At 35.8% G+C, this 61,637-nt stretch overlaps 5 protein-coding genes across 6 annotated transcripts in view; all 5 read right to left on the reverse strand.

Moving 5' to 3' along the window:
- The window catches only part of LOC136798616 (heat shock factor protein-like), a 6,894-nt gene extending 2,582 nt beyond the window's left edge, over window positions 1-4,312 (reverse strand). Inside the window, exons 1-8 of the mRNA XM_067055248.1 lie at window positions 4,130-4,312; window positions 3,338-3,446; window positions 3,068-3,192; window positions 1,688-1,803; window positions 1,383-1,458; window positions 1,008-1,069; window positions 497-632; window positions 195-255 (exon numbers count right to left, since the gene is read on the reverse strand). Coding sequence (XP_066911349.1) covers window positions 195-255; window positions 497-632; window positions 1,008-1,069; window positions 1,383-1,458; window positions 1,688-1,803; window positions 3,068-3,192; window positions 3,338-3,446; window positions 4,130-4,252 — 808 coding nt within the window. The 5' untranslated portion in view covers window positions 4,253-4,312. The remainder of the gene's footprint in view (window positions 1-194; window positions 256-496; window positions 633-1,007; window positions 1,070-1,382; window positions 1,459-1,687; window positions 1,804-3,067; window positions 3,193-3,337; window positions 3,447-4,129) is intronic.
- Window positions 4,313-24,399: 20,087 nt separating this feature from the next.
- On the reverse strand, window positions 24,400-26,523 carry LOC136798617 (enhancer of mRNA-decapping protein 3-like). Its single transcript, XM_067055249.1, has 2 exons — window positions 26,223-26,523; window positions 24,400-25,535 (listed from the first exon to the last, which is right to left on the reverse strand). Exons 1-2 carry the CDS (start codon window positions 26,478-26,480, stop codon window positions 24,483-24,485), a joined length of 1,311 nt encoding a protein of 436 aa, XP_066911350.1. The 5' UTR covers window positions 26,481-26,523; the 3' UTR covers window positions 24,400-24,482.
- Window positions 26,524-27,237: 714 nt separating this feature from the next.
- Window positions 27,238-31,621, reverse strand: LOC136798649 (zinc finger protein 14-like). The gene is made up of 3 exons (XM_067055295.1): window positions 30,869-31,621; window positions 28,817-30,354; window positions 27,238-28,248 (listed from the first exon to the last, which is right to left on the reverse strand). The coding sequence occupies exons 1-3, from the start codon at window positions 31,536-31,538 to the stop codon at window positions 27,322-27,324; spliced, it is 3,135 nt and encodes a 1,044-aa protein (XP_066911396.1). The 5' UTR covers window positions 31,539-31,621; the 3' UTR covers window positions 27,238-27,321.
- Window positions 31,622-44,033: 12,412 nt separating this feature from the next.
- LOC136798618 (uncharacterized) lies at window positions 44,034-45,542 on the reverse strand. Its single transcript, XM_067055250.1, has one exon. The coding sequence runs from the start codon at window positions 45,477-45,479 to the stop codon at window positions 44,370-44,372; it is 1,110 nt and encodes a 369-aa protein (XP_066911351.1). The 5' UTR covers window positions 45,480-45,542; the 3' UTR covers window positions 44,034-44,369.
- Window positions 45,543-51,211: 5,669 nt separating this feature from the next.
- On the reverse strand, window positions 51,212-60,424 carry LOC136798619 (endoplasmic reticulum resident protein 29-like). Of its 2 annotated transcripts, XM_067055252.1 has the most exons (7): window positions 60,211-60,424; window positions 58,232-58,370; window positions 54,427-54,597; window positions 53,557-53,917; window positions 52,902-53,080; window positions 52,299-52,423; window positions 51,212-51,445 (listed from the first exon to the last, which is right to left on the reverse strand). In XM_067055252.1, the coding sequence occupies exons 1-4, from the start codon at window positions 60,322-60,324 to the stop codon at window positions 53,568-53,570; spliced, it is 774 nt and encodes a 257-aa protein (XP_066911353.1). In that variant the 5' UTR covers window positions 60,325-60,424; the 3' UTR covers window positions 51,212-51,445; window positions 52,299-52,423; window positions 52,902-53,080; window positions 53,557-53,567. The 2 variants fall into 2 exon arrangements, with proteins under 2 accessions (XP_066911353.1, XP_066911352.1); XM_067055251.1 differs by having other exon boundaries at window positions 52,902-53,917.
- Between the last annotated feature and the right edge of the window lie 1,213 nt (window positions 60,425-61,637).

Raw genomic sequence — 61,637 nt, forward strand, 5'->3', positions numbered from 1 at the left:
GCATAAATTACCAAGTAGAGTAATTGGCAAAATGCAAACACGAAGTCGGCTTTAATTGAAATTTTGAAATTTAATTTCAATATTCAATTTCAAATGGGTCGGACCCGTAAGACGATTTGATATAATTGAAAGACTCAAGGATCAACTTAACCCAGCAAAAATCAGTCGAATTTTATCGAGGAATTGAAACTCACTGTCAAAATGTGAAGCATTGGTTGGAGTGGGAACTTCAGTGATCGGATACGGTGAACCAGGCTAAGGAAAATTTACAAAAAGTGAAGATCACTTTTACGGTAACAATACCACTTATCTATGCACCCCAGTACTACAGAGATACATTATAATTTACATCGGTGATGAGGTGCGGCTAAACATGTATGTCTACTTTAAGGATGCCATTTTCGGTTTTCGTCTAACAACAGTAAATGCAGTAAGCTAAAAGTGCCTCGGTACTTTTTTGTAATTTTTTTAAACCATCATTAGCGGGCATTCTTACCGACTCAACGGAATACATTCGATCTGGCGATAAACTTGGATATATATTTTGATTTGTACTAGATGAATAGGGTAGGAGATCTTGAGTCATTTTGGCGTGTTTGTTATCCAGTGCTGCCGGAAAGTCCAGTGCTCGCCTAAATTGGAGAATTATCTTCGACTATAGAACACATAAACAAGCACAGGGTAATTAGAAGAATACGGAGGTAAACTACATTTCGATGAATATCATTTAATGAAAATTCGCAAAGTTTACGGAAAAAAGAGTATATTTCGAACATTGATTTAAACTCCATAGACAGGAAAATCGAGCTCAAAACAAGGATCGAGTTTAAATTTTTAAATGAGGCCTTTTGATATCCTGCAAGAGGAAATGTAGAAAATTTACTCGATAACAGAGAACGGAAATAACTAAAATTATCCGGTTTTTAATCGGAATAATTTGTTAATAATTTTTTAATCGGTCGTAAAACAGCTGAAATAACGGTATCAGAATGAGCAATAATTGATACCTTTTATTTCCCCCTCTATCTTTCTTGTTGGACATTACAATCTTCACGAAGACTTGGATAAGCTGAAAGAAATTGAATTGCTTTGTAGACCTCAATGTAATAAGAAAGCTCGTTTCCAATTTCCATTAAAAAAGGTCAAACTCAAGATAAATACTTCAAATTATTGTGCGTGAATTGAGCTTCTTCTTTATTTTAACTCACTTCATCGTAGATGCACATGCATAATTTGGTCCTGAGTATTCAAGTATTTAATAAGCAAATGAACAAGCAATACTACCTCTTCAATCTCAACCCCTAAGATAAGTGGAGCTGAAAATATACGAAGAAATAGTTGTTGTTTCTATCTGCGAAGCAATTGAAATGAATCTCCGTTACCTTATTGATAACGGTTTGTTGATCTCGATGTTGATCTCTCAAATCCCCTACTTCAGCCCATAACATTTCATTTTCACTAAATGAAAAGTAAATCTTATTATACAATAGTCTTGTAAAATTTTCCTCTTAAAAAATTAGACTAACCCCTTTTACTTGGGGTTCATAAAAGTCCGTGAGGGGACTAATCCTGTCTAAACCTTTAAGATTTAGAATGTAGAGTGTTCAAAACTTCGGGATGAATTTGATATTCAGCTAAAAAAACAAAGTTACCAAATAGCTTGTAAATAGCATAAATGAATGCTTACCTCTTCATATTTTCTAGCTTGCTTGCAACCGTTTCGTGTTGCAGTTTCAATCGTTCAACTTCAGTCAAAAGAGATGAGATTTGGTTGGATTTTGCATCACTTTCTTTATTGGAAGCCTACAACAAATAACACAGTAAAAAAGACGATTCTAAATTGATTAGGCGAGACCAATTTAATTTGTTGTTCTACGGGCAGATCGTTAGCAAAATATGGGTCGGTCGGTCGGTAAAATCTGAATAAATTTTTCATTTATCAGGGTTGGTAAAGTACCGAAAACATTTTCTAAAAATATCTGGATCATCAAAAATTCACATTCTTTATCTTCGATGAAGATCAAATAAAATCCTAGTGTACAGGAATGCTCAATTTTTCAATTTCTTGAATTAATTTTCAGCTTTCTTCAAATTTGATTCTTACAAATAACTTGTGTGGAAAATATATTGTATGTAGTGGAAATTCAATATGATTATTTTTTTGATTTTAGCAAAAATAGGGTCGGTCGGGCCCGTAGAACAAAAAATTAAATTGGTCTCGCCTTACAGAAAAATGATATCATGGCTCCGCCCCCCCCCCCACTTATTTGGGGGGGGTGTAAATCTTAAATTGGCCTAAAAGTGGGTGGGAGCTGTCTCATTTTTTAAACTCAGGGGGGACCTAAAAAAGTGGGGGGGCTGAAGGGCTACACTAAAGTTCTGGGGGCTAATTAGAAAACTGTAAAATACCCCCTCACTATTGTTTTGGTTAATAAGTTAAGGATTTTTCTATTGAACTTATCTCTTACATTCTATCAAAATGTAGGCTAAAATGTCAGATTTCTACCCTTAAAATTCCAAAATTTTCTCGTTGCCCAACCATGGTGGGCAACATTTATTTAAATTTTCAATTTGGACCCCCGACTTTTAATCCCAACCCGGGGCCCATGGTAGTTCAGGTTCTTGAAATTTATTATCATCGTGGCTTGTATAATCAGCATTTTGCCAAGATATGTAACCAAATATTTATGCATTTTTATGATGTACATGAATTCGTTCTTCTCTTCCTCAGTTGGTTGACGTGCCATGTTGATACGTAAAAAAACTAGTAATAATACTACCAGAACTGACAGAAGCTTTTTTTGCTGGGACCTGAACCTTGAAAGTAATTTTTGCAGGGACCTGAACCTTTATATTTCAACTGGGACCTGAACCTTACTGAAAAGTGGGGGGACCTAAATCGTAGGGGGGACCTAAATTTGTTGGGGGGACCTAGAACCCCATTCGGAGCCATGGATATAGAGCTTAGCCGAATAACAAGAAGCCGAAATGAACTCGAGACATCAAATACCTGTCTTGTTACTGCTAGTTTATTCCAAAATAAAAAGAATTATCATTTTTTGCATACCTTTCTTTTGATTTCTGCCAGCAGTTCCGGTTTGTTTAGTTGGAAAGATTGATGGAAGAACTCCCATTCATCCTTATCGTGTTTCAGACTACCACTTTGCGCATCTACGATCTTTCGAAAGCCATCTGAAAGTAAGAAGAATTGGAGAATATCTTTTATAAGATAAGGGGCTTCAAAAGTGATCAAATTAGAACTCAAATTATTCAGAAAAGTATTTTTACAGGCAAACAGAATCACAAACACGAAAATGGAAAGGATGGGCCTACTTACACATGTTCACTTGACGTACAAAGCTGGAGAAGTTGCTATGCTTATAATATTTGGGCAAAATATCTTTTGCAAATGCAGTTTGATCGTGAACCTTGAATGTCTGACCATTCTATAATAAAAAGGGATGCAATATTTACTTTTAAGCATTTTTTATGGTAGAAAAGTATAGAGTATAATTCGCTACCTTAATTCAAAAGGGGCCTAAGTCCATTTTGGTCATTTTGAGAAAATTGCAATTAAAGTTTTTCCTTGATTTTTTTGATTCACATGACTCTCGTGCAATACTCGAGATTTTACTCGATCCGAGATTTTACCGAGATTTTTCCTCGCCTACAGGCTCGGAAAAATATTACAGAAAAATCTTGGAACTTATAAAATATTTCTAGTATTGCACTCATGCGATAACTAGTACGAACCCATTTTTGATGGTAAAGCTTTGAAGTAAATGTTTTCTAAAAGCCATAGCTATAAGGGGGGGGTACCCTGACTTAGGCCCCTTTTAAATTAAGGTAGCGAATTGAAAACAATTTAATCAATAGTTTATCAATGAATGATTAAAACTAAATTTCTGAGGTAAGATAGCGATAGGAAAAAATGCTTGAAAAATCCCTAAAGACCCTTTCTCCTTCACGCCAAAAATTATGGGTGAAATCTCAATATTTCCAATTGAATTAAAACTTAAATCTCTGGAGGTAAACTGAGGGAGAAGTGCTTGGAGAATCCTTGAAGCTAAGGCTGATTATGAATTTCATAAGTATAGTTAATAAAAGCAGTACAATAAGTTAAATATACCTGACTCCAAGAGATGATTGAGTCTAGTGATTCATCTCCAACAATACGCCACAACTTCACTAAGAAGGCAGGAACATTGCCAGCAATTGATGGTGTTTCGGTTTCAATGCCATGATTCATCATCTTTATTTCCTTAATTTTTTCTAAACGTCACTTTTTTTTATTCTGTGGATAATAAACAATAGTCCTACAACCCGAAATAATACTATGATACATGGTCTAGTTTTTAATGTTTATGTTGCTGGTTAACCTCTTCGTGCATGTAGATTTTTCCCTGCAACAACGATTCAGTCTGGTTGGCTAGATTTGATCGGTAGAACTTTTATACAAATTTTGATAATTTTTTAAGAACACACATAAATTACTATTGTGGAAAGTGATGACTCAGCAGAGAAAAAGGTTAACAAAATGCCTGTTGGCTGAGAGCTAAAATGTGGCTTATTCTTTTATCCTGTTTTAAAAAAGAGTTTTTTATGCACAAAATGTCCCAGAAATGAAAATCAAGGGATTAATGATAATTCAGGACGAAAGCTTGCAAACCCTCAAACGGATGTACAAGTTTTAATATGTCGTATCAATCATTTTCTAAAGTGAAGAGTAGGCAGAGAGATATAATACTATAGCTTCAGAATAGTTCCAAAGATCATCTGTACCTGACCGTATTCAATCATCATCATTATCCCTTTATTTTATTTTCTGAAAAGAAATGGAAGAACCAATGCAATGTTCATCTGTTCTTGGGAACTTAATTTTTTTTCAATTTATATCCATTTAGGAAAAACATCATCTTAGTATTTTTTGAAGCATCTTTACGATCACACATTTTTTTATTAAAACATCCAAAATTTTTGAAGCTTTTGTAAGTCTAAAATGTTGTTAAAGGGGACGTCAGCCCAAATTTTTACCACACATTTTTGTTACATTTAGAAAATTTAGAACAAGACGATCAAAACGCGCTATATATTATTGAAAGTTTTTTTCTCAATGCATAGTAATAGACGTTTGAAAATTTCCCTTCTTTTTAAATCTGTGACGTAACAAACGTGCTTCTGGGGTGCTTCTCTACTTTTTAAACAACATTTGTTAAACAAGATTTTCGGTAAAAAGAGAGAGCTTTCATAATTATTAAAAACGTTGGAATCGAAAAAGACCAAATGCAAGATGAGTGATGGATCAAGCAATACTTTATCAACCAACTTATTGACATAGAATGATGGAGTCGGTTGAAGGAATCGGTGGATGTTAAACAATCTGAGAGAAAATGGTTATCAATATTACGATTTGATTTAGCTCCAAAATCTTTCATATCATCGATTCCTCATAGCATGTAATCAACGTGCATATTGCTCGAGATATTTCCATTTTTTGATCAGGAATTTTAAAGAAACCTTAATTCCCACGTCTCAGATGCAATTAAAGTATGAGGCCCTAGGAGGAATAAAAACACAAAAAAGGCAGACTAAGTAGGCGAGATGAGAAGTTTGAAAGTGGTCGAAATACACTGATCTAGGTACCAAAGGATATGAGCAACAGAGGAAATTAAATGGAGACATATTGTAAGTGTGCAGTAACGGAAACAGTATATTTCGAAACGTAAACAAGAATGCCAAAGATGTATAATATAACTTGGAATGACATTGGGGATGCATCAAGATATATAACTGAGAGCCTAGCCCGTTTTGACGACGGGTGTCCTGCGTAACCCGTTTTGTTTACGGGGGTCTTTCCTAGCCTATTTTGATGACAGGTGTCGCCTGGCCCCATTTTGATGACGGAGGCTGATAATAAACAGGGAGGTTGCCCTGGCGAACCTTAACACTGTTGGGACTACAGTGTGCCTAACCTAATCCAGATCTAACCTTAGGGGATGAATCTAAGTAACTGACTACTGACTTGCCAAGGTTACGGAGTAACCATACACCCCAACGTCACCCAAATCCAAAGTTTCTTTATTTAAAGAAGGTCAGGAGGGAATGAAGGGAGTAGAATAAGATTAAAAAGAGGATAAAGAAATTAATCTGAGGAAATTAAAGACACATAATGACATTAGATCAGCGGGGGTCAGTACTAAAATCTCAGACATCATGACATTTAGTGACGTGGTGGTACTGCAAAAAAGCTCAAAAATAATTTTAGTACCATGTGTACTAAAATACCAAAAAGGGTGGTCCCTTAAAGAAATTTTTGAAAAATCTTAGTATTTTGTTCTAAAATCAGCCAAAATGGAGCATATTTGTGTCATCACAAGCAACTTTAAATACGAATGGAATGGAACGTTCCAGCAAAACGAACGATATGGAACGTTCTTGAACGTTCCTGAACGTTCCTGGTCATTCCCTTTTATTTACTAGTTTAAGGATGTCTAAAACGTTCGGAAGCGTTCCTGAACGTTCCATAATGTTCTCGAACGTTCTTATTGAGTCAATTTTAATTAACCTTTGTACTCTAAAGATCGTTCGCGAGCGTTCCGGAACGTTCTACAACGTTCTCAAGCGTTTTGGAACGTCTCTGAACGTTCTGGAACATTCAGAAACGTCCCTAAACGTTTTAGAACGATCAAGGACGTTCTGGAACGTTCGTGAACGTTCCTGAACGTCTCAAGAACGCTCCGTTTTATTTGTACTTCGAATCGCTTGTGATGACACATTTTGGAAAATTTTTTATTTTTTTTTCAGGAATTTTCGAAAAAATCTTCAGAAATTTTCCAATTTTTTAAATATTTTTTAAAAATATTTTTATGTACAGTTCAGCACAGTTTAGTAATAAAATTATATTATTTTGCAGATTGATGCACTAAATTCGACTAGGTTTGTAACAATGACCCCAATTTGGTAAATTTAAAGCCGTAAAAGGGCAAAAAATGGGTGGTATCTATGTTAAATTGCTCAAAATAATTTTAGTACATGTGTACTAAAATAACATTTTCGAAAAATAGGTGGAGGTATGTCAAAAATTGATGTCTTACATTTTAGTACTGACCCCCCCCCCTGATTAGATAGGTTACAAATAGTAATGTATAATAGAGGTAAAAGTTTATAACATAAATAAATCACCAATTATCTGGGTCCTAGGTGGGCGAAGCAAAACTTACCTTGGCCAAGGTAGAATTAAACTTAGAAATGTCTTTGGTCAGAGATTTTGAGATACCTAAGATAGCAATCACTAGACCGTCTACCCATGATGTGTATCATTGAGTCAGACACGCGTGCAGAGAGGGCAGCAGAGGCTCCAATGCAAAAACTTAGGGTATTTAAACAATGTTCGAGAGGAAGGGGCTTGAGCAGGGTATGGACTTTTCTTCGAGATAGAAATTTGCCATCCAGGAATTTCAATAAGTTATTGCGCAAAGGAAATATTTTTCTCTTCTATGAAGAAGTGTGTCTTAGAAAATGTAGTCTGTAAACTTTATAAAAAAAAAGAAAGAGTAGGAAAAGTTTTAAACAAAATATAATAAAAGACAAAAAAAAAAAAGCGGAAAATTTGACGGCAAAAAATAGAAAGAAAAGAGAAAAGATTCAAAAAGCATCAGCATTAAGAAAATCAGCTAGGAAACTAAATAAAATCATGAAGAAAATTGAAGAACTAAATTGGAGTTTAAAGAGAGCTTTAAACGATCTGAATTTAAGCTGTTGATTCAAGATCTGTACAATGTGATTCAAGTCTCTTGCAGAGATGTGACATGAAACAGAAATAAGACATCCTAATGAAGATTTGTTTGGTAGTGAATGTACGCTGCAAACTAAACTTGGAGATTACGAACGATTCAAAAACATATTATCTGTTAGCCATTAAATTAGAATATTTTCATAAAAATGACTTCAAATCGTTCCTAGGATTATTCAAAAGTATCCATGCTAGAGAAATCTATTCAAATTCCTGCAAATTCATTACTGTCCAGCCACTGACTTAACAAGTTGAAACAACAAATTATGGTTGAGCTACTCAGCAGCCACAAGCATTTAATACAAATTCTACAAGCATTTCATCATTTATTGCTCTTGAAGAGTAGAAAGAATCTGTCTCGAAAGGACAGCATTAAAATTTCAAAGTACTCCATACCATTACAGTTAGGTTGTGATTCCATATAAGATACTGGATGACTAAGTCATTTTGGGAAGCCCTTTTTACTCAGTCAACTCCTGTAGCTAAAATAATTTGACTTATCAAGTATTTCCAAAAACCCGTTTAGCATTTTAGTCACAAAACCTTTGGCTACAAATTGGAACAGTGAACCAGCCACTCAAACTTGTCTTCTATCCCTTATTGTAAAATTTCAACCCATAGTCCCAAAAGGATAGACACTTCCAATAGTAGTCAACGAATATCAATCAATCGAATTTGACACGACACTGAAAATAACTTTAAAACATTATCAAAGAGAGTTTTTTTACATTTTATAAATTTATCCTGAATGTCTGGCATCGCTGTTTCTACCCTTGCTTAAAACAGTCAAATGTCATGGCTCCGAATGGGGTTCTAGGTCCCCCCAACAAATTTAGGTCCCCCCTAAGTTTTAAGTCCCCCCACTTTTCAGTAAGCTTCAGGTCCCAGTTGAAATCTGTGTACCACCCCCTCTCGCACGCAGATAAAAATAAAACGGTAGAATATTTAAAAACAAAACATTAAAACCAAACAAAAAAATCTTTTTAAAATTTCTTAATTAGTGTAGTTAGCCCCCAGAACTTTAGTGCAGCCCTTCAGGTCCCCCCACTTTTTTAGGCCCTCCCTGAATTTAAAAAATGAGACAGCTCCCACCCACTTTTAGGCCGATTTTAGATTTACACCCCCCCCCCCAAATAAGTGGGGGGAGGGGCTGAGCCATGAATGTTGTTACCTTAAGTGTAAAATATTAGTTAAACGTTAAAGAATAAAATTCTGGCCATTGAAAATTTAAATCAAAAAACGACCAGTCCCCAAAACAATGGAAGAAATGTCGACCTGCAGGACAACACAGAATTTGAATTTGTTGAAATCTCGCCATACTTGGTAAAGGGTGATTTTGAAAAATTGCAAAAAGTTTATGACAACATCTCAAAATCAAAACACATGCAAAATGACACATCAATCCGAGTCAAAAGTCCACTATAACAAGCATTTAATTAGAAGCTGTTTAAAGGAAAAGAAGAAAAGCAAAAACCGGATCACTACCCTTATTCTTCATCAAGTAACAACAACAATTTGCCATTTCAACTTTGAGAAAGCAGATGCAAAATATTCAATCTTACCAACCTTGTATACCACGTGTCAAAATCAAAACATTCATTAAAATCTGACATCTTCTCTCAAAGAACTTGTCCATCATATCAAATCCCAAAAATTGACAATCATTTCATAGCTCATTGACCGGTTAATTGATAACAATAATGAATTTCAAATGGACGAATTTGATCTATACATCTATACATTTAGAACCCTTCGAAAAAAAGAAACAAAAATGCATCGATTCTAAAACAAAAGTGCTTAACCACAAACTAAAATTTAACTTGACCTAACCATAACAAGAAAGAGATACAGAAGTAATAAAAAATACGATTCTGGGAGAAAATCCTTTGTAGCATAGGATCCTTTATCGAAGCTCTTATCCCCAACTCTGAAGCAGCACAACGACAATCACAACTACAGAAACAATGACAGAATTTATCCTGATTCGAGAAAGACACAACTCCTCAAAGGAACAACAATAGCCGGAAGCAAACATTCAAGTCAAAGGTTGAATTTAAAATGATACATATTCAAGTGAATACTGATAAACTTGCCTCACAATAACTTTACCAGCCTTTATTAAGACTTTCTAAATCCAGATGAAAAGAGAAAACAATACAAAGATTCATACCAAAAATTAACGGAGGGGTGGCAATTGGTTAACCGTGGCAATGGGAGTTGATGGACGTTTTCATTCATAGCGAGGCTACCATTATTGTTGTTGATTGCTCCTGTTTGGCGTTTGAGGCGGTAGCGGGTGAAAAGGTTGTCGTTCGTTCGGTCGGTATTTTTGATTGTCGAAGCCAGCTGTTGATTAAAGAGATTAATGTTACAAGGATATTGGTTCCATCGCCTACTAAAGAAACTGGCACTGTTGATGGAGTTGCAGAAGTTTGGGTAAGCCGTTGGATTCAACGCTGGTTGTTGTATGTTGACGCGTATAGCGGTAAAATGGTGGTCGTTGTTCGTCATTGTTCGTTATTCAGATGATGGGGGCTTAACGGTAGAATATATGTAGGCGAAGGAAAGAATAACAGGCAGCCGAAATATACTATTTCATAGCCGCCTCGGTGCGGTGGCGGGATGTACTTCATTCGACTTGGAATTAACCTGAGCTAAGGTTTAGCTCCAATTTATTTTCTACATTTCGTCGTATGAATGATTGGCTGTTTTAAAAACCTCTGAATGTTTCCAGCTGGCATGTAAATGAATAAGATCAGATAACTTCAAAGAAAGTAATATTCATGATCTGATTCTAGGATGGAAAATACTTCCAGTTGGCAAGTAAGAACAGATATCCTAACAGGAAAGTCGATCTGCTTTTTTTCCTTCAGAAAATTTTATCTGTTCATTTGTTTTATCCAGTTTATCTATACTTGGCTGAAATATGATATGTTCTATAATTCGACTTGTTCTGAGTATCGAATTAGTGCCTTGGAAATTGGAGGATCTCTGTTCTAAAAATCGCTAGCAAAAAAGAGCAGATATTTGTGAGTTTTTCAGAGAAATTTGTTATTAAAAGAAAGAGGAGGCGAAATAGAAACACAATATCTACGTCACAAATTCACTCTCCTTCGTTTATTTCCTCCATCGTAGAGTCAAAACAATAAAAATTTGAATAACTCTTTTTATTCGTTCTTTTTGCAATCACTTTTTTTCATCGTAGGTATTGTTATTATTTTCACCATTTTGTAATATAATTTTTACAGATAACTTATGTAAGTTTTTTTGACGTAATAAAGAAATTTTTCCCTAATTTCTCAAAAAAGACAAAAAGTTAATTTTAATAACAATTATTTCTCAAATGTACATCTTAATACCCTTCGTTTGATGTTGTCATAAAAGAACAGATACTTTCAATGAAACTCACGTTTTCATGCTCTGTTCTAGGATTGAAAATATTTTCAGCTGGCAAATAAGAACAGATGTCTTACAAAAAAGATTTTACTCTTTTTAGTCGCGCGGCTGAGGTCGAAAAACGTTTCATTTCGTGATACATATTTTAGATTCCAAAAAAAACAACGGAAACTCGCGAATTAGTATGTGTAGATTACAAAATCAAAAAGTTTCCACGATATTATCGTGCAAGTAACGAGTAATTGGCGATTTTTTGCGTTTCCAGGCAAAATTGCAAGGCCTAAAAATTCATGATTTTTGGGGGGTCTTCAAATTAAAAAAAGACCTATATCACATGATGGAGCTCTTCAAACTGAGCAAAAAAGTGTATTACACCAAAGTCCCAACTTCTCTAGATCAAAATTTATTGGCCTATTTGTGGTAAAAAACTGATGGAAAACAGGGAATTTCCCCACAATCTACATTAATTTATGCAAAATTAAACACCTTTTTGACCACAAATAGGCCCATAACTTTTGATCTAGAGAAGTTGGGACTTTGGTGTAATACACTTTTTTGCTCAGTTTGAAGAGCTCTATCATGTGATATAGGTCTTTTTTTAATTTGAAGACCCCCCAAAAATCGTGAATTTCTAGGCCTTGCAATTTTGCCTGGAAACGCAAAAAATCGCCATTTACTCGTTACTTGCACGATAATATCGTGGAAACTTTTTGATTTTGGAATCTACATATACTAATTCGAGAGTTTCCATCGAAAAAAGTGGAATCTAAGAGGTGTATCACGAAAATCATTTTCTAGCCACTTTTTTCGACCTCAGCCGCGCGACTATTTCCATCTTTTCTTTCTTTCCTCAGAAAATTACTAGCATGGAACTCTGGCGACGAAAACGGATTCGGTGAATCCAATTTTCAGATTTTTATAATAGCAATGGCTTCAGCAATGGATAGACCTAGCACATTGGGGTGAAAATATTATGTAATGACTCTACAAAAATAGTGACATAATAACTTGATATATGTTTCTTAAAAAGAGGGTCCACACAACATGCCTAAAAGTACATGCAATCATTAGGTTGATAATTCTGCGAATATCAAATGGCCTAATGACTGTGTTTGTACCTTTTAGTTTAGCGCAGAGACATTTCTATAAGCAAAATCAATGACAAGAAATATGTTAACCCCTCGAAAAAAGAAATGAATCAAAATCAATCTGCTATCAGGTTATTCTGTCTCTAAGTTTATGTAATGATTTTTGAGTCATTTTAAGTAATGCTTTCATGCGTCTAGCAAAAGGTCTACATTTATTGCTACATTTATTGGAAATAGATTAACTCAGATAATCCATACCATACACAATTGATTATCAAGATTTTAAGTGAGGCTCGATTGCCTATTGATTGATTGATTAATTATGTTGATCAGTTGATATTGATTATTGATCCATCGATATTGATTATTGATCAATTGCTCATCAAATAGCTGTAAGATGATCAATTGATCACAATTGATAGCCGATTGGCGAAAAGAACCAAGTGTATTTGATGATCAATTGATATTTAAGCGTTTAGAATAAGCCTGATTACTTGATACCTTCAATCTAAACCAAAAGTTGGACCCTAAATTGAACCAAACACTAACAAATTGACCAACCATCTCCTTTTGTCAACCAATATCAAAATCAATACAATATCAAAATCAATACAAGTCTGTCTTAATCCATCCTCTTTAAAACTACAACCTTCATCCGCTTGAGTCACAAATATTGAATATATCAATTGAAGATATCAATCAAGGAATTCATCAAGGAAATCTGTACACTGTCACCAACTTGAACCATATTGATTATTGGAATCAATTAATATCAAATTAATCAATTGGACAAAGTTATCCATTATTACGACTTTTGAGAATTCTAACTGTCAGAAAAAATCACTTTTTTTGGAAAAAATCTGGAAAAATGCAACTTTTGTATTCTTCCCTTTTTTGACAAAAGTTCTAGAAATAAAAATAAAGGGATAATGATAATTGAATACTATCCACTGATGATTATCAAACCAATCAAAACCCAAAAAAATTTGGTCGCACGATTGAAATTAAATTGTCAAACACAATAGAATCTCAACGGAACGCCAAAATTCTTGGTAATATTCAATTGGTTCAATTCTCGTTTGGCTGTATTGGATTGTCATTTGACTGCGTTCAATTGCTCTGTGCTCTAAAAGAGGTTAAAAGAGTTCCCATCATAAGACAAGAAAGAAAGATTGTTTGACGCCCTTTAATCAGTCTAAGCTTAAACTCCTACTTCAGGAATAGAAACCAGGCTACTGTAGTCTTACCTCTTTTCCCTTTACAACAATATAATGCTGACAAGTTGACACAGCACATTGACAAAAAATCCTTGTGAGAAAAGTTTATATCAAAATCTGCAAAAAAAACGAAAGTGGTCTCTTCTACTGTTTGCTTCCTGGCGCTAGCTCCTTTGCAGCTGTTTATCTAATTTCTGTAATTATGGGCGAGCACTCCAGTGCTAAGATGTTTGCTTCAAATCGAAAATGAAACCACTCAAAACGAAAGTAAAATCTTTATATACGAGTTTTTAAGTCTATACTGCCTTTTTAGTCCCGGTAAAGGTCCGAAGTTCAAAAGTTGGGCGGTACCCCCCCCTGTTAGCTTTCAACTAGGGTATAGTTTCTTTTCTAATTCCAATGTTAGTGATAAATGTCTTGTCTAAAATACCGAGATCTCGAGATATACCCCCAGGAGTGAACGCTTGAGACGAATGTTTGGGAAATCAAAAAGACAACTTTTGTAAGGATGTTGAGTTTTGTTTATATGGCACTTTGTGACGGACTGCTGATTCTCATTCAAAAGCAATCAAATATAAATCGAATGAAATTCTGTTAGAGGAAGACGAACATCTCTGAATAAATAATATCTACGATACACCAGGCGTAGTTAATCAATATAATCGATAATCTTGAGTAATCCATAAATAATCGATAAGTAGTCGATGGATTATTTATATCGATTAACCGATAGAATCCAGTGCTGCAAATAACGGTCGGTGACCGGTAATTACCGGCCATTTTGTAAGTTTCTACCGGTCATTCTGAGGCTCAGTTTTTCATTTTGTCCGGTTAAAATTTGAAGATTAGAGGCTTAGATAAATACTTAATAGCGCTTCTAATTAAAAGAGGAACAGTTTTCAAACTAAAATAGGTGTTTAACCAATCTAAGTCATCACATACTACAAAATTTTCCAAGATGATTCCACCAGACCCCCTGCTCGTTACACTCAAAAAATTACCGGCCAACTGAAATTTCCTTATTTGCAGCACTGGAATCGATAGGTAATCAGACCTTCAAAAAATCTTGAGTATCGATCAGCGATCAATTATTTCCAAGCTATTGATTACTTATCGATCAAATATCGACTACATACAACCTATCGATTACTTATCAATCATGTATTGATTGTTAACAATCATCGATTACTTATCGTTCATGCATTGATTACTTATCAATCATGTATTGATTGTTAACAATCATCGATTACTTATCGTTCAGGCATTGATTACTTATCAATCATTTACTTATCTTCGATCACGTATCGTTACCGATTATATATCGATCGTGACCGACTATTGACCACATTACCGGCCCTTTTCACGCCAGCCCTTATTCCACCAACGAGCCCAAAAATAACGCTAATAATAGGTCTGGCGTAAAAAGGGCCAAGACTCAGGCTTCGGCATGAGAAAAAAGAAGGTGTGTGATCATCGCACGCCTACATAGTAATTTTTAGTAATTTAGGCGTGCGAATCATGGCACGCCTCATTTTTTTAGACGTGCGATCGCGTGCGATCGTTTTTTTTCTTTTATTTTATAAACATCATTAACAATGATGAGGCACAAACTTTTGAACAATTCCTAAGAATGATCTTTCTTTTATCTACATAAAAACTAGACAACAGGAAAGAAGAAAGTGTATATTCAATCTTCATATTTGAAAAACAAAAACAGAAACCAAAAGAGCACTGAATAATCAAGAAGGAGAATACTTTACTTTAGGAAAACAAATGAGAAGAAGAATCATGCAGCAAAAGTAACTTTTAAGAAGAGCTAGTTTATTGTCATAAACCAACGACCTCATAAACATAGCATGGGAGAGGGAAGGAAAAAGATTTGAGAGAGGAAAAATCATACAGCAAAAGTGATTTTTTTAAAAAGGTTTTAGAGAGACGAAAAATCGTGCAGCAAAAGTTATTTTTGAGAAAGGCTTGTTAATTGAAGACCAAAGTATAGTATGAGAGAAAGAGGAGAGAGAAGATGTGTATCCATTACATTAGAGTAACTTTTTTATAAGAAATTTTGTATACATATAGCAGTTTGAAAGAGTAAAGGAAAGTTTATCTTTCATCTATTTGGTTCTTATGATTAAAGTAGAAAATGATATTTGATATTCTTTCAACAAGCAGAAAAAATATTCTAAAATAAATTTTTGCATGTGGGATTGATCGCATGCCTCGCTAGGTTTTCATGATTTATGGCGTGTGATAAATTGCACGCCTAAAAGGCTTTTAGGCGTGTGCGGAGGCGTGCGCGTGCGATCGCACGCCTAATATGCCGAAGCCTGCTAAGATAAGGTATTTAATGAAGTAAAGAAAATTTCTGGAATTCGCCAAATCTCATACCGATCGTATTACTTTGAATAAACGCCCGCTTTCGAATTAATAATGCTCCTCCAAAAAAGCAAACCATTCACTAACGCCCCTTCTCTGAATAAAGCGGTAACTTTGTTTGTTTTTTTTAACTTTTTTTTGTTCAGCCTTTCAGAGGGTTTGAGAATGCTTCAGCCGAAATTTACCCTATGCTTATAAAAAAAATGAGTTTAGTAGCTTTTCTAGGCCCTATGCTACCAGGGGATTGGATTCAATTCAAAAGTACATCCCAATCGAGATCAGCAAAAAATGTTTTAATTTCGCGAAAATGGCTAAAAATTCGAGAAATCGAGAAATTTTATCTCGCGAAGGCGAAAGTTAATCCAATTAAAGTACCACTCCCTAAAATCTGATAAATAATCGATCACGAATCGATAGTTCAGTCTGTGAAATCCTCTCAATTGCACGCTTATGTTCCGAAGGCGTAAGCGCGCAATTGCATGGTTATAATTTACGCCTGCTCCCGCCCCGGTTGAAATTGCTTAGGGATTTCAAGGGGTTCAGAATTCTCTAATTCGGGCAAAGGCATGGTTTAACGGGCAATCCATTTTTACGGAATCTTCTTCTACGATAAATTTTGAGTAAAACTGCCCTAGGCTTTTAAAATTCAACAGAGCTTTCGGAAGGAATTGCGTATCAGAATAATAAAGGGTGCAAGTGGGTGCAATTGCACGCTTACCGCTTACCGCCCGTTTCAGAACAATTTCGATAAGCGTGTAAAAAATTCTGCAATTTTGATAACCGTGCAATTGCGCGCTTACGGCCCCGGAACATAAGCGTGCAATTGAGAGGATTTCCAAGACTGTAGTTGATCGATTAACTATTTGATCGATGATTAATCAATTTTTGATTGATATGTAATCGATCAAAAGCAGTTAGGGAAACCATCCAGGATCCTGCCATTCTATAAACCAGCAAAAACTAAATGACCCTTGTAAACTTAAGTTTCTTACCATTTCCCATCGAAAACAACCAAAAACATTGCTACTTCCCAAAGCCGGAGACCAAAACAAATCATCTTCCAAGATTATGGCGCCCTTTTGGATCTATTGTTAAGATCATCTAAAATGGTGGAAAGACTTGCGGAAAGACAGAGGCGCCCGCTGCTTCAATGGGTGGTAACGTCAAAACGCCCAATATGATCTTCCAACAGAAGGCGAGTTAGTTGCCGCGCGAGTTACGTCACGCACTCCACCTCAGCGCACAAAGAACGGTGTTTCAGTGAATATCATATCAATAATTATAAGAATATCTTATGTGCTTAACTTCAGTAAACCTCGAGTGCTTCAATGAAGATGAGGAAGGTAAGAAGATAAAAAATGCGCTGGATAATTTTCATTATAATAGTTTGGTCAATCATTGCTGAAAGTTTGAAAAAGTTTTTCAGACGCGAAAAAAAATTTCAGCCAATTAAAAGCACAGTGTGCTTATACTTACTTTGTTTGCTACATCGTCTAGGCTAAAAAAAGTGAGAAAAGACACGAACGCCTTATTTTAATGAGTGTTGTTATGATTTTTTTGATTGCGGCCGCGTACAGGAACTCGCCAAATGTTCCTAACTGAAAAGCTGTGAGCGATAGCCGATCAATTTTTAATCTATACTTAATTTAATCGAAGTATAATCGATCTATAATCGATAAACAATCGATGACAAAATTGATCGATAAATAATCGAGCTTTGAAAAAATCTTGAGTATCGATTACCTATCGATTCTATCATTCAATCGATATCTAATCCATCGATTACTTATCGATTATTTATCGATTACTCAAGATTATCGATTATATATCGATTAACTACGCCTGGGATACAGCATGGATTACCATAAATTGTTTAATGCTGACAAGGCTACCTTATAGACCTTTTCGCCTTTGCGTCCGCCATGTTGAATTGTATGCAAAAATACAGGAACGAAAATGCCGTGGTTGGATTTAGTTGGAATGTATGCAAAACATATGCAAGTTTACACAAAGATTAAAAAGACAACAAAGCATCTTATAAATAAATATTATAATCATTAGAACAATAAAAGATGGAATTTCTTAATCCAAAAGGAAATATTTACAGAACAACAAAAGCCTTTTAGGAATTTGTTCTTAAAGACATTGCATATTCTGTTTTCATACCATTAAGAAATTCCACGAAGACGGAGTACACACATCAAACTTTCAAAACACGCAAACTGAAAGCAGTAATTATGACGTCACACTTTATCAATGTTTTGATTTGATCATTTGGCGGCTCTATTCCCAGGAGAATAATTTGCCGTCAGCCGAATAAGGATTGTTTTTTACCTTCGCGGGTGATTTTTCAGTTTGAGATTCTGTCTAATGTTATGGTCTTTTGAAGTGCTTGTTCTAAGAGATGAGTGAATATAATTGTTTTTAGTTTTCAAGAGAAGCAAATTTAATCTTTCTTCTACAAGATTACACTTTAATATAATGCCAATTATGCATGTAAGTTTTTATTTAATACTTTCTTTTTGCATATGTTTTGCATACTTTCTAAGGGAATTTCACCACGGCAATTCGGCAACCATAATTTTTGCATACAATTCAATATGGCGGACGCAAAGGCGAAAAGGTCTATTTCAGCCATAACAACTAAGGTCAAATCACCAGTGTGCAAACAACCCTGATGCACGAACGAGTTGGGAGACTATTATGGTGGCTACCGTGAAGTCGGGTAACTTGCATCAGTGGAGGCAAACAACATGCATAAGCCCTTATCAAATGAATGACCTGTCTGGTCATTAAAATACAAACTTAAATAAAAACAAAAATGATAGAGTAGAGCTGCGAGCGGAGCTGCATATTTCATTTGTTTTGAAATTTTGCTGCTTTGATTGGTCAGTCATTTGATGGCTATGCATGTTTGCCTCCACTGATGCAAGTTACCCGACTTCACGGTACTTTTTTGAGGAATGGCATCTTTTTTAATAGTGCAATCATTATAAAACTAGAACCAAATATTAAATTGTAAAGAGTCTAGAGATATGGATCCCAATCCCTAAATTTAGAAGCGATTCTCAAAGAAACACATCATATGGAAAACAATACTACATACCAGCGCTGGTACCAGCAACGAAACACTGAACACCACCAGAAAAACACCACACTGGCAAAAAAACGATGTGACTTGCAATATTTCAATTTTGTAGGGTTGGCGCTTCGTAATGAAGCGCTGAAATATTTCAAAAAAATAAAAAAATGACGCAACTCGTACAAGGCCGCGCGGGAGCGCTCTAGCCGAGCGAACCCATTAAATGGTTATCCTCCTTGCATCCGATCCGATACCCTGAGTATCAGAGGTTCAGTTTTCAAAGAACATATCAACCTCTGACGACCAAGTATAAATTTTATCGCGCATGTCTTAATCTAATCACTGTAGAAAGAATCAAAGATGAAGAACAAATACCGAATTTCGCCTGACTGCATCGCAACGAGAGGTCTGCCCTCGCTTTAGTGAATTGCAAGAACAAACGGCGTTTTTTCAGGTAGTTGAAACCCGGGCTTTAGGAGTTAGCGAATCAAAGGGGAGCCTGGGTTGAGAACGATGCATTAGCGTCGGATGTTGAGAGGGGAGTTGCATTTTAAGCCTTTTTTAACAATACAGAGATTTGTTTATAGACTAAGCCCCTCTCTTTTACATATCAAAGTACTCTTATATTCTTAATTTGTTTCTTCCCGTTCTTCCAGGCTTTTTATTCTTTTATTGGAATTTTGTTGTATATGTTTTGGATTCCTCTATAGATAAGAGGAAAAAAAAGAAAGACACAGTAACACAACCAAAGAAAGGAAATCCAAGTTCGCGTTCAAAAGAAATTGGCCAAAGAGAATGCAAATTGAAGTTTATAGTATAACAGATACACAGATACTCAAATTTCCGGGGAAAATACATTGAAAGTAATAAGAAATGGCGTCAAAATGGTCTTGAGGTCTATAGGCATGTAAAAAACTTTGTTGTACCGACTACATAACTTCCTCAGTTCATCTCTTCACTGGAGTAAAGGTATCCCAGAGGAAATGAGAAAGAAGTATACTTTGGCGGTGCTACACGTACTCAAGTCTTATTCCACGTGGCTTTAAAAGAAAGAAAAATAGAATCGCTGACCTCCACACAAGAAGTAGTTTATGTTTTTCTCAAATGACAAGGAAGGCGGATGTATGGTGTGTGTGATGTGAGCAAGAAGTCAGTGTTTGTTTTTGGGATTACATACAAGTATGACCTCTTTGCTTCAGACCACTGTGAAATAATATTGTATGAATTGTTATAAATTGTAAAAGATCACAACCTTTACCAAGGCCTATTACCTATTACCTATTTACCATCGGCATATTGATGAGTTTTAGCCCTGGTCTCGTCTCTTGAAAAATTCACGCCTCTTATCATTACCATCAAGAAGAAAACAACATCGCTTATCATGTCGTAATTTATTGATTATTTATTGGTTAAATAAGCCTTTACAGCTCAGGAAGCCTTTTTTTATAGAAATTCTCGATTTTTGCATAATGACCTTATCAATAAAATATCTTGTCGACTTTTACCGTATGAATGATTAGAAACTGTGTGCAGAATTTCATTCCAAAGGACCAATTAGATCATAACGAATTAAGGGGTGAAACAGGAAAGGGTTCGATGGATTGTGTAAATTTTGACGGCGGGACTTAATTTGGTAGATGCGAAGTTTTATATAGCAAAACGGATGGTACTTTCACCTAAATATACTGACATCACGGAAATCTTCTAGGTCAAAAGACTACGAAAGTTGAAATATCTGGTGGCTCTTCTATTTGTTGGACATAGCCTAAAACCACCGAATTTAGCAAATTTATTCCCCGCCAAAACATGTTACAACTTATCAAAATAGTGCTACAAATGAATTTACAAGTTATCATGTTCATCCAGTAATGGTTGATATATTCTTGGTTGACACCACAAACTTCAGGTCGAAACTTTCGACGTGTTGCAAGGATGATTGTGATCACTAGCAAAAATAACGAGATTGTAGGTGATGTGATCACACTGGTATCGTAAGCCCATGCCACCAAGAAAAACATTACAATAACCATAATACGTTGAGTTGTGCTTCTGAAGCCATCCGAAAAGCTAGCACCATCTGCAGGAACCATTTTAAAAAGAAAGTTTCTGGCTAAAACAGATATAGTTAATCCCGTACAAGTGTTGATAAGGATACATAGAGCTAGATGTCCTTCTTGTCAGTAGCGGCCTGGCTTAAATTTCTTGGTGGTGCAAACTATGAAATTGGCGCCCCTGGTATTTTTGTCCTTATTTGCGCCCTCCATCATTAAGTGAAAATATTAAACTATCTTAACTTTTTCTCCTTATCAGTACACAAAATTCCAAACATTAAACATGACTACTTTCTCTTGGACTGGAGACAATTGGATTATCTTTGTAACGCGAGATGTTCTAACTTTACTCTCTTACAGATCAATAGCTGTAAGAGGCCCCAAAAATTGAGAAGTTGGGAGGAAGGTTTCTTTATATTTTTGGCGCGGCAGGCAAAAAATTTTGATGTAAGAAAGGTCAAACAGCCTAAAAGATCTTCTAAAACTGAGAAAGTTAGTCAGTATAAGACCACAAAAACCACAGCGAAAATTAACAAGTTTTGATCATTTTGGCAATCTCTCATTTTGGGGGTAAGAGATTTAACCCTTGGTGGATACACAACACTTCTCTTACTTCTGATTCAAAATTGATAGAAGTTTTGAAAAAATTCAAGAGAAAGGATGTAAAAGGGTAAAATAGAGCGCCGCAGGCGAAAAAAATTAACATTGTACTCATAAAAGGCGCTATAAACGTGCCGAAGGGTGCCAAATTGCCCAATTAAACAAAATTTTGGCGCCCCCTTGAAAAGCTCTTTTGGCGCCCCTCTCAGATCTTTCTGGGTGGTGCACTGCACACCCTGCACCCCCTGCCAGGCCGCCACTGCTTCTTGTTAATAAATACAGTGCCGTAGCAACTGGGGGGGGGGGGTAATTTTTTCAAAAATGGTTATTTTGCAAAATGCTAAGTTTTTCTTTTTTAATTTGTCATAATTGTCTTTATTTATGTGCATGTTTTGAGTGTATTTTTAAGCCATCTAGAGCTCAAATTTTCCAAATCCCCCCCCCTCGGGCCAAACCATGGTTGGCCCTCGCGGTGTCAATAAACTTCAGCCCCCCCCCCCCCAATATGAAAATGCTTCCTAAGTGCATTGGTGAACGATGAACTAAGAATCAACAACATCAAATCAAGGTCCTTTAAAATATTTTTCATATCAAAAATACTCTTTGGTCCCTTGAAGAGTCGTGAAGAATTCACCTGGAACATAAAGGAAAATGAAAAGACGTCAATAATTTCTGCTCTTCAAATCCACTCAAGCAGCCCGAGCCTCAATCGAGATAAACTTATTCCTTTGCCTCTTGGCTCTTGTAAATTGAGTTAGAAAGTATGAGCTTGAAATCGAAGCTTCTTCTTCCCATTTGGTAGATTCGCTAGAGATGGATATTGGATACCTTATCGGCCCTTTTTACGCCGGCTCTATTACGCACAGCCTGATTTTGGGCTTACGTCAATTAGGGCCTTAAACGCCAAAATTTGTTAGAATGGCTATTTATGCTTCAATTTACATTAAAATATCTTTTTTCAGTAGTAAACTGTTGATAATTCAATTGAAAATCACTGATTTTTGCGAAGTTTTAGATATGGAGTAAAACAATGCATGATTTTTTATCTTCGAATCATACCCAAAATCCTTTAACTAGAGAAAAATGGTCAAAAATTAACGCCACTTTTAAGTAAAATTTGCAAAATTTTGGCCCTTTTAACGCCGGCCCTTATTACGCCAAGAGCCTAAAAATAACGCCGATAAGGGCCGGCGTAAAAAGGGCCGATAAGGTATTCAAAGCGGATATTCAAAATGGATATTCAAAAACGTCAATATAAAGTTTTTGACAAGAGATTGACTTCAAATAAAAAACGGTTGACAGTTGTCATCATAAGGATAAAAGTTATTCTGAAAAAAAACTCCAAAAAAGGCGCGGTTAACATGTGACAGAGGACATGTCTCAAGATGGATATTCAACTTATTTTTAAGAGTGTCCTTCATAGCACTCAAATCTTCAAATAATGGATTGGATATAATCGTTATATCTGCGGCATCAGGGGGAGAATCTGACAATATTGAACTTTTCAATTGTAAAAATTCTTAAAAAATACGATAGATATACAATATCAAATAAAAATGTCAAACTTTTTTATAATTTTCTTTGAAAACTCTAAAACAACAAAAAAGGAAACCTTAAAATATTACATGTTTTTTTTATTAGAACTCAGTTTATAAGAACATATAGGCTGAAAATTCAAGCAGTTTTAACCGAACTTAGGGATGGATTTAAAATATTGGGCTCTTCCAGAAAATGTCCGTGCATAGGGGGTGGATGATATATTGTCCGGGGAGTAGCGAAAAATCATCCAGATTTGCCTTGTCCGGGGGTTATATTTGCTCGGTCCAGGGGTAATTTGGGTTGTGCGGGGGGTCAACTGATGCTTGTCCGGGGGTAAAACCCGCTGTCCGGGCGTAAATCAAAATTGTTATATCCTCAACCTCATATTCCTCCAAATGGGATTCAAATTTTTTCTGGAAAAGCCCATTGTTATTTAAATATTATCCAAATTTTTTCAATTTTAAGTGCTCTTTATTTCGCATGATATTGTCGATTAAGAGTAGTCTGTAGTACATTTTAAGCTGAAAGTTGCTAAAAAAATAAGCACATCCAGGCATTTTAGGTATTCTGATAAAAAAAAACGTGTGATATTACTGTATTGCCATCGAAATTTTAAAACTTTATAAAGGTTAAGTACGTGAATTATTTTACTGAACTCGGGTGAAAGTAGATCTATTTGTCAACACAGACGTTCAACAAGATTTAAATTGTATTGATATTGCTTTTACGGAACAACCGTTTTAATTTCAAGCACCCGAAAAGCATTAACATATCACATAGCATAAGCATGCAGTGAAATTTGAGCGTGAATGAATTCACTGATAGCATAAGAATACTGGAGCTAGACTAGACTCCCTACAAAACAACATTGTATTCTCCCCTTATTTCTTATATGATTAAGTCACCAGCCAAATGACCAGGGCGGCTTTACGATGCTTTTCAACTCGAGTAAAGCCTATGTCGAAGACAAAACAATTTATACACCTCCAATGGGGAGAGAGCGTTGGTCAATATGGTAAAACTGAGTTTATAAAACTGGAAAATGTTGGAAATAAATAGAACTTTATAAAATATCGATTAAAATTTCTAGGTATCATGTCGTAGATGACCAAAGAAAACAAAAAAGTAGAACACGAAACTCAAAGAAGAAACATTCTCAGAGAACTCAAAACCTTCAAAAAAATCACTTTAAATTAACTTAAGAAAACACGAGATATTCAAGGTATTGTTTAACTCGATAGCGTTTTAAAATGTCGTAATTAACATAACGAAGCAAATAAAATATCAAAAAATCATGAATGATGGACACAAAGAAATAATCAAAGAACACTATACACCAAGTTAAGATTCATAAAGAGGAATGCAAAATTTATCTTTGAAAGGTGAAACATATTGAATACCAGCATCTCTGAAAACACCGCGAGGTATGCCCAAATCTGCCAGATACAAACGGCCCGGAGTTGGTGATTTTATTAACGGTAAACCTAACGAGATGGCCCATTTGATATTTGGAAGATCTACTTTAGAGTTTGGTATGCAAGGATCGATAGACATTACCGGTGCTTTGTTTTGGTTCGCCCATGACACGGCGTAGGGAAGCCACGGTGTAGGTTGATGGTTCTCGTGTCCCACCATTGCATCGATGATCATATCGACTGGTTGCGAGGGAAGTTCCCTGGTCGATTTGATGATCTTTCCGCCAGCTGATTGGAAAAGATTGATTTGAGGTTGCAACTCTGGTGAGGAGTTAGGGAAATAGAGGACCACTTTGCAACGATGATTTGCTAAGTGACGTGCAGTACAAATGGCTTGTAGACCCTGCGTGTGGCATCCAGCTAACACGACAATTTCGGGTCTCTGGTGACTGTTCTTGGGATTCAAACGCAAAGCACCACCGACCAGTTGAATAGCCATTTGTGACACACAGATACCGGAGGTTTCAACTAACTGGTGAATGGAAAGTCCTGCTTTTTCAGCAGCTGCGTACAGTTTCATTTTCAGCGATAACGTAATAGCAGGGATGATGAAACCATCTTCCGTTGCAAATTCTTTACCAGCGTGTTCTAACGGAACTTGAATCTGGCGTAACGAAACCGGTTCACTTTCTAAAATGTTGTCTTGACTTCTCATTTTCGGATCATAGAGAGGCGCGGGGTTCGGAATACTGTCCGTTTCTTGCAACATTTTTTCGTACACTGCTTGCTTATCGAAACGCGCATTGTTCTGTTGGAAATCGAAGTCGGGGAACATGGAAATCTCCGAAGCATCTTGACTGGTGAACGTGCCACTCTTTTTGCGTTGCTGTTGTGCTGGTTTTGTGTTGTTGTAAGAGTTGTACGTGTTGTCAGGGTCGCGGTTCGGTGGACTGGTACGTTTCTTGTTCTTTTCTGATTTCTAAACGTTAAGAAATTGGATAAATTAAATTCCTTTGTAACATGCTTTGGCAGTTGAAGTTTTGCACACAGTATGAGATTGCTTATAACTATTACTGGTCAAAATATCAAGTCGAAAACTCAGGAAATTCCTGAATTTTAAAAGGGGTAATACTCATAACACATACAGTACACACATTTTTTATTACTTTTTCTATCATCTTTCAGCGTAAGGCATTATGATGGAAATTCAGAAAAGGTCAGAAAAAGCACAGAATGCCTAAATTTTATTCTGTTTTTTTTTTTAAGACTTTTATATCTTTAACTGTTTTTAAATGAAAATCAAAGGTTTTACCGAGACCAAACTGAAATAAATGACAACTTGGTTGCTAGAGAGCGAGAGCGAGTTGAACATTAAAATATTTACAAATACAATCCAGACAGACTGCAATTAACAAGCCGAATCGAAACAGGACAAAAATGATATGAAAGCTCGTCAAGGTTTTCAAGGCTTTAAACGTCCCGTGGATAACCCTTTCAGGGTTTCAACTCCTTCAGATATTTAGTTGCACCGTAAAACTTTAGGTATTTTTAAGACAACGTATACATATACTCCCAAGTAAGGCACCCCTCAGTTAACCCCATTAATTTGCTGAATTTCAGCCTATGCCCTTCAGAAAGCTGGGCATAAGAAAGAAAGAAAGCTTACCTGTTGATCTTGAATATGCTGGTTTAGATCAGGTATTTTCAACTTTTGTCGGATGATCTTCAAATTATTGACGTGGTTCCCTGTCAAAGTGATCTGTGGAAACTTCATGTCCCGCCCATCCGCCGTCATTTGATGAGCGTGTGTAAGGGTGATCAATTGGCGTTCAGGATCAATGGATTTGACTTCACCTTCATAAGTGGAATCGTTGTCACATTGTAGAGAAACGTAGTAACCAATAAAGCCTTCTGCCGCTTCCATCGTGAGATTTTTAAACAATCTTTAATATTTTGATACTTTTACTGGAAATAGATAAATAAGACGACAGGTAATAATTACTGAAAATTTCTGTTATGATTTCACATACACTCCGGGGAACTTTATCTCTGAGCTTTCAAACGATCTTGAACGTTTGGAAGAAAGTCTCCACACTTAAAGGTTTGACAAGTGAAGTGTCAGAAGACAACTTGTCGAATCATGCTATGTATAGAACGGATTTCATGACTATAGTTAACCTGCAAAGAAGGTATAATCAGCCTAGGTACAATTTATGAAATATACACTTATAATTCATGATATTCATGACGTAATGTTTTCTACGGAAAGACCCCGGCTTTTGCCAGTAGTGGCAAATTTTATACAACCTTTGTCCAGTTAAAATTTGCCACTACTGGCTAAAAACGGGATATTTCCGTAGAAAACATTACGTCATGAATATCATGAATAAATAAAAATATAGAAATAAAAAAAACAGATAAAGAAGTAAAAATTCTTATTAAAATCTGATCGGCAGTGTGGCAGTGTGTAAATGGGGTTAATGTACTTCCAAAAAACATAAAGTCCTATTAATCATCACTAAATAACGAAGTTATAGAAATTATAGACACCCAAGTTAGTAATGAATTTAACCCAAATCATAATTGTGGACTACATACGGTCAAACTATGCTGAGAAGAAACTTCAACAGGCCCTCGAGTTGGTAAATGTTTCACTTTTAATATCGCAATAACAAAGAAATCCTAAGGAACAACTCATCTGCAATGAAACGAATTTTCGAGACTTTGAGACGAATTTCAAAAATAAACTAAATCTCTCCAATATTTCAACTGTTGGCCAAATCCAGCATCATTGTTGATTCATAGTCTTGATCGAATGTGATATGTGTTAACAAGTGTTTCCGAACATGTGGTGCTTGAGAAAAAGTCTTTCCACAAATTTGACAAGCGAAGGGTTTTTCACCTGTATGCACACGCAAGTGTCGTTGCAAACCACTCATATATTGAAACTCTTTCTGACAAACTGTACATTTGTGTGTTTTTGGTTTTTCACTTTTTATATTAGGATCTTCGTGTTTTGGATTCATCCCTGAAGAAAAGTATTGAGTTATAGTTGGTTTGTCTGTAGAAATAATTCTTCTTTCTCTAGGTGTCTCATCGTTGGGATTACAACTGCTTTTCTGCAGCGTTTCGATTGAAAAACATGTACCTGTGTCGACTGGATTAGATTCAAAATTGTTCTTGACCATCAAGATACAATCATCAGGTTGAACTAACTCTTTTTTACCACCACAGTTATGCTCTCCCAGATGATTGGCTTGTTCAAATCTTTTGTCACATCTGGGACCCTCAAATGAAGGTGTGTGGCTCCGCATATGCCGCTGAAGGGCACTTGAAAACTTAAATCTTTTTGGACAAATATTGCATGGATAAGGTTTGTCCATCTTGTCATGAGTGTTAATATGTTTGTGAAGTTCACTTGGGTAATAAAATGTCTTGTGGCACAGTTGACATTTAAAATGTTTTTCAGTAGGATTTCCAAAATGTGATTTTTCGTGTTTCTGAAGATGACTTGCTTGAGAATATTCTTTATTGCAGATCAGACATGAGAAGGGTTTTTCGCCAGTATGGCAACGGAGATGTCTTGTCAAACCACTGGGATATTCGAAAGCTTTATCACATGAAGAACATTTGTATCGTTTGATTGGTTGCTTGATAGCTGCCAACAACATAACTGATGTATCCAGAATTTTTCACTGTTTATTTATCATTCATGGTCAAGCAATTATGTGTTTGTCCCTAAAAAATAGAGAATAATAAGCATTAATAGAAGTAAATGATTTGCGAGCGACTTGAAGTTTTAGGAGAAGAAGCAAATCGTTTCATTAGGATATTAGACCTCAACACGCTTTCTCTTTTATAAGAATAGTGTACTTTGGTTGAGGGTGAGCATTATTTTTTTTCTATTGTTCTAAACAATAGGCCTATTGTCTTAAACCCGAAATCTCACCCTAATATTCTTATAGAAGTTATTCTTATAAAAGAAAAAGCGTGTATCTCACTTATTTTTCCTTATTGTCATCACAAATTAAAAGAAGAAAAATCACATATATAGGTTGTATATATTTAATTTAAAAAATGAAATGTTCAAATAAAATCAAAAATATATTTAAAAAGTTAATTATACTTAAAGGTTAAAAAAAAGAACTTTAAAACACAAATTACAATATTCTATATTCAATAAAAGTGATTAATATGAGGAAATTTTTAAAACTACTGTCACTACCACATCATATCATCATCAAAAATGAAAATAAATCAAACACTTTGGCTAGATGGTTTGGGTTCATGCTTGTCTTTCGGTCTATGCCTCTGGTGATGGCGTTGAAAATTACTGGAGTTTGTGAAGCTCTTGCCACAGACATCACAATGGAACGGTTTTTCACCAGTATGAATACGAATGTGACGCTTCAAATCGTTGGTAGCCACAAACCCACGCTCACAATGTGTGCACTTATAAGGTTTCTCGCCAGTATGAAAACGCTGATGTCTTTGCAAATTACTTGGATGTCCAAATGTTTTAGTGCAATGGTCACATTTGTATGGTTTTTCACCGGTATGAGTTCTAGTGTGCGTTCTCATATGGTATATATTGTTGAATCTCTTTTCACAATATTCACACGAGTATGGCTTCTCTCCAGTGTGTATTCTGGTATGAATAAGAAGATTGCTGCCATTACTGAATCCTTTACCACAGGTATCACATTTGTGTTGTCGATCTTTACAACTATGCCTTTTGTAATTTGCTGATGTAGAAAAAGTTCCGAGGCACTTTTTGCATTCGAAACTTTTAATACCAGTATGTTGACGTACATGTTTTTGGAGTTCAGCTGATTCAGCAAAAGTAACACCACAATAATCACAGAGGTAGGGCTTCTCACCTGCATGAGTTAAAGAATGTCGCTCCATATTGACCATATCAGCAAATTTCTTATTACAAAACTTACAGTCGTATATTTTATCTGTATGGTTTAGACCATGTTTCTGTAATGCACCTAAATTTGTAAACTCTTCATCACAAACATCACAATGATGCGACTTTTCTTCAGTATTCAATTGAGGAGGGAAATCAATTTTCTGGCCCTCGTCTGTTGCTACATCATTGTAAGGACAAACATGGTCCTCAAATTCATCCCCATTAGCAAAATCCTCATCACACAGCTTGCATTTGTAACAATTTGCTCCAATATGGCTTCGACTATGTCTGATCAGAACACCAGGATCTTTGACGAATTCTCTACAATTTCCACATTGAAGTGTTTCCTGAGTAGTATCACTGATGTGTGTGCGAATATGTTTTTCAAAGTTTTCCGCTTTTGTGAACTTTTTATCACAAACTTCACACAAAAAGAGTTTCTGCAAAGATTTGTGTGTAAGGATATGCTTTTCATAGGTTTGTAAACGTAGGAATTTTTTCTCACAGACTGTGCAAACAAAACTTTGATCATCTAAATGGATTTCAAGATGACGCTCCAAGACTTCAGGAATGGAGTAGCACCTACCACAAATGCCACAACGAAATGGCTTTTTACCAGTTGTTGAATGTTCTGACATATGCATTTTTAGCTCAGTACATTCATCAAAATCTTTAGAGCAAAGGTTACACATGTACGGTTTCTTGGGTGCGGTCTTATGAGTTTCAGAATGTTGAATTAAGAGTTGGTGCTCTGGAAAATATATCAAACATTGTACACACTGGAATAAAATTCCTTCCGTCATGTTGTCCATGATAGATGTTTCTGGTGTTTGATTTATCAATTCCATCTCATGACCTGTGTTTTCCGGGTGTGATCGTGCACCTAGTATATAAAAAATCATTGTCATCAATAAATATATAATATCTTTCTGTCCCAGAAAGTGCTGGAATTTTTTTTTCATGCAAGGAATAAGTGAAGAACATGAATTTGAAAAATAGAAGACTGAGAAGATTATATTAATAATTTCAATAAATTTCATTTGATTTTGCCATTAGGCTTTTTCATAAATTACGTCACGGACATCACTTGCCTCGTATTCAAACAATTACCATGGTGATTTTGTCTCTTGAGACATTAAATGATTTTTTTATGATTAGAAAGTAGAACTAATAAAATCCAATGGAAGTTTATCTCCATGGTAATAATTTCGAAACGAGGCAAATGTTGTTCGTGACGTAATTTATGAAAAGGTCTATTATGGAAACATTTTAAGCAAAATAACCGAATACTTGATCTATATTAAGTTGAGACTCGTTCTGTTTATTTTATAACAGGTCATTAGACTTTATCTTAATATCTAGTACAGACCTACCCAACCTAAAATTAATACAATTACCAAGGCTTCTCTTTTCTTCATTATTTTTCACGATGATAATATTTTCTCTTTGTGGTGGTGTCTTGTCTTCCTCCTGTAACACCATTTTTGGAGGCTCATTGATGATCTTATCTTCTGAAACAACCTCTGCATTAGCACGACCAAATACTGTTGATTTACCTTTTGAGCTTTTGATTGTTATTGATTTTGCTGTGTTTAATGGCTCCTTGTTGGATTCCGTAAGGAAAGGAAGAATTTCGGGAGGAAATACATAAGGAAGTGAGGAACTTTTCACAATCTGTTCTTTCGGAATTTCAACATTTTTTAGCAGCCAGATAAGAAAGTCAGTACTATTTTCAATATCTGATTCAGCTTTACATTTGCCAAATAATTGCAAAGTCTCGTCAGCTTTAGAGCTTTTGCCTAAGTAGAGTCGTGTAGGTTGTTTTTTTGTTTTCTGTAAGTGGTCTGTTGGTTCACTTGATATGACACTTGATCCAGAAAATACAAAAGATGGTGGATTGTCCAAAGTTGCTTTGGCATTTCCAATGTTTTCAAGCAATAAGGTAAGAAAATCCAAATTGGATTCAACCCCTAATTCAGCTTTACATTTGACAAAGAGTTCCAATGCCTGCTCAGCCTTGACGTGGTTGCCTAAAAATAGGCGTGTAGGCTGTTTTTTTGAAGACATTGGCCAGATGGTTCATAACTATAAGATGCAAAAGAATAAAAGTTGACATGTTTTAAAAAATATCATTACAAACATATATACAGATCAGCCATATAATGTTCAACTGTTGAAGATTTTACTTCATCAAGTAGGAATTCTCATAAAGTAAACACCCTTCTTTAAGGTGGATACAACTTTTCAAGAAAAGCTTTATAGGGGGATAGGACTTTTTCCAAATAAAATGGGGGTTTAACTTTTCACTTGTGAACACAACATGGAAATACAGACTCATTTTATCTGTAGTTAAGGTAGCCATCATTATGATTGATTGTTTTAAATCCATGAAATGTCAGCTGTACAATTTGTTTGTGAAAAAATATATGTTTGTAGAGCAATGCGAAATTCTTTTAAGGTTAAATCTTTAAAATATGATACATTTTTAATGTGTTGATTCGCCCCTATTCTCTTTTGATCCTTATTGGAAGCTCGAACTACCCCATTTTAATTTATATTCAGGAAAAGTTCCATCCCCTATAAAAAAGCCTTACTTTGAAAACTTGGACCCTGTCTTTCAGAAGGGGATTCACACTATAAGTCATAACTGACAACTCTCCAAGATTAGATGGGATATTCCATTTTTGCTAGAAAATCGAAGATAGAATTGATACCTTAAAGGTTTTATTTTTAAATAAGAGTGATACCGTTTGCTTACTCATCAATTTTAATTCACAAGCTTCATCACATTGAATTGACATGGATGTGGTGCAAGATTGGTCAGAAAGAGGAAAAAAAAACATTTTTTTGCTTATAATATCAGCACAATATAGCAATAGCAAGACACTGTCCTGATATGAAATATGTGTCTGATATGAGACGGGAACACTTATGTAAAAATAATAAGTATAAGGAAAGAAATTTTTAGCGGAAAGAAAATTTGACGAATTTGGCAGATTTTTCGCCAAATTAAGTTCCTGCTAAAATTAATTTTTTTCCTTCTACAACCAAATTAAATTCTGTCAAATTTGAATTATTTTACTCATAACATACCCTTAATTCCTGCTGTTTCAGTTTCAAATTTTTGCGAATTTTTCCTTCCTTCTCGAAAATTTTCAAACTCTCATATCTCGGTAAATTCGGGAAATTTAATCCTTGCGAAAATTAAGTTTTTTGCGCTAAAAATTCTTCCAGCTAAGAAACTCTTTTAAATGAATTACTAGAATGTCTCTATAACTCGAATAAATTTTCATTCCTTGTAGCCGTTCGAGTTATGGAGACTCTACTGTACACACAAAATCTCGTAATCAAACTAACGAAAAATATGTAAATCTGAAAAAATCGCAAATTCGCGAAATTAAATCCTCGCAAAAGTTTACAGTCGAAGTTAGGTTGCGAAAATAAGTCCCACTAAAATTAAATTATTTCCCGTGGGAAGTTGTCTCGCGAAAATTAGTTGCCGCGAAAATTAATTCACTTAAGGTAGATGGGGGCTTGGTTATTATTAGTTAGGTTAGGGTTCAAGCTTGAGAGTCACAATATAGGGCAGAGGGTGTTCTAAGGGCACTCGTGCCTTGAGACTTACTTGTAGGGTTGGGAGCTTTTTGTCTGAAAATTACATGCTATAAGTATTTTGGAGTAACAGATCTGTCATGTCTCTGTGACACAAGCAGTTAGGAGTTGAGTTTGTAGGCCAAGGTTGCTTGCATTTGGTGGTGGTGGTGGTACCAAATCATTGGTACGGACAAATTTTAGAAAAATTCATAAAATAAAGTTAGAAACACTTGAGAAAATCAGAATAGAAGATAGGAAAGTAGAAAATAGGGGGAAAATAAGAGACCATGCATCCTGGACGATGATATCGTTTACTAACCTCTGTAATTTAGTCAAATATCAACATTCCTCATCTAATTTCAACACCTTTTCAAGCCATATTTCAAAATTTCTCTTTAATTAGCTAGTTCAAAACTTCAAAAGACAAACCACTATATAATTTAAAGGGACATAAAAGCAGTAAAATGTTTAAACATTGCGTGAACCACGTGTCATTAAAGAGAACAATTAAAATCAAGTGTCCAAAACAAACTTTTAAAACGATTGAACAATCAAAATTAGCCATATTTGATTTTTTATTTTGACTTGTGACATTTATTTTGATTTTGTATCCGCTGCATACAGTTTTTTTACAAATTTTGCCTTAAATTTGATTCAATTCAATTCAAAAATACATATACCCAAAAGAAGGAAAACCAAGTTTAGAAACCTTACAGATGGTGCATCCTAATAAGAAATTGAAAATATTTTTTTGTCTTTCCATCCGCCATATTGAATTGTGTGCAAAAATTATGATGGCCAAATTGCTGTGATGAGATTTCACTGAAAATATATATATGCAAAACCTATACAAAAAGAAAGTATTCATACGAAACTTACATATATACATAAGGGATTGGTCAGAAAGTATCTATTAGGGGGTGGAGGATTCTAGGAGGGTTCTATATTAGGAGGGGGTGCCAAAAATATATTGACTGGTTAGGAGGGCTTGAAATTTTTTTGAGGATAAGGGGGTGCAAATTCTTTTTGGAACTTTTGAAAATATCCTCCATCCCACTCTAGTAGATATTGTAAGTTGGTCTAATGTCGACATCCCTCTTCTAATTTCGTCACCCTTCTTTAGAGATAGGAATAATAGGAAAGTCAGAATCGCTGATTGAAACTACTTTTCTTTGCTTAGCAATCAATTGAGTCCATCAGAGATTCCGACCTTCATATTATTCCTATCTCTAAAGAAGGATGTTAAAATTAGAAGAGGGATAACAACATTCAACATTAGACCAACTTACTGTGTACTCTCTGACCATTCCCTATATTTAGTGCTGCAAAAATAGCGAATGGTGACCGAATTACCTGCCATTTCCTAGTTTTCACCAGTCATTCTGAAGCTAACTTTTCACTTTTTCTGGTTAAAATTTGAATTGTCAATCTACAAGCCTGGATATCCAAGCTCAAAATTTTAGAAAAAACAAAATTTACCTCAACATACAAAGTTCTAAAATTATAGAGCTTGGTCTCCCTAGAGAATGAAAGTGCAAACCCATGTTTCCAAAACTTTCCTAGTCAACCCAGGGCAGCAAAACAGAACTTAATAAAAGCAGCCTTACAAGATCTAAAACCATTTAAAACATCCAAAGATTACACTAGAATCCATGAAAAAGTTTGCATGCATTATCATGACTAACCATCAGACCATGTTTTCTTGGAAAATGAACTTGCCTATGTTTTCTTCTTTTTTCATGTTTTCTTCTTTTTTCATGTTTTCATGTAACAGAAAGCTCTATCTTCACTAGCAGGTGGAGGACTATCCTATTTTTGCTTCAGATTTGCTCTGCTCCGTGTAGATTGGTCCTTTACGGCTTTAGCGAAGTGAGCGCAAGCAAGTGGACTGCATTCTTATATGGAGAATGCAAATCACTCTAGGGAGACCAGGCTCATAGTGTGCACCCCCCCCCCCAGAATAGTGGGGGGGGGGGGGTTTTGCTGATTTGGGTCGAAAATTTTCAGGTGGGATTTGGGGTTTTCCAGATTTTAGGTGGGAGAAACAAGTTAAGGTGGGAGTTAATTTCTTTAGGTGGGACTTTGGGTGTTTTGGAAAAAGTTAAAGTAAAATTTCTTATTTTCAGATTTTACGATTTTGTGATATAATTTTTTTATATATTTCATAAATGTATATAATAGGCATATTAATATATTTTGGATTTAACACAGGTTAAAATGCGGTTTAACTTTTATTTGATAAGCGCTATATACAGTATTCGAATGGCTGGGTGGCCGCCCTCCGCCAACTGAGTCTACTTTTCTAATAGCCATGTGACGTCATGTTCAAAATGGCCATCAAATCTCCCAGTTCAAGTCGACGCTCTAACTGAAAGCTGACAGGATGAAATATTTTACCTCCCTCCCTCCCTGCAGTTATGGTTGTAGGCGATCCTCACTTATTTATACTAATATTGTAGTTATCGGGACAAATTTTCCCCAAAACTTCTTATTCGAGGATTAGCCATAATTTCATGCCAAACTTATATCTAACGACTCACACTTACTTCTAAGCCGTCTGACTACTTGATTGGTTTCTACCCCTAATGTAGGTCATAGGCAAATGGAAAGTTAAACATATGTAATATATTGCATCTTCATATTACGGTAAAGAAATTTTGTTTTGTTCCTCGAATTAGTATATTTTTTTTGTTTTTAGCTGGGATCTGGGAGTCTGGGCTGAAGGTGGGAATTTTAGGATAAGGTGGGACCTGAATTTTCAGATGGGACCTGGAACCCCCTTGCACACTATGCGAGGCTGTAAACCAGAACATAAAATATCAAAAATGAAAGTGAAAAAAAAAAGTGAAATAGTTTACAGCCTGGATATCCAGGCTGTTGTCAATCATGTTAATTATAGTTCTTTAGCTCCTTTTTTTAAATCAAAATAGGGTGTTTACAGTTTGGGCTATCTTACACTCAGGCTGTAACTTTAGCTAGGTCCAAGATAATTTATCCTGTTTGTAGTATGGGTGAGGAAAAGTGATATATATGGAGTAATTTGTTATTCAATAGAGCGTTGCGTTCTCCTAAATGCCTGTATGCTGCCATAATGGCTGATGGAAAGGCGAAAGGGTCTATTCCATTTTAAAATAATAGACCTTTTTGCCTTTCCATCTGCCATCTTGAATTGTATGCAAAAATACAGGAACGAAAAAGCCGTGGTTGGATTTAGTTGGAAAATATGCAAAACATAATATGTAAGTTTACACAAGATTAACAAGCAACATGCTGGATGGACCTACCTAATGATTAACATCAGATGAAAATAAGAAAAAAGTGACAATAATTGTACAAAAGTTCAGAATGGAAAAATAAAGCTTGTGTGTTGAATAATGTAAAATGGTACAGTAAAAAGGAATTTCCCCAAATACGAAAATCACTTAAACTATTCAGGCCCAAAAAACCTTTTAAGCTGTTTTTGGCCCAAATTTGCCCAAAAAAATTTTCCTTAAAAATCTGGCTCCGTCACATTTTGGGTATTGCCATTTTGCATCATTGTGCAAAAAATCAGAAAAAAATTATGAGTCAACATTGAGAAAAGCTATATTTTCTTATTTGGTTAAAGGGAATTTCCCCAAAATACGAAAATCCGTTTTTTAAGGTGAATAAGAATTTTCCGGGAAAAACCACTTCAGCTATTCTTTAGAGAATCTTGCTACTACAGAATCTTTGTACAAAAAATCAGAAAAAAGTAATGACAGGATTTTGCCAATAATAAATCCGGATCGTTAAGTAATCCATCGATCACATATCGATCCGTCATCGATCCGTCATCAAGCCGTTCTGATGATCGATCCTATCGAGCGCGGGGGTCTGGAAAGTGTCGGACTACTGACGACCTCCCATCATAATATTGATAGAAACAAAAAATCTAGAAAAACACTACTACAACAGGAGTAACAGGAGAGGAGGGCTTTCTGGATGATGAGGTAGAACCCAAGGATGGATGGTTCAAAACAGTTCAAAAAAGGTTCAAAAGGGCCTTCAAAACAAAGTGGTTCAAAATCGTTCAAAATTCATTTCAAAAATTTGAAAAAGATCAAATTACTGGTTGATAAATACATGTTTAAATAACCCAGGCATTACTTTTAAATCAGTTGTGTAAAAAAAACAATCAAGCAATCAGACTGTCACATGAGCCAGACCATAAACAAGACTGAAAAGAAAAAGACTTTCCTTTCTTTCGTTCTTTCTTCTTTTCTTCGAACCTTGGCAGTTCGAGTCTACTGTCGTTCTCTCAGTTAAGTCGGGTCAAGCTTTAACATAATAGTATATTACGGCAATAGTATCCGGGTATGTTACGGGTATAGTATCCGGAAGGCCTGCGCTATACAACACCCGGGGGAGAATGAATTTAGCGGACCTTCCACTAATTAAGTGTATCTCACGTTTGTAGCAGTGCAATGGATTTTGGAATTAGCCGTAGGTAGGATATCTATGAGGGGGGGTTCGGCTCATAATGCCGGTCCGGACTAGCTGTCGTGGGTCGGGTCGCCGACTTTCGAAGGTTGTCGTGGGTCGGGTCGCCGACTCTCGAGGGTTGTCGTGGGTCGGGGCGGCGCCCTTCGAAAGTCGTCGTCCGACCAGGAAGTCGTTGGGAGGGACATCGTGGGAGCCTCTCTTTCATTTTATTCGTCCTCAATTTAATCTAATTAATTAATCTGGTCTTTAAAATATGGGTCCACCGTCCTTCGAGAGTCGTCGTTGGTTCGCCGTCCTTCAAGAGTCGTTGTTGGTCTGCCGTCCCTCGAGAGTCGTCGTCGGTCCACCGTCCTTCGAGAGTCGTCGTTGGTCCGCCGTCCTTCGAGAGTCGTCGTTGGTCCGCCGTCTCTCGAGAGTCGTCGTCGGTCCGCCGTCTCTCGAGAGTCGTCGTCGGTCCGCCGTCTCTCGAGAGTCGTCGTTGGTCCGCCGTCTCTCGAGAGTCGTCGTTGGTCCGCCGTCCTTCGAGAGTCGCCGGTTTAAAAAGGAGGGATATGTTTAATTTTTAGAGTTTTTATTATGAGTGGGGATTCGGCTATACTTTTAAGAATAGTTCCACACTTCCCCCGCTTTTATTCCAAACCCCTGTTTATTAGGTACCCGAGAGCGAGGGGCATGCAAATCACTCGAAAAATGGTGTACGAGATTTCTGATTTACTTTTGATTTATGATTTATTTATGATTTATAAAATTGATTTGTAAAATTTGTTTTAGTGATTTTCTCCTGGCTCGAGAGTAAGAGGGGATCAACCTTGTGCCCGTGTATCCCAGACTTTATTTACGTTACTTGTGGACGCCAGAGAATACCCTAGTGTTGGCTGATCGAGTTCCCCCTCTTATATATCTAGCACCATATAGTAAAAGCATAAAAAAGCTGGTAATGCGAAGGCAACGAGGTTGAGAGGGGATCAGCCTTTTCAACGGCTCATCTGTAGCTTTTGATTGTGTTCCGTAAAAGCTATACAACAAGCTGTCCCTTGTAAAAACGACTACCCATGTTGTCTATCTCATATGTATTCCCATATTTCCATATTTTATTTCTAAAGACATATGACTATACCTAGTCATACCTAGTACTAGGTAATAATAGGAACAGAATCCTTTTATTACCCGATACTTTCTGTATTGAGTGAAGGAGGGCCTTAACAACATTCCAAAAGAAAAAAATATATATGTACTTTTGTTTTTTCAGGGTAAAGACCCTTTTTCTTGATTTCAGTCATGCAAATTAATAATAAGTAAAAAGTTTCTAATAAGCAATTGACAAGTAAGAATGAATGATCTCACTAATTTGAAAATGTCTTTCTGGGCTTGGCTTTCTGAAAAAAAAACATTAGATAAACACTTTCTGTTCTTCTGGTCTTCACTCATAGATATCGTATGAGGGGGGTTTCGGCTCATAATTCGGTTGAAAACAAGAAGTCGTGGTTGGGGGCGCCGTCTTTCGAAGGATGTCGTGGTTGGGGGCGCCGACTCTCGAGAGTCGTCGTGGGTGGAAGCGGCGTCCTTCGAAGGTCGTCGTGGGACAGGTGGATTTCGTGGGAGCCTCTCTTTCAATTTTTTTCTGGTCTTCTATTTCTCAATATTTTCTAGCTGGTCCTTAAAATATCACTTAATATACCCACGCCGCCCTTCGAGAGCCACCGAACAGTGCGGCGACCTTCGAGAGTCGTGGTTGGGGACGGCGAACAGTCCGGCGACCTTCGAGAGTCGTGGTTGGGGACGGCAAACAGTGCAGCGACCTTCGAGAGTCGTGGTTGGGGACGGCGAACAGTCCGGCGACCTTCGAGAGTCGTGGTTGGGGACGGCGAACAGTGCGGCGACCTTCGAGAGTTGTTGTTAAAACCAATTAAGTATAAACCCGAAGGGCTAGAATTGAATTTTTAGCCTTTTTAAGGCAAGAAAATTGAAGCAAGCCTTATAATTTACGCGGTGTTTATTATCACTAAGGCGATCAGTGAATCACACGTCATTAGAGTTGATGGACCACCCACCCATCCAAATTGTGAAGAGATTGAAATTCTAGCCTTCGGGCTTATACCCCAATTGGTTAAACATACCTTACAGGAAGAAATTTTTTTGTCCAATATTGGTAAACTTATTTTGCAGTGATTGAACTGACTCATCGTAGTCTACACTATAGGAAGCTGTAGGTTTTTTTCAGGTTTTCCTAATTCTTTATCAAACACGAGAAAATGGCACAAGGTTTTAGGAAAAATTAGCCAATTTAATTTGGAAATACTTAGTAATCTCAAACTTCTGATTAAACTATAAATATTTGCATCAGATTGATGGAGGCTTGAACATTGGCCAGGATGCTTTCTTTGTCAAGGTTCATTTTTAACACACTATATCTATCTGTCTATGCAAAAAAAAGAAAGAAAAAAAAATAAGCATATAAGTTTTACTGTTGATTTCATGTTGTTTTTTTACAGGCCTTTTTTTAGTTAGCCTCTAAAGATTTAGACTTAGCCTCCAACCCAGTAACGGACTGTTCGCCGTCCCCAACCACGACACTCGAAGGTCACCGGACTGTTCGCCATCCCCAACCACGACTCTCGAAGGTCGCCGCACTGTTCGGTGGCTCTCGAAGGGCGGCGTGGGTATATTAAGTGATATTTTAAGGACCAGCTAGAAAATATTGAGAAATAGAAGACCAGAAAAAATTGAAAGAGAGGCTCCCACGAAATCCTGTGCCACGACCAGCTGTCCCACGACGACCTTCGAAGGACGCCGCTTCCACCCACGACGACTCTCGAGAGTCGGCGCCCCCAACCACGACATCCTTCGAAAGACGGCGCCCCCAACCACGACTTCTTGTTTTCAACCGAATTATGAGCCGAAACCCCCCTCATAATATCGGGTCTGTGTACAGTGGGGGGCGTACGGGAAAGCGGTTTTGCGCGGTTTGTCGGTTTCGGCCCTTTTTTTGTCGCGTTTATCGGTGAAGAGCTCGAAATATGTCGGTTTATCGGTGAAGGGAAAACATCACGGTGTCGGTGATTGAGCTGTTTTTGTTCGGTTTATCGGTGAAAAAATCAAAAAATAGCGGTTTTTCGGTGATGATCAAATACGTCGGTTTCTGACAATTGATTATCCTTGTGCATAAATAATCAAAAATCAAGAATTAAAATTTTCTTTGCTCGCTTCGCTTGCAGAAAACACCAGGAGTGACCTAGTTAAATAACATATGTTCAGCAATAGCCCATTAGTAAAAGCTCTGATGGAAAAAATTGTTTACATACAGTAGGGTGGTGGCAGGGGGGCAACTTCCCCCTCCCAGTGGAGGCTTTTTGAAGGGGCGCCAAAAGAAGGAAGTTTTCTTTCATATTTGCTCTTTAGTATGTAACTTTAGCGCCCCTTTCCCTTTAAGGCGCCCTTTTACTAAACTTTTGATCAAATTTAAGCTCTATTTTGGAAAATAATTTCCCTCGCTTCGCTCGTGTCAAACAGAGTCAACTTTTTGCATTGACTTTTTTAGAATAGGCATAACCAATAATAGTTCCTCAAGGATCGTATGTGGAATTTTTCATAAGATTTGTCATATATTATATGCCTGATTTTAAAGTTTTTATAATTCTATAAAGTTATTAAAATAATTTTAACGTGGTTTTATTTTGTTCCTTTTCCAGTCGAAAATTTTGTGCTCGCTTCGCTCGCATTTCAGTATCATTATACTCTAATTGACTTTATGCAATTCATCTCGATAAAAAATGTCGCAAATTTTTCTTGCTTTCGGTATACTAATGCGACCAAAAAGGGGGCGCCAGAATATGCCTAGGGGGCGCCTTCAGCCAAAATTCTACTTTTGCTTCCCCACCCTTGACCTACCCACCACTCTACTGTGTATATATGACCAGCAGAAAATAAAATAGTCCAGTCCAGTAATACTTTTAGGGCCTCAAAAGATGCTTTTTCCAAACACGATTTTAGAGATTATAATTTTCGTGGACAAGTAACTTGCACAAATCTCGGTACAAATAAGTCCATCAATTTTTTTCTCGCTCACTTCGCTCGCATGGAGGGTTGAGAAAATACAAAAGTTTTCTCCATCGAGGGAAACCAACATAATAAATGTAGAAACCCGTATTGAATAGTATTGATTCACTAAGCCAGCTTATTTTCGGAAAAAAGTGTCTAAAAAGGGCGTTTTTAGCCTAAACTGAAAAATTTTCCGTCGGCGCAAACCATGGTTGCGCCTCCTGCTACCTCCTAAACAACAATTTGAATTCCTGCCAGCATGCATTGGGGATTATGGGTAAGTTTTGCTACAAAAATTTCGGGGATACATGCAGTCTACTTTATTAAGAGCTACAGACCTTTTTTGAAGCAAGAGTAAAAAGTTGGTGTCGGTGAAGAGGATAAATTTTGTCGGTTTATCGGTGAAAGAGCTATTTTTGCGCGGTTTATCGGTTTTTGGAAGTCCCGTACGCCCCCCTGTACAGACTAACTGGTTAATGGGAAAGTTGGAAATGCTTACTCTAGGCTGCTGACATCCATTAACGGGATTCATGCTCATTTCCTTCTTATCTATATTGTATATAATGATACCCTAACGTGTCTGAAGCCTTTTTTGAAGCGTTTTGATTTTCGCTAGCGATTTTAGATTTCCGTACATATACTTTCGGGTGATATGTATAACTTTTAGAAAAGACTCTATTAGTTATGAAAGACTATTTTGAAATTAGAAGACCTCATTTTTAATTTTTATACTAAGAAACATTTCCAACCATTTTCATTTTGTTTCAAAGTCGCACTCAAATGTCTACACACGATGGGCTAAGGATTCCTTTTTTTATTGAAGCTTTTGGAATCAAATCTTTTGTGTTGGAATCTAGCAAGGCAGTCATCTTTTTATTATATAATTTAATGTACTTACCTCGATGTAGGTAATGAGTCTCATATACGTAATAATTAATAGTCCTAATAAAGCGACGTCCCCGTTCTCTCCACTTATTAATTTTTATTCAACCACGCTTAAATTTTTTTTACAATTTCCACCCAGCCGGCTTATTCCAAACTGCCCGTTTATTATGTACCTGAGAGTAAGGGCCCCGAAATAGGGATCCGTAATAATTCGTGAGTTAGTTGAATTTGTAAGTTACAGTTACCCCTTTCTGCTTTAGCTTGAATTACAGAGAGATTCGAATAATAGAAGATAGAGAGAGTTTAGTGTACATCGGTGAGTTATGCGTTGTGATATCATTTCGCATCACCTTATTACAAAGACGACCGCGAGTTAATAACTCATGATGTTATTTCTGAGTTATCAACTCACCACAGAATTATATTCTTTGAGATCATTCATGGGAGTATTTTGGTTGACGAAAATCACATCGAAAATCGCAAATTTTATTCTCGCCCGTCAAAATTAAGCCACTTAATGTATGTCAAACTGATTTGGTTCGTAAACTCTGTTGCTCATCTCATCCTCCAACGAAAAAGTTTCTTACAGTTTCTGTAATAGAAAATACATCTATAGGGGACAATGAATGTACGGTCTGAAATGGTCCTCCGAAAACAGACCCTTATAAGGCCTTAGGTGCTCTCAGACTGCATCCACTGAAAGCTTCGTGCGATTCAGACTACCTGCCTTAAAAGGGAACTAATTTTGGTGGTAACTATTTCTCCTTTTTACTGTAAATTCTCGAAAACTCCTAGGGTCCAAGGAAAATGAAAGGATTTCGACAAAAAGTGGGCTTCAACCACGAAAATTAGTTTCGCAAAAAACGTCAATTTCATACCCTGGAACCTGAATTTCGAAAATGTTGAATATTTCCCCAAAGCCAAAATTTTCAAGCATTAGTCTAAATTTCAAGAATTTATGACTCTTTGATGGAATCGGTTTTTAATTTTCTTAATTTTGGAAACTTTACAGAATTACAGAAACTCAATTGTTATTTAATGGTCTTTGTACCCCTTTGAGGGACTTTCGAGGGTTTGAAAAGGGACCTTTATGTATCGCACATACCCAGAAAACCCATTTTGCCTAGGTGCAGCTCCGGGTGCCCAGGTATTTAGCCAAAAAAATAAATTAAAAAAATTTAAGTTATATTTAGTTAAAAAAAGGTTTTTGGTTTTGCGAATAGTTAGTTGATATTCTTGTCTTTATGTACAATATGTGTTCTATTGGTAATATAGCAATCACAAGCCATGCGAAATAAAAAATTGAAAGAACATATTATCAATTAAAACGTTTTACTTTATTTACACATTTTACTGTAGTCACAAGAAAATACATCATGAAAAGAAAGCTGAACGCCCTCCATATTCTTGAAAAAGGAGGGCGAAGGTCCATAACAAAAAGGTGTGTAATCAACCACTTTTCCAATTGCATTTCTGATTAACAGGTAAATTTCTTGGTGTCCAGAGAGAATTCACCACGGGGGATTTTTCCGGAAATCAATATCTCAATGATTATAAAGAAAAAAACAACAGAGCCTCAAATTGGCTTTAAAATATGATAAATGTTTCCGAGATCTTCGGTCAAAGTAATAGCGTAGTGTAAAAAAAGACAATAAGGAAATTACAAATAGAGGTGATCAATCATTTTAAGTGTTCCGTTGGTCATTCAGTAAACCTCTCTCTGTATTTTCGAGAGTCTGTAACGTAGCTCATTGTGATTATGAAGAAAAAAGGTCTATTTTTAAAACGTTTTAATGATTTCCAATCTCCCTTTAAAAAATGTTTTAAATGTTGCATGCATCACGTAGTGCGTAGTCCTAAACTAAAATTCATCGAATCGCGATACTAGTTTCCCAGGGAGATGTAAGTTCGATGGTTCTAGCTCATGTCTTCCTTTTTTTTATAGCTAGCACTCATGTTGGCAGTCTGCTTGCGGTATTTATATCCATCGAAAGCACAGTAAATCGAAAAGCAAAGCACCCAGGCTAGTGTGACGATCCAGGCTGCTCTAAACTCTGTATTATGACAGCAAATAACGAACGTTCCAAAACAAATGGTAACGGCTGCTAAAACGACTGCAATATAGCCTGACGATTTATGAACGATCTCCCAAATCAGACGCGCTAGGGCTTTCTTTTCACCAGCCTCTGGTGGATGTGGTCGAATCAGAGCATTGAAAGGTTGGAGAAGACCGAGCACCATGACAGTCATACCCAGAACACCATGACTGTACGAAGTGGTACCCGGTCCACTGAACACATCGAAGTTATGGAGAGCAACACCCCATCCACAGACAGCAACGATCAAACCCAACACTTGAACGATACGATGAATCTTAAACCATAAAGCGTTTGGACGATGTTTCAAAAGGCGAGCAGACGCAACACCAGTCGGTAAAAGGAATCCCCAACCAATGATCATCAAGCTACCATGCGCTATACTTGGTTTCTCGAATCCCGCAACATCTGTGATTAAGGTGAGATTCATTCTGTCAAAACCAGCACAACCATCATCAAGACTGCTCTGATTGAAAGCTTTTGGTGAAACTTCCATTCTTTTGACAGCCATAAGTGCTGGTTTAGAACTTGTAGCTTCTTCAGCAATGCTTCCAATAAAGGTTCCTCTGAAGCCATGTTCGATTGTACCACCACCAGCACAACTTCTGCAGATTCCACTAACTCTAGCTTTATCGATTGCCATTTGCTTACCGGCTCCGTCAAGTCGTAGGGCCAACGCAAAGGCTGGAGACCCTGAAGGGTTTGGTAAGAGAATATTGAATTCAGTGTTTAAACACAAGTTGACGTCCACCAGGCAATGAACTGAATGTTTCTCAGGGTTTTCAAGAGTTCTGACAGCTCTGTTATCAAGTAGGACACCAAGATCAATGCAGTATTTGTCCATGACGAAACCTTCAACACAAACATCTTTCGCTTCAACCGATTCCCATGTTGCAAAGAACAACAACAAGACGAAACAGTGTATTTTCATTTTCGACTTTTTGGTATTGTTTAGATTTTTCCTGAAAAATCAACAGAAAATGAAAATTGGATTAGAACTAGAATCTTGATTTCGAAAGACATTTACTTTTATACTTCTGCTTATATCTTCACAAGTATTTTATTTCAAGCTGTATTTTGTAAAGCCAGGAGTGGTGCAAAAGAACCTAAAGCTGAGCTCATCTCATAGAAATTGAAATATTGAAATCTGAGCACTGAAAAGTTTATGTCAAAAAATCATCGATACTTTGGTCAACATCAGTGTGCAAAGTAAACATCACTTCAAGAGAATAGAACAAATATCAACGTTGACTGAAGCATTTAATACACGAAGGCGTATCACGCTACAAACATCGAATTGCTCAACTAAATCGAATTGGAAATTTTTAACAAATAATTAAAGACTGAGTGAAAACTTAAAATCAAACTTATCATTTTGCCAGAGAGAAAACCAGGGAATAAGTACTATTCAACAATCAAACTCTCTTTAGAGCAATTGTCAAAATACTACAATCAAGGTCATAATATTTGAGAAAAAAGGGAACTTTCCACGAAATCTTATAGCCACAAACGATTTGAAAGCGCTCTAACTTAGGTCGGAAGGGTTGAGTTTTAAAATTAGACTTTTGAGGATCCAAAAATTCAAGAATGGTCCGATCGGGCTCAGAATATAGCCTGGGAGTCTATAAAATATTCGATTACTTTTAACAAATAGCCTAAAAGCGACTTTCTCGCCCGAACTTTGAATTTCTGAGAACGATGAAATAACCAAAATCCTCAAAATATTTTGGCCCCGGATTGTAAGTCTAGATATCGCATCAAGATAACGAGTTTACTAGTTTTTACTTCTACCTGCCACAAGAACAGAACCTCTACTGCTACCAGAAGCTGACTAGAATGAAACGCCTTACATCTTCTCTCTACATCACCTTCGAAGAATGGATAATATTTGCTAATACATTCTTTCCTCAGCGGAGGTTGTTTCGAAATGAACTAATTATATGACAGAAGGTCTTCTTATATTTATGTGATAATTGTTACGTTGAACAAAAAAAAGAATTGGCCAAAAATGAGCATGCAATGATTCAGCAATTACATCTCATCACGACAAGGATTATTTGTGTTGTTTTAACCACAAGAACTTTAGTTTCCAGTATAATACATGTTTTTTTTTATAAGCATAACGCTTATAAGCATAACGCTTATAAGCATATGAAGGCTCAGATTTGCAGAATTCCTAAGCATAACATTAGCATATGTTAGCCTAAAATATTTTTCAAGTAGTCATTTTTATCTGTTTTTGTTTCATTTTTATCTGGTTTGATAGAGGTCAAGTAAAAAATAAGACATTTCACGGCTAGCTACATTTCACTGCCCCCAAAATCTGAACAAATATTTTACAATATTTCTGAAATTTCATTAAAAAACTTGGCTCGGGGTGAATCATTAGCATAATTCTTAAGCATATAATAAGCATAGACTATGCCTGGATGCTTTGAGAACTTAAGCATACACGAGCCTGACCAAGGGGCATACACTTGCTTATAAAAAAACAACATGTAATTCAAGTCAAAAGATGCTCAGGTAAAATGCATGTATGTGTGTGTGTATTGACTATATCAAACTCTTAGTCAGGGAACTCTGTTAACAAGCTCTCCTATAAAGGTTTAAGATAAATTCAAAACGAAAAAAAAGAACCGATCTGACAAAGAAAAGAAGAAAGCTGACGAGTTAAATGATAAAAAGAGAGAAAAGTGCCTATAATAAAATACCCATTATTACTGTATTACTTTAAAGCCTAGTTTATATTCTTATCAAAAGTGTAAAGTTGCTATGGTTACACAGCTAAAATGACGATTAGTTTTTTTGTCATGGCTATTACTGCATAATGAGATCGACTAACTAAGACTCAGCAAATTCTTCCACGCGACCTTTTCTAGAGAGCGTAATAAACATGATTCAAATGTTTGCAGATAAGATAGAATGAGCAGGGAGGAGTGAGAAACATCCAACAATGCAATCAGAGACAGGGACAGGGACGGAACAAGAATGCAACTACCCACACCCCTCACTCACTGATCCGATTGCACCCTAGTCCGAACAAGAAAAGTGGTTGATTAAGTTGAAAAGGTTAGAATTGATCTATACTTCTGAAACTGCAGATTTCACGATTTACACACGTCAAAACTAGTTCTTTCACTTCTTAATCATCGCTGGCTGATGATCCTCCATTCCTTTGGGAGTATTATCTGTGGATCGAAATTTCACACAGTCAATGAGGCAGGATTATACAGGTTTAGCTGTATCGAAAATGAGGTCGGCATCAACTTACAACTATTATAATGCTGGCAAATATTGAGCGAAACAAAAAAACAAAATGAGTCAAGTATATAGAAAAGTGCACATGAAACTGTATATCATGAATGATGTTATTATTTCGACGAAAATTCATTGCTTATTCCTTTTATGTTATGACACATCACACAACGAAAATGAAAGGCACAAAAAGTATGTACTAAGTCAAATTTCAAATTCTAGTTTACGTGTTTCCTTTCTTTACGTACCAACAACATTTTTCAGGTACTCATAGGTACGTCCCAACGTTAATAAAAAATTAACACCTTAAACATGCCTAACTAAACATTCTCATTATTAGAACCACCTCGCTTATTATTCTTTGAGAAAATTATTATTTAAAACAAGGACACTTGTATAGCGAAGCGTATATATAAGCTATACAAGTGTCCTTGTTTAAAATTATTTTTTTGTAGTAGCCTTTTTTTTTAAAGTTGTTAATTCTTGAAAGGTCGAAATGTATTCTTTCACACCACACTTTTTCCAGACTCGTAGGGTGGAGTATCTGTTTAAGGCATTTAACTCAAACTAATTCGTTGCCAACGTGTAATTTTTACTCTGTCTGTTCGCCAGTAAGGATGGATGAAGTTTCTCTCATATTTGCCCTCTGCAAGTAGAATGCTTTCTTATTACTCGAAAGATTTTCTTTCCCCCTAAGAAAATCGAGCTATAAAGAGTCTAGTCTAACTCTAGTCTAGAGATACTTTGGCTAATTTGGAAAGGAAAATGTTGACTACTGTCAAACTAAAAAAAATGCAAGCATCTCATTATGAGGTAATTATCGTATTTCAATTACCAGCAAGTAAATTACGATAGGAACATAAACAACGCTATTATGGTATACTTGGCGAGATGAACAGTAGGAAAAAATTGCATGGTCATCACTGATTCATTAACTATTATAACCTTAGAATGCAAAACAATGCACGCAGATGTATTATAAGGCAATGTCTATGTGTAGGTATAGGTTGGTTATAATTAATAACTTTTCCTTGCTACAAACCTTAAACCATTTCCCCTACCAACAAACACACCAAATATCTTCCCTCTTCACGCTATCAAAACCATCAAAAATATCACAAGCTAACTAGCAAGTAAATACGAAACAAACGGCTAACAACAAACTTTTCCATTCGCAAATTTCTGATGAATTTTTCTTTTCAGATTTCTTAATGGCAAATATTATCACTTGCATATCAAATGTCGAAAATTAAACATTACTACTTTAGAAATCACAAACGAAACATGAAGCTATACTGACCATCGAGCTTCAAGATTCTATATCGACTGTTCAGACTTATTTAATGCCCTTATTGGAAGCTAAAAGTTTCAAAACTTTGTTTTTCTTAGTATGCAATTTAAATACGAGGAAAGGGCGTCTACTTAAAATTCAAGATAAAGAGAAAAATGGTTCTCATAAGAAATTTTCTAACAAAAAGTCATTATAAAATATCTTTATCCCATTATTAATCCATCAATCAATTATAAGTTTAATATCATTGTTCACTGAATAATTTAAAATTTTACTGAAGTGGTTTTCAATTGGGGTAAAAATGGGGGTAAATGAACAAGTGAATAACAAAAACTTCATTCTTGTTTGTTAGAAACTTACAATATCGTTACAAATTTTATCAACAAATTCGAGAAAAAAAATCCTGAAACTTTGAACATGCTCTGTCGTCCCGGGGGGGGGGGGGGGCAGCTGGGCAAAAGGACCGACGGGTATGTGCGGGTCCTAAGGGTACCTTTTCCAATATGTTTAAAATGCACTGTAAGGGTTGAAAAATCTAGATATTTTGACCAAAAATGCTAGAATTTTGACCATTTTTGGGACGAAAGGGATCGAAAATTAAGGGGAAAATGCACTCTAAGGGTATGATTTTCACTGATTTTTGCTGCACTGTAAGGGTGCAATTTTAAAAGCCAATTTTTGGCCCGCACATACCGTCAGTCCGCAAACCCAGTGCCCCCCCCCGGGTCTGTCGTATCTGATGACAATTTATTGATTAAGAAATCAGTAATATAGCATCTTCCCGGGGGGGGTACTAGGATTGACGGGTGTCGGGTATGTGCGTGCCAGACCTCTGGACCCTTACCCTTAGAGAGACTGAATTTTGGTGAAAAGGTGACCCTTAGAGAGACTCAGTGTAGAAAAACCCAACCCTTAGAGAGACTTTTTCACAAAAAAATTCTATAATGGGCCAAAGAAATTCGATTTTTAAAAGAATTTCTCCAATTTTCGAAAAATTTCTCTAATTTTTGAAAAATTTTCTCACTTTTTTGACTTTTGACTTTTCTTTGACCCGAGTTTGTGAAAAAACCGACCCTTAGAGAGACTGATTTTGACTTTTGTTGTTTTGGTAACCCTTAGAGAGACTTTGGGAGGGTGAAAAACCCTACCCTTAAGGCACGCACATACCCAGCACCCATTTTTGCCTAAGTACCCCCCCCGGGAGCATCTTTAATGGTAAATTTTATTGGTTTGTCGTTAATACTTACTTCTCAGTGCGTTTTAAAGATTAATGATGCCCTTGATATACACTTGCATTATAAAATTATTTTAAAGGAAAGATTAACAATAAGAAATTTAAACAAGCACAAAATGGCTGCGCCGAACGAACTCAAAAATTAATAAAGTGCCTCGAAGGCCTTCACAATATTTCAGTGAGATACTTTTAGAAATCAATGAAAAAGTACATCAAGTATTATTACTGTGAAAATTTCAAGCCAGCACCTTCAAAATTTATCATTCAAACAGTCTGGAAAGTTGTCATCTTGAATAAAGTTCTTATAATTTCAATTTTGGTGAAAAACTGTTGTTTACACAAAACACCCCTAAAATATGTCCGAAAGTGTTCAAAGATATCTAGCCGTAAAAAAACTTTTTGTGAAGGAAAATAAGAGAAAAATTATCTACCAAAAATAAACTGAGCATCTTCATGTTCTTATAAAGCTCGGAGACAGAGATGGAACAGCAATTAACTGAAGTGAAAAGATAACGCGGTACATATTCCAGCCGCGGCTTATATGGTTACATATCTTAACGGCTTTATACCGGCCCCTTATTGGATTTGTGTCGAGTAGGGTGAAGTGAAAACAGGGAAAATTAACAAAAGCAAAGGATGACCAATAGCCATTCCAAGGAAAAAGATTCTAGTGTGGGTTAAACTTTTTGTTGGGGAACATCAAAATCAATTTTTGAACAGAGGTGTTTGAATAGATTCTTTGTTACCTAAAATGTTTTAATTTTACCAAAAAATTCTAGTGCGGTTTGTAACCTTTGTAGCGATTAGAAAAATTGTTTTAGAGATCTTTCAGAAAACTTCCCCTTGGTTAGTTGGCCGTTGCACAAAATTGAAGTTAAAGAAATTTAATGAAAATAAATATTTATTAAATAATAAAAGAACCTTGATTAAATATACATTTAAAATAGTGGAGCCTAGTTTTCAAGAACATAAATCCTTGGCGGGAGGCGGGGGGCAGTTTTCGCTGATTTTAGGCCATCGGTAAATTTCCCCGGTCATAAATAAACAAAATGACATGAATGATCAAGAATGACACGTTGAACAAACTTGCTTGTAAACTTTGCTGCCTCTGTGTGCTCTGAGAAAAAGAAAGAGAGAAAAGAAATCGAGAGATTAAATGTGAATGTGCCAAAAACAGTCACCGTGATAGAATTTAAAAACACAGTCCCACGAAAATTCTATTTATTAGCGAGTATATTCCAAGGTTTCAGAATTTTAAAGGAAGAATTATGGTAGGGATTGACTGGAATGACTGATCGGACGTCTTAACGTGCATAGAAAGAAAAAAAAATTCCTCACTTCGTTCGTGCTATTTCAAAGTATTTCAAAATGAAACTCGGGGTATTAATCCCTAATTTCCCTCAATGTCATAATGATATTACTATTACTTATTATCGATAATCCAATTGGAAATGTCCAACTGACAGTTCTTAGCTGTGTGGGAATGAAAAGAGTAGAAAACGGGTTATGAGGGTGTTTTACGATTTGATACTATGATGTAATTCGCTGATATGATCGAGTAAAAAAGTATTATTGGCCTTCAAAGATATACTTTTATTTGAAAGAGTCAATTTAGATATTTGTTAAGGTATACTTTTCTAAATTTGCTCAATACTTGTCAAGTTATGAGCTAATGTCAACAGACATGGATCTTGATTGAATTTTTCTTATAACTGAAAACAAGTCTCTCTCAAGAAACTCTAGACTAGTAAACTAGTCGTTGAAAACAGACCCATATACAAAAAATCAAGCTCCAAACAAACTGGTTATTTTCCTTTTCTCTCACGCGCGCTGAATATTTAATTAGTGTTTACATTATTTGATTGACAGTTTTATTATAAGGTTATAAGTAATAACCGACTAGTTTACTAGTCTAAAGAAACTCCATTATGTACGATTATGTATATTTTGTATATTTCATTTAAACTCACCCATGGTTTTCAGGCGTCATCGGACAAACCATTTTCGTTAAGTCATGTGTTAAACTGTTGTTCGGACCTTTGTTATTTGAGCAACCAATTGCTATCGTTAGAAAGGTTCCCAAAGCCATAACACGCTGTAAAACAAAATGAAAAAATGGTAGAAAGTGGATTTAGTAGACGTTTTGGAGAAGGAACTGTTTTTTGTTTTAAAACAAATTACGCTCTTTTAAAAGCATAATGTGTACTTTGATGACGTTGAGGTTTTTTTCGTCAATCTACTCTTTCAAACAATATAATTGTTTTTAATCCAGACCCTGAAACCCTATAGCAGCAGCTTACCACCAGAACTTGAATTCAAGCTCACAACTTCCTCTACAAGTCTACAAGCAATACAGTTCTAAATTTTAGACCCTTGGGATGAATACTGTCTGCCATGGAGAAAAATTGACCAGTACTTACCACATCTTTCAAAAAGTTCTCTCATCACATTCTAATCAATCTGACTGGTCAAATTATGATGTAATTGATCCAAGTAGACAAATGAGCTCTCAGAAAAACGCTTTGAATGTTGATCAATCTTTTGGAAAGTTAGCCGTACGGCATGGGACTTACCTTTCCGGGAAAAATGTTATTTATTCGTTGGAAAATCATCTTCACACGACCGAAGAAAAATGCACCCAAAAAATCAAAAAATCCAGTCGTCTAAGTGGCGTGATACGTATTGTGTAAACCAAAATCATTCATGAAAAATAGACAGTTTTTAATAATCTGCTTCTTCGTGTGGGGCCACTCTAGAGAGTAAGGAACAACATCATATTAATTTGAATTCGATTAAAAAATGAGACCATCGAAGCGGAGAAAGTACAAAGAAAGTGATTGACAATGACAAAAACCCTGCAAATAGGATTCAGGAATACAAGTGATCGCTCTTGTGTAATTTGAAAGCAAAACTATTTTTATTACGAAGGGCTACAAAGCAATAAAAAAATTCTTTGTTATTTTATGACTACCGGGCAATAGTTTTTATGCATTATTTCCTCTTGTTACTTTTTTTTCAAAAATCAAACTTTTGATACTTTACACTTTTGAGTGGATTTGGGTCGAATTTGTCAATGTTGGCAAGTACCGTTGTTTTTCACGAGGTTTTTCACATCTTTTCCCACTAGCGTCAATAAAATATTTTGTTTTTATTTCAATTCTATTTCAGTTACACAAAGTGACACCGATTTCGAGGAATCTTTCAAAATAGAGGGAAAAAATAACATACCGTTCTTGATTTCAGTGATTTTCTTCTTCCATATATTTTTTAAAACTTTTCAAAACATCTATTTTCTGTTGAAAAACTATTTTCTTTTCTTCGCTTACTTGTCCCCTTCTGATCAAATTCCGCAGTCTCAAAGGTTCATTTGAAATATAGTCCCGACCCTTTGCTAAGACTTTTTTCATAACCTGAATGTAGACTTTACACAGGGCTTTATCAGAGTCCGTTCGAATATTTCCAATCATATCTTCAGTTTTTGTGATCATCTTCTCAACTTCAGTTTGTTTGTCGTCTTCTGATTGGTCTAAATAAATCTTCATGAATCGTCTAGCTTGATGTTGAATTTGTGCCAGGGACGTCTCATTCTCTAATTAGAGAAAGCAATACGTTTTTTACAAGATATTCCCGAATTTGAATGGCAGAGGCTTTGTGGCTGGTGAGAATGAATGAAGTAAATATATTTTTTCATTTTGAAAAGCCATTCTTAAAAACTAATTTTGGTTCTGTCCTCTTGAATGATCAGACAAAATTACAACGACCACACAGTCCGATTTCGAGGCCCGTTAATCAAACATTTTTCAGACCCTTGAGACGGCAAAAGTATAAATCTATGAGAATCATTTACAAAAAGGACGACGAATACTTTTCGAAAAATCCGTCACAAATCTTGAAGGTTTTAAAATTCCATTCCCTTGACTCTAACGACGTTTTATAATCATAATTCTGCTAAAACTTAAGTATAGACATATGATGAAGTATTTCTTTGTGATTAATGACTCTATAGAAAATTCTTTCAATAATGGTGTTAGGTTTTGGTTTAGTTGAATGCCAGTCTTTTTATAAAACCAAATCAACTCAGAAGTAGTCTCAACAAACCTAAAAGCACTCCTGTTTTTTCCATGAGCCATGAAACAATATTGGACTTCGTTATTTCCCCTCGGTATTTGATTGGTGGTCTTTTTCGAGTGAACAATAAAACTGATGGATAATCAGCTAGTGCTACGTCATACTTCTTTCGAGTGTAGTGATTTTCTGTATCACCCCAATCTAGAAAATAATATGAAGGCGATTAAGCCTTTTCAACCTTAATATAAAACACCCCTGTGTCACTGACCCGCTGGCCCCACTGAAAAATTTAACAAAATTTTCGCCCCCGGTGGGAAAATACACTGGAATATCAGCCCCTCTGGGAAATTGACTTAGATTTCATCCCCAGTAGAAATCAAATGTAAAGTAAAGTATTTCCCAAGTAAATTGAGCATGTTCACTGTATTTTTCTTCTCAAGGAAGATTAAATGTGTTAACAGTATTTCCCAATTAAATTAAGTATCTCACTGTATTTCTCAAGAAAAATGAAGTATGTTCACTGTATTTATCAAAGGGATGAAATGCGTCCACTGTATTTCCCTAGGAAAATGAAACATATTCACTGTATTTCCCAAGGAAAATGAAGTAAAGTATGTTCACTGTATTTCCCAAGGAAAATGAAGAATGTTCACTGTACCTTCTAAGGCAAATTAAGCATGTTCACTGTATTTTTCAAGGAAAATGAAATGTGTTCACTATATTCATCACAGAAAATGAAGTATGCAATGTATTTTCAAAGGAAATTGAAATATGTTCACTATATATTTTCAAAGGAAAATGAAATACTTTCACTGTACTTTCCAAGTGAATTAAGTATGTTCACTGTATTTCTCAAGAAAAATGAAATGTGTTCACTGTATTTCCAATAAATAAACAACACCAAAATTTTGATTTTATTAAACAAAGCTTTTCGAGTCTTTACTAACTCATCCTCAGGTTAAACTGTATTTCCCAAGGAAAATGAAATGTGTTCATTGTATTTCTCAAGGAAAATGAAGCATGTTCACTGTATTTCCCAAGGAAGATTAAATATGTTCACTGTATTTTTCAAGGAAAAAGAAATGTATTCACTGTATTTTCCAAGGGAAATTAAGCATGTTAACTGCTTTTTCCCAGGAAAATGTAGTATGTTCACTGTATTTCTCAAAGAAATGAACTCAGGTAAATTAATGCGTGTCCAAATTTTCGTTAATTTTTTGCACCTATCATCACCCCTCCTAGCATAATAAATTATACCTTTAAAGAAGCGCATTACGATGTAGAAACATGAAAATCGGTGTTACTTAAATTTAGGTTTTGCCAATTTTGCGAAAGATCGCAAAAACCAAAAAATGCTGACGTCAGCAAAACTTGTTTTTTAAATAACTCCAGTTTGGCTAATGGTATAAAAACATTTTTGCATAATCCTTTTTTCAAATTTTGCTGACGTCAGCAGAAATCCGCAAAATATGAAAATTTGCAATAAAGTGCAGACATCAGCAAAATTTCAAAAAATCTTTTATCAAAATGATTCTTTTAATGATGTGCAACTTTGGTCCAAATTTCATGTTCATACCATTAGCCAAACTGGAGTTATTTAAAAAACAAGTTCAGCATTTTTTGGTTTTTGCGGTTTTTGGCAAAACCTAAATTTAAGTAACACCGATTTTCATGTTATACATCGTAATGCGCTTCTTTAAAGGTATAATTTATTATGCTAGGAGGGGTGATGATGGATGCGCAAAAATTAACAAAAATTTGAACACGCATTAATTTACCAGAGAAATGTGCCCACTGTATTTCCTAAGGAAAATGAAACATGTTCACTGTATTTCCCAAGGAAAATGAAGTATGTTCACTGTACTTTCTAAGGAAAATGAAGAATGTGCACTGTACTTTCCAAGGAGAATGAAATGTGTCCACTATATTTTCAAAGGAAAATGATGTATGTTCACTGTATTTATCAAAGAAATTGAAATGTACTCACTGTATTTATCAAAGAAAGTGAAGTATGTTCACTGTATTTATCAAAGGGATGAAATGCGTCCACTGTATTTCCCTAGGAAAATGAAACATGTTCACTGTATTTCCCAAGGAAAATGAAGTAAAGTATGTTCACTGTATTTCCCAAGGAAAATGAAGAATGTTCACTGTACCTTCTAAGGGAAATTAAGCATGTTCACTGTATTTTTCAAGGAAAATGAAATGTGTCCACTGCATTTCCCAAGGAGATTGCATTATTGTATATTAACTATATTTCCCCAAGGTAAATGAAGTGTATTTGTTACTGTATTTCCCGAGGAAAACCAAAAGTGTTCATTGTATTTTCCAAGGTAAATAAATTGTGAATCCACTGTATTTTCCATAGCCTGGAAATTTTGTGATGAAAAACAATTTACTGCTGGATTCATCACATTTTTCTCCACAAGATCAACATAGAAGCATACTCTTTCGAAAGGAGGTCATTGCCCTCTTGTGTAAATCAACCCTCCTGCTAACCTAGGTTTCTCCTTCTACACTAGCTTCCTCTTTTCAAAGCTTGATTTTAACCCCTCCCTCAAGTTCAGTGTGATTCATGGCTCCGACTGGGGTTCTAGGCCCCCCCGCCAAATTTAGGTCCCCCCTGAGAACAAGGTCCCCCCAGCCTGATAAAATTTTAGGTCCCAGGACTTATCCCAGGTTTCCTCTCCTTGCACATCTCTCCATCTCTGTTTAACCTAGGAATAGGGATACAGTAAATTTTATAAATATATAGTATAGGGGAAAATTTTTATGGCATTCACAAAGCTCTATTTACATGTGTGCACTTTTAGAGAATGCAATAGAATGTCTTCATTTTGCATTTTAAGGATCAGATCACACTTTGCATGAAAACATAAAGATTTAGAGAAATTAAAAACCAACAGTAAAGAAAAATATTTAGGAAGTGTTATTTAGCACCCAGAGTTACATAAACTAGTGCAGGTCCCCCCAAGATAGAGCTCCCCCGCCTGTCGGGAAAAACAAGCAGCTCCCACCTCTTATATGGCAAATTTTAGGTGTAGCTCCCCCCGCTCAGGCGGGGGGGGGGGGTGCGAGCCATGTGATTGGATATATTTCGCCACTTTCAAGGTGGTAGGGGTAATTTCATGAGGTATTTTTTACTAACGAGATATGTTGCAAAACTTTAAAACTGTCTAAAGCAGAATGCAAGCGAAGGTAGAAAGAAATAATTTAATAATTCAAGACTACAATTTTAGAGCAATGGGTTCAAAGAACCTCTATAGACTTATCATTCTTGTTATTGAAAACTTTTAATTTTCTGTTAAGTCATTGCTACAATGACTTAATATTTGAGAAAAAAGGGAAATTCCCACAAAATCTTATGGCCACAATTCACAAACAATTTGGAAGCGCTCTAACTTAGGTTGGAAGGGTAGAGTTTTGAGTCAGAGTTTTAACACTAGACTTTTTAAGACTTGAATGAATGGTCCTCAGAATATAACCTTGACAACTATAAACCTCTCCCGAATTAAAATATTCGATTAAATTTAACAAATAGCCCAAAAGTAATAGTAGTTTCTCGCCCAAAATACTCAATATATTTTGACAAGGATTATATCCATATTTACAGCTTGGGGCAAACTTTGGAGCATAATTTGAAAAAATAATTATACAGCTGTAGGAGGCTTTAAAGTATTCTTATACCAAAAATTAAGTTTTCAGGATAAAAAGTTACTTTTTTTCCTCCTCATTTTAATTTTCAAAATTGTGAAGCTATTTTTGAGGTAAAGTGAATAATACCATTCTCAAATACAGACCCAACTCTTGATAAATCGATAAAGTTTTGTTCTACCTGTTGTACCAATTTCAGCAATCAAAACTTCCGAATTTGCAGCAGCCAGCTCCCCAAGTTGTTCAAATTCCTTTTCTGGCATTCCATAACCATATTTGTGATGAAAAAGTACCAAGCAAGCTGAATGATGACATATTACCTGATAAAACAAACCATAAAATAGTTGAATGTTTTTTAATCGATTCTTTTCTCTGCATATTTAACTGTAGCATGTCAAAAAAAGCCAAAAGTTTGGTGCAGAAAATTGCATGGTCATTTATATGTCAAAAAAAGTGTATTAGGATGTACATTTCAGAAATGGCTGTTAATAATATTAATTTTTTGTCTCTTTTGAGAAATTAAGGAAAATCTGCTTGATGACGTCATAAAACTTAAAATTTGAAAAAACTTAAAATTTAAAAACCCACAAGAGCAATCAGTTGGGTACCGTGAAGTCGGGTAACTTGCATCAGTGGAGGGAGACTTGCATAGCCATCAAATGACTGACTAATCAAAGCAGCAAAATTTCAAAACAAATGAACTACACAGCTCCGCTCGCAGCTCTACTCTACCATTTTTGTTTTGATTTAAATTTGTATTTTTTAATGACCAGCCAGGTCATTCATTTGAGGGATATGCATGTTAGCCTCCACTGATGAAAGTTACCTGATCTCACGATATTTGGCATGGTCATTTGGCAAAGTTCTATCTACCGCTTAGCCAATCATAATTTGCTAATAGATTTTCAAATAGAGCTTTGTAGCATTTTCAAAATTTTTTGAACTAGTCAATGATTTTTTTAAAATGCAGAAACCCAAAAATGATCATAAAACCCTGTTGACCTGTAGGTCCCAACTTGTCAATCACCTAATCAAGTTTTGAATAACTCAAATGTTAAACCAACTCCAAAGAAAGACCTGACAAAACAATGCACAACCATGCAATTCTCAAAAAAATAAACACACCAAACTAAAACTAAAAGACTAAATCGTTTTCTTTACTCAAACTAGTACCGTGAGTGGTCCTAAATCCGACAGCCCTGCCTAAATCCGACGTGGTCTTTCAAAGATACAAACTAAAATTAAAAAAACCTTTTGCTGTGACGCAACGAAAATACCAAAGTGTCAACTAAACTGGGAAATTTGATAACCAGTTGAACCAAATAATTAACAATAATTGCTTCTTATACAAAACATAATTTTTTTTTGCAATAAATGACAATGAAAGCTAATTACATTCAGACTTTTACAACTCACACTTTTTAATTACATTATTGACATTTTGACATTATAGCCATCTTGTTAGATGTTTTGAATTTGTTTTGAGAATTCTTGCAATAGTTTATCGTTCAACTTGGAGAAGGAGTGTTTGTAAACATAGAATTTTTTTTCATAACCTTTATTTGGGGGGTCGGAATTAGGCAGGGCTGTCGGATTTAGGACCACTCACAGTATAAACACCATTAAAAAATGGAAAAATGTTACCATCAAGTTGGGTAACTTGCATTAGTGGAAGGAAACTTGCTTAGCCCTCAAATGAATAGACCTTTTTTCAAAGAGGACGCCCAGTTGAATAATTATGTAGTCCAGCCATAAAAACAATGATAGAGCCATGCATAATTACTGTATCATGCATATTGTAATAATTATGCATGGTTTTATCATTGTTTTTCTGCTGGACTACATAATTATTCAACAGGTGACAGGGTGGCCTCTTTGAAAAAAGGTCTATGACCTGGCTGCTGGCGAAATTCAATTGTTCTGAAATTTTGCTACTTTGGTTGTTGGTCAGTGTCATTTGATGGCTATGCAAGTTTCCCTCTACTGATGCAAGTTACACGACTTCACAGTATCGATTTGATTAAGGTCGGGTTTACAGAATCACAGCAGATCAAAGATGATAGCCCTTCTTTTAATTAGTAAGAATTTGAAAATTATATTAGCTCAGCAATCAGACTTTCAGCTATTTTTCTTCTAAAAAATATTATAGGTATATCTTACCTTATCAACAGTTGTATCATCCAATGGAACTATTCCTTTGCATGTTATATAGCTTTGAGCTTCATATATAAAAATACAAAGAATTAAAGTAAGTGAAGCCTTTGTTAAAATCATCAAAACTGTAAAATGACTGTTTTGGAACTTCAGGACAGGATGCTGAGGATGCAATGACGCCAGGCAGGGAAATGGGGAAATGGTCTAAGTTAAAATCGAAAGTTGTTTGCATGTACGGCGCTGAGCACAGAAAAGCAAAGTGGAAAGCTCGTTTTAGTGAACATGAAAATTAAATAAAAAGCTTAGTAGTTGTACCTTTTAGGAAAGAATTATAAGTCTTACAAGTCTGCATTATCCTAAAAATATTTCAGTTATTCTGGCAAAAAAACATAAAAGGTTTCTCATTCAAAATAATTTTATCTGAAAACGAAAGTACTCTCGTCCGACATTTCTAAGAAATGCACTCCTCCACGGTATATACAGAAGAGACTCCATCACGCTGCTTTTTCACAATGGACATGAAAATGGGACCTAAAACTTTTTGGGCACTGGACAAACGGACTGAAACACATGCACAAATCATGGCACAAATCCATAAACTCTATTATAAATTTACAATGCTGTTACATGTCATTTTGACTGAGGCAAAAAGTAAGTTGTTTTGTTTGATCTCTTTTGTCTTTTTATCAAAATTTAGCAGTTTAGGTGGAATTTGAGGCTGAAACTTTTTTGTAGACAGATTTTTTTATGTTTGGTATTGACAGGTTTGGAGATTACAAGTTCTGCCCACAATCTCTGACTTGAATGACCAATGTTTGTTTTGATTTTGTACAAATGCAAGGATTTCCGTGACTGTCGGTAACTTTGACATGTCAATCAATCGCATGTGAGCAGCGTGTGTATGATTGTTAATTACTTCTTCAAATTATGTATATACTTTTTAAAATGCTTTAAAAATACATTTTGTTGGATGATAAAAGTTTGATTGATAAACTTGGTTGAAGTATCAAAAAAACTTGTTGTCAAAGAAATTTAACAGTAGGTGAAAATACAAGCCAGATATCAACGATCTCATGTTTTGACCAATCATCCGCATCCCACAGTCACAGGACATTGCAAACTGGGGGATCATCCCTTAATTAGGGGGGCTCAAAACTTAAAAAAACGTAATATTCGCCCGCAAAAAACTGCAGACTATTATGTCTGCAGTTTTTGAAGCACCCAATGTAAAGAATAAAAGAAGGTGGATTGTTTTATAACCAATTTATCAACCTTGGACATAGGTAATAAAAACTATAGCCCGATTCCCTGAAAAACTTCCTAATTAGGGGATGCCCCGCTAATTAGGGGAGCTTTGATTTTGGCGTGTATGAAATTTCCAGCCAAAAAAATCAAACGATTACGAAAAGTTCGATTTGTGGGTTTTTGCTCTT

The sequence above is a fragment of the Clytia hemisphaerica genome, unplaced genomic scaffold, assembly GCF_902728285.1.
Source record: "Clytia hemisphaerica strain Z4C2 unplaced genomic scaffold, Clytia hemisphaerica genome assembly, whole genome shotgun sequence".
Lineage (NCBI taxonomy): Eukaryota > Metazoa > Cnidaria > Hydrozoa > Leptothecata > Clytiidae > Clytia > Clytia hemisphaerica.

Bases quoted from the DNA above. Each gene is read 5' to 3' on its own strand.
- LOC136798617 (XM_067055249.1), bottom strand. From the start codon at position 26,480: ATGGAAGCGGCAGAAGGCTTTATTGGTTACTACGTTTCTCTACAATGT. The intron at 25,536-26,222 runs GTAAGCTTTCTT...CTTAACGTTTAG, and splicing joins AGCATATTCAAGATCAACAG to AAATCAGAAAAGAACAAGAA.
- LOC136798649 (XM_067055295.1), bottom strand. From the start codon at position 31,538: ATGTCTTCAAAAAAACAGCCTACACGCCTATTTTTAGGCAACCACGTC. The intron at 30,355-30,868 runs GTAATTGTATTA...TTTATATACTAG, and splicing joins TGAAGAAAAGAGAAGCCTTG to GTGCACGATCACACCCGGAA. The intron at 28,249-28,816 runs TGATTTATTTTC...AATAAACAGTGA, and splicing joins AACCATCTAGCCAAAGTGTT to AAAATTCTGGATACATCAGT.
- LOC136798618 (XM_067055250.1), bottom strand. From the start codon at position 45,479: ATGAAAATACACTGTTTCGTCTTGTTGTTGTTCTTTGCAACATGGGAA.
- LOC136798619 (XM_067055252.1), bottom strand. From the start codon at position 60,324: ATGATTTTAACAAAGGCTTCACTTACTTTAATTCTTTGTATTTTTATA. The intron at 58,371-60,210 runs GTAAGATATACC...TTGTTTTATCAG, and splicing joins ATGATACAACTGTTGATAAG to GTAATATGTCATCATTCAGC. The intron at 54,598-58,231 runs GTAGAACAAAAC...ATTATTTTCTAG, and splicing joins TGCTGAAATTGGTACAACAG to ATTGGGGTGATACAGAAAAT.